At 38.3% G+C, this 68,568-nt stretch overlaps 4 protein-coding genes and 1 long non-coding RNA gene across 15 annotated transcripts in view; 2 read left to right on the forward strand and 3 right to left on the reverse strand.

Moving 5' to 3' along the window:
- Window positions 1-881: 881 nt before the first annotated feature.
- LOC113133382 (forkhead box protein P2-like) lies at window positions 882-19,662 on the forward strand. Its single transcript, XM_026312173.1, has 17 exons — window positions 882-964; window positions 10,943-11,048; window positions 11,596-11,764; window positions 13,638-13,739; window positions 14,386-14,472; window positions 14,685-14,787; window positions 15,148-15,322; window positions 15,752-15,856; window positions 16,137-16,224; window positions 16,439-16,576; window positions 17,289-17,478; window positions 17,570-17,640; window positions 18,167-18,268; window positions 18,357-18,478; window positions 18,876-18,945; window positions 19,055-19,191; window positions 19,284-19,662. Exons 3-17 carry the CDS (start codon window positions 11,609-11,611, stop codon window positions 19,411-19,413), a joined length of 1,776 nt encoding a protein of 591 aa, XP_026167958.1. The 5' UTR covers window positions 882-964; window positions 10,943-11,048; window positions 11,596-11,608; the 3' UTR covers window positions 19,414-19,662.
- Window positions 2,301-9,056, reverse strand: ppp1r3ab (protein phosphatase 1, regulatory subunit 3Ab). 3 transcript variants are annotated; one of them, XM_026312169.2, is made up of 5 exons: window positions 8,928-9,056; window positions 6,933-7,722; window positions 6,565-6,647; window positions 6,370-6,467; window positions 2,301-5,927 (listed from the first exon to the last, which is right to left on the reverse strand). In XM_026312169.2, exons 2-5 carry the CDS (start codon window positions 7,712-7,714, stop codon window positions 2,823-2,825), a joined length of 4,068 nt encoding a protein of 1,355 aa, XP_026167954.1. In that variant the 5' UTR covers window positions 7,715-7,722; window positions 8,928-9,056; the 3' UTR covers window positions 2,301-2,822. The 3 variants fall into 3 exon arrangements, with proteins under 3 accessions (XP_026167954.1, XP_026167953.1, XP_026167952.1); XM_026312168.2 differs by lacking the exon at window positions 8,928-9,056 and having other exon boundaries at window positions 6,580-6,647; window positions 6,933-8,099; XM_026312167.2 differs by lacking the exon at window positions 8,928-9,056 and having other exon boundaries at window positions 6,933-8,099.
- Window positions 19,663-22,030: 2,368 nt separating the features above from the next.
- LOC113133394 (myoD family inhibitor domain-containing protein-like) lies at window positions 22,031-25,657 on the forward strand. Its single transcript, XM_026312191.1, has 4 exons — window positions 22,031-22,217; window positions 22,602-22,676; window positions 23,134-23,391; window positions 25,005-25,657. The coding sequence occupies exons 1-4, from the start codon at window positions 22,190-22,192 to the stop codon at window positions 25,274-25,276; spliced, it is 633 nt and encodes a 210-aa protein (XP_026167976.1). The 5' UTR covers window positions 22,031-22,189; the 3' UTR covers window positions 25,277-25,657.
- A 2,467-nt stretch (window positions 25,658-28,124) lies between these two features.
- Window positions 28,125-52,026, reverse strand: ankrd26 (ankyrin repeat domain containing 26). Of its 9 annotated transcripts, XM_026312156.2 has the most exons (47): window positions 52,012-52,026; window positions 51,621-51,727; window positions 51,260-51,335; window positions 50,652-50,940; window positions 49,776-49,890; window positions 49,500-49,673; window positions 49,138-49,244; window positions 48,904-49,041; window positions 48,504-48,664; window positions 48,061-48,097; window positions 47,902-47,971; window positions 47,771-47,822; window positions 47,487-47,677; window positions 44,812-44,989; window positions 44,355-44,416; window positions 44,172-44,271; window positions 43,833-43,937; window positions 43,346-43,392; window positions 43,198-43,267; window positions 43,046-43,090; window positions 42,322-42,333; window positions 41,860-42,126; window positions 41,650-41,745; window positions 41,499-41,563; window positions 40,754-41,236; window positions 40,022-40,197; window positions 39,599-39,814; window positions 39,003-39,033; window positions 38,763-38,904; window positions 38,449-38,662; window positions 38,176-38,359; window positions 37,769-37,915; window positions 37,148-37,610; window positions 36,227-36,732; window positions 35,923-36,075; window positions 35,616-35,791; window positions 35,326-35,419; window positions 35,130-35,156; window positions 34,658-34,735; window positions 34,039-34,173; window positions 33,819-33,931; window positions 33,358-33,505; window positions 32,960-33,280; window positions 32,525-32,760; window positions 32,141-32,384; window positions 30,131-30,176; window positions 28,126-30,008 (listed from the first exon to the last, which is right to left on the reverse strand). In XM_026312156.2, the coding sequence occupies exons 4-47, from the start codon at window positions 50,849-50,851 to the stop codon at window positions 29,878-29,880; spliced, it is 6,756 nt and encodes a 2,251-aa protein (XP_026167941.1). In that variant the 5' UTR covers window positions 50,852-50,940; window positions 51,260-51,335; window positions 51,621-51,727; window positions 52,012-52,026; the 3' UTR covers window positions 28,126-29,877. The 9 variants fall into 9 exon arrangements, 8 of the variants coding, with proteins under 8 accessions (XP_026167947.1, XP_026167941.1, XP_026167940.1 ...); XR_003295985.1 differs by lacking the exon at window positions 52,012-52,026 and adding an exon at window positions 31,628-31,685 and having other exon boundaries at window positions 29,957-30,008; window positions 51,260-51,998; XM_026312155.2 differs by lacking the exons at window positions 51,260-51,335; window positions 52,012-52,026 and having other exon boundaries at window positions 51,621-51,998.
- Window positions 52,027-56,800: 4,774 nt separating this feature from the next.
- The window catches only part of LOC113133400 (uncharacterized), a 15,950-nt gene continuing 4,182 nt past the window's right edge, over window positions 56,801-68,568 (reverse strand). Inside the window, exons 2-3 of the long non-coding RNA XR_003295988.1 lie at window positions 68,109-68,171; window positions 56,801-57,138 (exon numbers count right to left, since the gene is read on the reverse strand). This is a non-coding gene — a long non-coding RNA (uncharacterized LOC113133400). The remainder of the gene's footprint in view (window positions 57,139-68,108; window positions 68,172-68,568) is intronic.

Here is a 68,568-nt window from a genome sequence, read left to right on the forward strand (position 1 = left end):
TAATTTGCAGTTTTGACACAACTTTTGTCCTGATCTTAAGTTAAATTCAGTGTGAAGTTAGGGCAGTTTCAGTTGTTTATAAAGATTTCTTATCCAGACTGTAGTTCTAAAGTCTCTAAACCCCTTGACCCCTTGAGAGGACATAACTATTCCTCTCTCCCAAAAATAACACATAGCACTTGATAGCTACTGTGGTGTTTATTTACTGTAGCTGCAGATACACCTGCTTGTTGCACCATGAAACTGTCCTGATTGGGGTGTAATTACATCATAAAACTATGCAAATGCTGGTGTGTATTAATAATAAAAGGCAGTTGGCTTGCTGCAGTAGCTATTAAATTCTACTGTCACCACCAGAATATGTAGTCAACAAGGTTAGGGGTCAGCAAACATACTCTGATGACACATGGCCAAATAAGCTCCACCGATAGTGCTATTCTAAATCAATAATTATTCTCACTGGTGTTGTTGCATGGGCAACACCTATCCCTTCAGGCCAAATTACAGGTGATTTCATGTTTAAAAAGTAAACAAACCATATAGCCACACTTACAGAAGTATGTCTGCTATGATTGTTATAAATCATACTGTGTTTCTTTGTGTGGCTGAAAATGTTTATCTGGCAAAAGGCAGTGGTAATCCTCACAGTGGACTGCCTTGGAATCCCCTGGCGAGTACATTGCTGCAGCTGTGTTTGGCTGAAAACACAGCTAAAAGCCAAAGTTCAAACAGGACGTGCTAGAGTGACTTTATCTGACTCTCAGCTTGTTCATTCTCACTGGTAGACTGGTAATCTGGAATATCATGCATTTTCCTAGTAGGCCGACACACTCTGGGGATGGGGGGGTTATGAATTATTTTCTTGTTTTTAATTTAAGAATAATGCTCTGCTTAATAACTGACCCATAAAGCAAGGACAGCAGCCCACTGGTATATTTTTATACTGGGAGTCAATCAACAGCGAGTGAGTACACTGGTAGATTTGTCCATTTAATAATCAGCTCGGGTGGTATCTGACGGATTGTGGTGGTTTGTCTGGGACAAAAAATGACAGGGCCTTTTTGTCCCAGTCTAGTCCTGTTTATTCTGATATAAAATTATTAAACTAACACATCTACTCAAGAAATACAAACACTAAAAACTGTCAAAAGGGCAGCCTGCTTTTACATATTTATTGCTAAGGACTGACACTAAAGACAGAATGTCAGAAATGTACATGGACTTGGGTCAAGGTCTGTTCTCTATTTGGAACAACTTCATCTTGGAAAGAAGCCAGTCATTCTTTCTCAGACGAAGATAAGGACAGAACAAGATGAGCATTAATCCTTAAAAACTATCACCCTGTATTCTGTCCCAGAAGTTACTTGTTCCTGTGTAAATATTGATTTTCCTTCTGCAACTTAAAAACTCTGTGCATGTCCTCTAAATAGTATGAAAGGTTAATGTTGTTCACCTCAATACCAAACATATTTTAAAACTGATAACTGGTGATAACAAGGCACCTGATTTGCTCAGAATGCAGCTCGAGATAACCAGATTTCAACACAACAGAAAAACAAATAAGAATTGAATCCAGTTTCCGTGTTCTTGTAGAGTTTCAGGGTATGATTCTAACGTGACATACACCTGATGGCATTCATGTTGTAAAACACTGATCATGGGTTCAAATTAAAGTTCAATTAATCTACAGACTTTCAGAGGAAAATAAAATTTACTTCTAGCTACCCTTCTTTTTATGTGTATGCAAGTAAATCTGTGTGCAGTCCAATTAATCACAGGAACAACATAAATCCAGATTTGTGGACATTCTCTAATTTTGTTGTTCACTGATGCATTGACCTATTTTTTTTAGCTACACTAGCAGAATGATGTTAAATGTCTGTCTGTTGGTCCGTCCACCAGTGGTCAATTCTGGGTAGAGATTCATGGTCAGTAGAGACCAGAAAATTCTCAGGTGACTTTCCTGGTCCTCTGACTTTTCTAATGTCACCATGAGGTTCACATTTGTGTTCTTTAGTGAAATGTCTCAACAAATACACAATGATGTCCGCCTCAGGATGGATTGTAATAACTTCAATGATCCCCCAACTTTTCAGTTAGCAACATCATTTGATAAAATATTTGATTTGTCCAGTTTTTGCAAACCCGTGAAGTTGGTGTACCTCTCCTGCACACAGTAGATATTAAGCAGCAGAAATGTAAATAAATTCTGCTCCCTCTGTTATTCATTTTTAGCTACTACTATTGTTACTAGTGCTGTGAACACTATTAGTAACAAAAAAACAAAATCATTGAACAAATTGTTTATAGTGCCATTTATTAAATCCTGTGATGAGCAAATGTAACCTACAAAACTGCTACGATTTTATGTATCCTTACACACAGCACACTGAGCTTTCTTTACACCTCAAAAATGCATGGACACTGCAGAACTCATCAGCGTGAAGTGGTCCGCAGCCTGCTGGCTGAGTCAACACTGACGTTTATGTACAGTAAAGCATTAAGAAAATTGGTTCATACTCTCAACAACAGAGAGTTAACATCCTCCCATAGGGAAAATACAGTATTATTCTGATATGTGTCATATATACTTGAAATCAATGCCCATTTTTAGTCACTATTCCTACACAGTTGATTCATTCTTCTATTTAGATTGTTACTAATCATGGAAATATTAGTATGATGGTACATAGTAAAAACAAAATATTTCAAATCTGCTAGACCTAACTACTTTGTGTATCAAGTCACCAATTGTTTTTACACTCACAAATTAGTCCTAGCTGATCATTGTCTCAACTGAAATTGATTTTTTGCAATTTAATTCAACCTACTCTGTCGTTTTTCTTAACTGGCTGCCTCTCTCCTTGGCAGCAGAGCCAAACCACTGATAGTAGATACAGACCAAAGCATGCAAGAAAATCATAATGGTATGCCACAACTAAAAACACCAAAAATAAAGTGCTGTATAACAATGGTTTAGAGCCACTGCTGTAGGAAAAAGTCTCTTTCCACCATGAAGCGTTTTTGTTGACGCCTTCTTGTCCACTTGACACAGACAGAGGAGCAGCTGTGCGTTGAGTATCTGTTGTCTCCATGTCTTCATGATGGTCCTGAAGGGAGCTGAGGTGTTGTTCTTCATCCAGAGACTCACTGATGGGGGGCATAGGTGTGGGTAGTAGTTGGCTTCTGCTTACAGATGACCTTTTGCTCGGAGGAAAACCTGTCTCTTTGTTCCTGTCTTTATGGACTTGTGCTCCAGTGTGAACAGCCTTCAGGCAGTGCATGTACAACTCCACCTCATCGTCTGAGTCAGACTCCCCTGAAGAGCTGTCATGGCTGGTTTGGTCATTTTCAGGTTCATGTGTTACAATTTGTGAACATCCGTCTGCAGCAGCAGATTCAGTTTCAGATTCTGAATGGTCACTTGTAACATTCTCATTGCTTTGAAAATCCTCCTCTTTATAAAAAGGCATTCCAGTTGTGATCTCTGTATTTTGCCCCTTTCCTGTATTTTCTTTGTCACTCATCACCTTATCCTGCCCATTGTTCACCAGAAAAGAAACATCGTCTGTCTCTCTTGCTTCATCAAATAGCATTTCTTCCTTGTAATCTGAATTCTCCTCTGCTTCATTTTCCCAATCTACACCTGCTGCCTCTTCATTTTTCAAGTCAATTTCCATTTCTTCTGCCTCTATCTCCTCTTCGTGGTGAACATATGTCCTTTCAATGCTGACATCTTGCATCTCGTTAAAATGTTTTTCTTTCGCTAACTCCATCTCCTCTTGTTCCTCTGTTTTTTCCACTTCAGTCTCCTCAGATAGCTCTTTCTCAGCAGCTGTTGTTTCCATTTGCACGACTTGAACATATTCTTTCTCAGCAGCTTCTCTGTCACTTCCTCCCACAATCTCACCAGTTTTTTGCCTTTCAGTACTCTGCTTGTCCTCCAAAACATCTGCATTCTCAGCTACATTCCCTCCTACAGATAGGATCTCCTCCATCAATTCTTCCTTTGTTTCCTCCTTTTTCGTCTTCCCATTTTCAAAAGTGGACTCTATCCCCGTGTCCTCTGTGTCCACTGCTTCTGTGTCCTCCACTTGAAAATCTATAGCCTCACTTTTCTCTTCAACTATGAATATATTCTTCTCATCTTCTTGAACCTTCATTTTTGCTTCTATTTCATGATGCGCTATTTTTTCTGACAAAATAATTGGTTCATGTTTTAAAGTGTTTCTGTCTTTGAACTCCGCAAACATGTCACCATGCATGTGATCTGCTTTTGTCATTGACTCAACTCCCTCCTCACCAACCTCAACCTCACCTGAGTGTTTTGTTTTATCTTCATACAAATTATTCATCCATATATTTTGATCATCCACATTATTCGTTTTTTCTGGAGTTTCCAGAGATGTCTTAGGGGCCGTAAATCCATTTTCCTGCACCATTTCATGACAAGAATCAATGTTATTTGCTGTTTCCTTTGCTGTAGCAGAATTATAAATGTGGGTAGGATTTAAATCATGTAAATCTCCTAACAGTCTATCCTCCTGTGAAATGGTATTGGTTGCAATTATTGTCGTTGTTTCATCGATGTCATTTTCTTTGTTTGATTTATTTTCTTCATTACTGCTGATCTCTTGGTCTGTGTCATCGCAAACATATTCTGATGTGCTATGAGGAGGTTGCAGTGGCAAAAAAGAAGTTTCTAGAATAGACATGACTTCATTATTTTCAGTGTTTACAAGTGTTTGATCTTGAGTAGTTTTAGTTTGTGAACATTTATGCTGTGGCTCTTCAGACTCTGCTATAGCTTGGCTTTGGAAGTCAGAGGTCACATCATCTTCTTGTGCTTCCTCTTGGAGATATAAATTCTCTTTGGGTGCTGCTGTATTCAATACATGCACATTTAAACTGTCTACAGTGTGCAAATGTACATCTGTATCTACAGAAATGGGTTTTGGAGCTTCACATGTATCTGTGTATTTCTGATCTGAATGTATAATTTCACCCAGATCCTGTGGGGTGTCTGCATGCTCCAGACTGCTATTTGCTGTCACACTCAAACTTGTCTCTTCTCCTTTTTCAATGGCACGACTATTTAGAATGGCTTCAAAGCATTTTTGGTTTGGTTCTTCAGTCTTAATCCAATTTTCCTGGATTTTGTCCATGTTATTTTTAGTGTCTTTTGCAATTGCACAGTCACTGCTCTCTCTTCTATCAGTGTGGTGGTTAATATGGGTTAAGTCCTTAGCATTTAGAGAATGCCCTACAGGTTTCCTGCTGCCACCTGTGCTCTGATTTTCACTATCCATTCTGCCAAACACCTGATGATACAGTGGAGCCACCACAGTGCCAAATGTGAAGCTGCTGGTCTGGCTAACAGGGCCTTGATTGCTCACTGCTGAAATAGCACTGTTACCTAATTCATTTGCAGCTTTGGTTGTACATTCATAAATCATGCCAGGTTTCTGACTTTTCCCCTCAGTCTTAGAGAGAGAGAAGTTGATATTCTCGTGTTCTGTAGAAACAGGTTCCTCATTTGAAAGCAGTGGTTTGTCTGAGATATCTGAGGCACACTCACACTCTCCCTGTGATGTGGCAGAGTCAGGCAAACTGTTGTTCTCAGATTTCTCTGGCTCACTGTTGGATGTGTAATCATGTGCTTGTGATGTATCATGTAGAACTTCAAGGAGGGGTTCGCTGCATGTTTCCAGAGATTCAGAAACAAACAGGGAACCATCTGATTTGCTGGTCACCTCAGAAAATGACTGCATGTTTGAGTGCTTTTCCACTGGGTTTTCATCTTGTGCTGCATCATCCCTTCCAGGTTCATCCACTCCTTCATTTCTCTGAGCAAAGTAGTCTCTCACTCGAGCCATCTGCACTGCCTTTCTGCGACTTCTTTGGCTACTGTTTTGTTTGTTCTCAGTCTGTCCATCAACAACAGAGGTAGATTAATTTCAGTTTGCTCACACAACAATTATGCTGTTTACAGAAGAGAGAGTGGGGTGACACTGAAAGTTACATGTTAGACAGCTACATGCTTCTAGCAAAAATGGTGCTTGACTGCATTTTAAAGTAAATAAAAAATATGAAACTGCAATAAAATAGCATGCACGGCAAAATACGAGACACTAATGAGGTGTAAACAACATGAACTAAGTGTCACTTAGTATGTTATGCTGGTGCTATTCTAGCTCGTCATGTGACAGTCTTTCAGAAAGTGCCGCAAGGGTCATGTTAAGTTTTCTGTTCCTCAGACACAGCATGATGTCTTTGAACTTTGTTCATGACTAAAAATAAAAGTCAAGTTTCAAAAAAAGGCATAATTCAACACACACACACACACACACACACAGGTTTTTTGCTCACCTGTAGTGTCTTCTCCCTGTCCTCTGATGTTACTGAGTATTCATCAAAGATTTGTTCAGCTTTCGGAATATTCGCTTCCTCTTCTTGTTTTGGCGCAACTGGAAAAAGACAGTTTACATTCCTACTATAGCTGCTCCTCCAGTACACTTATGGTTTTTAAATTTCACAATCATTTTAAATGACTTAATAACCTACCAAACAAATATTCACCTGTTGGAATATTTTCCTCAGATGAACCTTCCATAGATGAAATGTTTTCCACAGAGGATAGGTTCTGACTGTGGATTAATAAAATTAGGATCAGTCTGACGTCATTTGTGTCAGTCTCAGTTTAGTGACTACCACTATTAACAAATCATAATAATGTGATAATGTGAAGATACATCAATCTTTTCATTAAAAATACTTCAAATATGTTTATCAGTGTAAAATGTTTGCATACTGGTTTTGCTTTCTTTCTTTCTTTTAAATAAAAATCTGCTATTTTCTCTTTGACAGCCTGGAATGGATGCACAACCCCTGTATACTTAAATACATTGTGCCTAAAGACTTTATAGCCTCACCTCACAGTCTTGAGGCAGCTTTTCTTGTTCACATTATCCTTCTGTGGTTTCTCTTTCTGCTCTTTTATTCTCCGATGACAGAAGAGAATGAAGTTCCTGTTGTTATTGTTGGCCCAGAATGTCCCCACAGGAGTTTCATACCGCAGACAAAAGTCAACTCTGGCTCCCTGTTCCCCGAATGGGGGCACTAGAGTGAGCTTGAAGGAGAAACCATCCGTCTGACCATCACTAGAACCGGGGATGTACTCTGCCAGTAGGTCGAAGTGGCTGGACCAAGTGTCCAAAGTGGTTCGGACATATACAGCCTTAGTAAAGGAGATGTTGAGGACACGGATCACTCCTTTCAGTACTGTGGTCCCAGGAATCAACTCGATTGTCTCCAACTCCACTTTCTGGTCCTGGACTTTGACAAATAGCTCCTCAGAAGACAACGGTACAGAGAAAGTGAGAGGAGATAAGAAGTATTCATCTGCCTCTTTACCTTCACCACAAAAGTCATATCCTGGCAGCTTGGGTACATCCCATGTGTCAAACTCCTTGACTTGTACCAAGTTGAGGCCTTTGGCATCTGCAAAAGAAACCCTCCTGGAACCACACAAGGGTGGCTCAGGCTCCGAGTCCTCGTCAGTGACAGAGCTCCTTCTCCGTGGAAGAGGAGATGATTTGGGCCTGATGCCGATGACCACCTCACCCTCATCATCGTCCACGTCAAAGGAGCTGAGGCCTGGAACTTCTAATAGGTTACAGACCCCAAAAGGTCTTGGTTGTCCCGCAAACTCCATGGGGCTCTCTGTGAGAGAGTCGGCAGGAAATAAACTGCAGTGCTCCTGCTTCTGGCAACTGACATTCAACATGCTCTGACTGAACAGATGGAGTCAAGTTACAGATGACATTGTTGCAAGGGCCAACACTATAAATAGGCCAGAAGGGACTTAAACTATGTGTAGGAGTTTAAGCTCAGGAGCAGAAAGTATCATTCTCAGAGCATTTCAGAGACATAACCTAACATTCAGAATGACAACTATCTAATTTCCGTCCTGCAAAACGGCACCAACACCTGAAAATGATGTGAAGCTTTTTCTTGTGTAACTATAATTATTACTCCCTGGAGAGTTATAATGCTATTTGTACAACAAGCATGAGCTTTACCATGGCAGCTATTTGTGTTCTGTTGCTTTTGGCTCACAATGGGTCATGTGAGGACTGAAACAGAATACATGGCCTTTGCATACTGTTCGGGCCTTTGCCAGTCGCTGACTCTCTGATGGTGCAATAACTGTAAAAGTTTATCAAGATTTCTGTGTGGATACCAGGATTTTACAGATGACAGTAATGTTAGTACTGCTTCCTGTGTTTATCTCACAGCTGTGACAAAGTGGTTAGTTCTTAATCTGAATGAGCAAATACAATACATATTTTAACAATGAGCAAGGAGGATGTGTTGCAGGTGTGATCACCATGCCTTGGATATGAACAGTATAAAAGCATCTTAAGGGTGTCTGGGTTGCTAAGATCTTTCTCAAGCATTTTGTTCAACAGGAAAGAACCAAACTGTCAGAGGATGTGGGATCTGATACAGGCTGGACACTTTACATTTCATTGCAGTTCCAGGAAGTTATAGTATTAAAAAAAACAATGACACCAGAGAAAGGAAGAGCAGGACAACATTTAGAAGACACTTCATACATGCAAGAAGAAAAAGCGAGATATGAATTCATAAGTGCATCTAAGACAGAGGAAAGCAGCAGAGAAATTAATCTACAAGAAATGGCTACAAGGGCAGATACTTCCAGCACCGGCATCTTCAACAAACCAGACCATTCTGCTGATAAAATGATGGGATCCTCACACACTCTCTTCTCTAAGGACACACAACCCTTCTTAAAGCCCTCACTCTCCTACACTGCCCTAATTTCCAAAGTCATCCTGTCCTCTCCCTTACAGAAACTCAACCTGGCATCCATCTACAGAGCAATGGAGGAGCAGTTTCCATACCTCAGGAGCCGAGGTCCAGGCTGGAGGAACAGTGTCCGACACAGTTTGTCTGTGAATGACTGCTTTGTGAAGGTGAGCCGCTGTGAGGACGGCCGGGGCCATTACTGGGGTGTCCACCAAGCTCACGTGAGAGACTTCCAGCAGGGGAATTTTGGGCAGTACAGAAAAGCTAGAGGACGGAGCAAAAGGGAACGATCTGTCAAAGTGGCTCAGTGTCTGGCTTGGTTGGAGAGCAGCCTCTTCCTGGGAAGGTTAGGTGAGAGTAGACCTTTGGGCTGGGTGGAACCACACTGTCTTCTACAGGAACCAAGAAGGTATCAGATGAGTTCTTTAGGCTGTGCTGAATCTCACTATCAACCTTGGAGCGTCACTGTGGGCTGCTTACAGTTCCCCACTTGGATGAGAAGCTGCTATTTTCATGAGAGTCGACCAGGCTCATTTGGGAAGGCTACAGCTGGGAGAGAGAATGACAGTCAACCCCTGACCACCAGGCTTCACTGCTGGAAGATAAATGATCCAGTAGTAAAAGGCATGAAAGAGTCATATGACAGCAGGTTCATGACAAGTGCAGGACAAGTGCGACCCTGCTGGTGTATGTCTCCAATCAGTAAAGAGTTAATAAAACCATTGCCTTACAAAACTGGCTTTTAATTTCACTACTGAAGTGTCCTGAAGGATTATAATGTCAAGGTGGAATATCCAGAAAGGTACAAAATATACAGAAAAAATGTGTATTACTAATCCCTCCTGTACAAAATGGAGGGCAGGTAAACACTAATCCAGTAGGTGGCAGAAAGTTACCTTGGTAACAGTGTCTACCATTCAATCAATAACTGACCTGCAGTCATTCCTGCTTTAAGGCATTTTGTATGAAAAGAAAAATGAGGCTCTCGCTGGCTCTTTGCTCAGCTGTCACTTATGTAAATATATCAATACTAAATGTAGCAGCAGTCCATAATTACATGATGTAAATAGTATAATCTTTTACATGTATTGACCACTTCTTATGTCAGGAAACATTAAAAAACGTGAACATAAAAGGATGTAAAATATGAAATAATATAGTCAGAGGTTTTTCTTTCTTACATTGACTTCCTCGCCCTCGTCTTTCATTGTGAACTTGCAGTCTGTAAAACATATTTGTAATAAAGTGTGTGTATTACGAGATAGCAACATGAGTCAAGAAGAATGAACACGCTGGATGATTATGGTTAAAACATGAAGAGGTGACTGAGTTGAAATGTCCTGTACAAACTTTATTGTCAGAGTCATTTCAGGTGTTTCTGCCAATGTAGCTGTGTTGAACTTTTACACTTTGCTTTTGACAGCAGCCCAAATTAAAACACTTCTATTTGTTTTTAATAGACGTACTGATAAGCTATTATAATAAAAGTGCAGACACTACTGTAAATAGCCCTTTGATAACAGTTTGACAGTTGTGTAGCTGCAGAGCTCTTTTTGTTGTTCACAACTCTTAGATTGTGCATATCTAAATAAAGTCACAGACAAATATATTTGTCCTTTCTCAAGAAAAAAGGAGCCTTTGCTTTGAAAGACAATAAACGATGCTTGTTTTGAGGCATTTTGTGTTTTTCCTTATTGGATTGTGTACCTGTACATCTACAAATATCAACTGAGTAATGTCTACAAAAATGCAAATGCATTCCTACTACTGAACTGACAACTGTCTATCATTTTACAATATAAATTATATTTCACATTATTGCAGTGTACAGTAAACAAAAAAGCTTCTCATCTCACCTTCGTAGAAGTGATGTTGACTAATTAGTGCAAATTTGCACTAAGACTTTTTTTACACATGCAGAAGAAAAAGCTGCACAATAAATGTCAACACACATACAGAACTGGAACTTTGAAACCCCTTTAAAACAAATATTATTTACAGCTCTGGCTCATTTGTAACTGTTTGTTTTTTCTCTTGTTCGCTTCCTGAGAATGAACTGCTATTCTCACAGTCTAATTTACTGACTGATGCTGTGACTCCTCCCCCTCAGGTAGACTCACAACTCCATCAGTTCTCTCCCATCCTCACTCTAAACTGCATGACTTGTAGACATCAACTCCCCCTGGCTGCACTGAATTCGGCTCTTCATCTTAACGGTATGTAGCTTTAACACCATTCTGACTGAACGCTTTCTATGTGACCAGGTCTTACTTCATTCAGCTTCTATTTGTGCACAGTTTAAGAGGTAATAAGTTCTCTAGTTTTATTTTTCTTTTCATTATGTGTAGAATATTTTTTTACCTCATTATTTCTATGTCACGCAGCACATAATGTATGATGATAGGACAAAACTTTGCTTTGAAAAACTCCAGGTAAGCTTTGATTAACTTTTGTGTCCTGCATATAAGAAATCGAAAAAAAAAATATTGATCACATTCTTTGTAAAATATTTATTTATTGTTTATTTCAATTGCAGCTGGAATATCTCTCTTGGGGATAAATAAAGTAAATAAAATCTATTTATCTATTTATCATTGTATGTTCCATTAGCCAGCAGCACCTCAGTGAGCATGCCTGTCTTTGGTATTGCACAAAAAAAGTTGTTTCATGCCCTGTTTTTAGTGCAAAGACACACTGAAGAGTAATTTAGCAGGGATGCTAAACCCTAGCATGTTTTAGTCTCAGAGCTTGGTTTTCTTTTAGGACTTCAGCTGGAATGCCTGAGTCTCCTCTCAGTCCCACTGCAGCCCGTCAAACCCCAGCCAGCAGCCTCCTCAGCCACACACACAACGGTGCCGGAGAGAGAGTAACTAATGGGGAATCCTGCAGTGGAGTGAGCGGAGAAAACTGGCAGAGTCTTCACTATAAACAGGTAAGGTATCTACATTATCCTCCTCCTACTCCTCATCCTCCTCTTCTTCCCTCATGCCCTCCTCCTCTTCATAAGCGGGAAATAGAAGTTTTAGGCAGATGCCAAGAGAAGTACCACATTTCAACTCCATACTGGATGGACACCAGACCCAGAGCCTGCAACTCTGTTGACAGTGGCAGGGACTTCATATGAGATCTGATGCAAGTTAGGAGTTGACACACAGAACTATGTTTGTCCTTCATTATTAGTTTGAGAGTCAGAGCCAGGGAGGAATAATTGTCCACAGAAAAAGGCCAAACAGATGCAAGTGAAAGGCAAATAAGCAATGTCCAATATCATTTTATGGCTGTCTGTTGTGATTCCATCCCTGGAATCTTTATCTAGGGGATCAATGAAACAATCGAGATAATGAACGTCTGGTCAGTGCTGTTTCCTTCAGTCTGTCCTTTCATTCTGTCAGTTTTCTTTTGCTCTTTTCTTTTGTAAATCTGTACTTGTAATGGCCTTCAAGAATTTTAACAACATCACAGAAAACTTAGCACTACAACTGTGTGAGGTGGATTTTCAAACATTGCCGCTAACAAAATGTCTTTAGTAAGTGAGTGTCATAACACCACCATTGCAACCTGTCTGCCAGAGTGTGATTCCAGTGTTCAAAGCATAATCATGGCTTGTGATATTAAAAATATTCCTGCAAACTTTACAAAGTCAAGACTGTTTGAAGGGAAGACTGTGTTTTCTGGGAAAATAAAAGCAAAGGGCATCGATCTGTAATGTACCTGAATGGTTACCCAGTGATTTATAAAGCATGATAATGAAGCCAGCTGTATGTCGGCACCATCTTTAAAACTATATACAATTGTTACATTTTTCAAATAATTTATGCAGTGTTTTTTTTAATCATTATTTGATTAATTTTCTTAATAAATTGTTAGAAACCTGTGAAAAATGTTAATATATTGTATTACAAACAATAGAGTTTACTATTTGCCACTTCTTTTCTCTAGCCTAGATATAAAATGTTAATTGCCATATGTGTAAAGGCTGTGAACTGATTTGTCATTGATGCCTTATGTCTATACTGGTGTAATATTTTAGCGACTTGTGTGATGTAGTGCTTTGAGGCAATACCACCTGTTATAAAACAACTAGACAGTTATGAACAGTAGAAAGAGGCTGAATAATTCCTGTTTCTACGCATCCAGTGTATAGACGTGAACTGCTTCTATCTGTGTGACCTTATTTCCTGCTGAAACAGTTGCTTTATAGTGATATGAATTACAGAGTAGTGTATTATTATGATTTCCAGCTTCTTAAATGTGACAACTTTCTTTTTTTTATGCTATCAAAAGTCACCTGTGTGTGTAAAATGTACAGTGTACCCTAACTTACCTGTTAAATTCTACAGTGAGGGTAGTTACACAGAACAAGCATTAGATAGACGTCACTTTGAGATCTGGGAAATTGTCTTTAAGTGCCATGTGTTGTCTCTTAATGCAGTCATGGCAATTGCTGCTGTCTTTGTTTGAAAGAAGACAATCAGTCTGCTATTTGTCACTCGATCAGTTATACTCCACATCAGTTATTATTCCATGAGTGTTTGCCTTTATTAATACCCGTACACTTCTATTAGGAGTCACAACAAGCATGTAATTGTGTTGCTAATTAACTGGTCAGCCTATCTCCCATCTCATTTTGGGTCAATGACACAACCCAGCATGATGATGTTCACAAAAGGTTGACAGGGCTATTTGTAATTGGATTGGGAAAAAAAAACAAAAAAAAAAACGCCCATTTGATGGTTATTACTGTTTAACACCTGACACTTTTGTCTCACACACTTGTCCTGTTGTCTTCACTCTTATTGTTGAAGGTGTTTCTGGCTATGATGGCTCCTCAGCAAATACAGCAGCTTCTGTCCCCCAGCCAGCTACAGGCTCTGATACACCAGAAGCAAGCCCTTCTTCTCCAGCAGGTATTTAGGCCACCAATACTAAGGCAGCTGCTAGACCTACTAATATTAATACATTAACATACAGCACTCTGCAGAAAAAAGTCTTAGTTTTGGCATATTTTTGGACTGAAAATAACTTTGGTAATGTTAAGAGTAACTGCTGTCTAGTACAGAGATACATTACTGCAGTTGTGCCTTCTAAAGTAGGTGTGTGTATGAATGTAGCAGGCCTGTCCACATTTAAAATTACTGTAACACACTAAAATTAAAAATAAATAATTATTAATTTATTATTATTTAAAAGTTTTTGTATTTGTATTCATTTTTTGTAGATTAGATTGTAGAATATTCCTATTTTGTTCTCATTGAACATAAAAACATATATATATATATATATATATATATATATATATATATATATATATATATCTATTTTAAAATACTTAGGCATTTTAATTTATCTGACATTTAGCCTTACCTATTGTTATGTTTGCTTAAGAGAATGTTTAACTTATTGTAATAAATTTCGAGTCAAGACGTCTGTAACAGTAATAGTACATTGTAAGGTAATGTATTACTTTTTGTATAGCCTATTGCATTATGTAACTTTAAGTTGCATGAGAGAGGTAAATGTAAATTCAACAATGTTTTATCACCCTTTGCTTAGCAACATCTGAAAGAGATTTACAAGAAGCACCAACAACAGATTCAGTTGCAACTGCTTCAGCAGCAACCCAGCAAGAACCTCAAAGAGGTACAGGGTCATATGTGGTCTCTTGTTTTATTTAGTCAGGTCATCTTTCTTTTGGAAAATTAGACTTCAAAGTTGGAAATTAGCATACCAACTGAAGTAATTGTTGAAGGACGCCAGGTTGACTCTGAATGAATATCTGGTCAACTAAAAGAAGAAAAGAGAGCATGAGCTGAGTTTTTGGTGAATGCTACCTCCTTTTCTCTGTCCTCCAGCTCCCTGCACAGCAGCTTGTGTTTCAGCAGCTTCTCCACCTCCAGCAGCAGCAGCTCCTCCATGCGCAGAGACCAGTCCCGTCCTCTCCTGCCCTCTCTCCAGGTCACTCGTCTTCATTTAGTTTCACTTTTACTCTCTTTCTTCAATCTCTTCGGTGCCGCATCTGTTTATGAAAATGATGATACAGTTTTGTTACACACACCAACACACAGGAATGTTACATTCAGTTTTGTAACTGCACCAAACTCAATGAGATGTTAATAATGTGAAGTAAAGAATAAATCCAGAATTATTCCTGAATTACAGTGAATGTGATGAAAACGTATACGTGTGAACAGCAATCGACCCTCAAATTCCTCAAACCTTACTTTTATAAATGAAGTCCATTCTTACCTGAGCATCACAAAACAACTCACCTTTAGACTTAAAAATTCCAGTAGTCTGTGTTTCTTGATGTGTTAGGTGGTCTCAGCCGTGCAGAGATGCAGCTGATCTGGAAGGAGCTAACAAATGGATTAGCTGAAGATAAAACCACAATGAAGGGCAACCGCGGCTCTTCTGCTAACGACGTACTGTCAGCAAAAGTTGCAGGGAGACAGACCTGTGACCAGCAGTCTTCTCCTTGCAGGGCAGAATGGTAAGGCCTGTCTGCTCATGCTGTAAACAGATTTCGAGAACTGCCTTTTGTACACATCAAAGACATCTGTAGACACTTTCTCTCACTTAAGGTGCGGGTGCTGAGATGTTTGCTTTTTCAACAAGACTTCATTTTTAATTCCCCTTGGGACAGCATATTTTGTTTTATTTATCTGCTGTGTGTTGCACCACATAAAGTGGTTCAACAAAGAAAAAGTTTACACGAATGCATGTCCCAAATCAAAAGTAAATAGTTTTCCATTTATTGTTCAGTGCCCCATCCACCTCTGTCAGTCATTTCTGTTACCTAAACAGAAAACAAATCTTACATCTGTTTTATTTGCTCTTATTTTATTTTTTTGTTGTACGGGCCATTGTGGTTTCTAATAATGCTAGTTCTTTTAATATCCTTCTGTTCCTTCATGTCTAGTGGCAGTAGAGATGATCATGTTGCCACACACGTCCTCTATGGTCATGGTGTGTGTAACTGGCCTGGATGTGAGTCAGTCTGTGAAAACTTCAGCCAGTTTATCAAGTAGGTTTTAACACCATCCTAATGCTTTTCTTTGGACTGCAAAGGATTTTCTTCTGTGCCAAATACTGACCCTCTGCATAGAGCATAGATCAGAAATAAACATGAACAGTGCAAACTGCAGCTACAATATTTGCAGCTTGGAATCTTTTTTGGTTGCTGTAAATCCACACTCCAAGTACAGTTTATATCTGTGTGACAGAGCAATTACTTTTTATATTAGTGTAAGAAAAAGCATATTTTTAAAAGAGGAATTTTATTAGAGCACCTGTGTGTTTTGCAGGCACATAAACAGTGAACATACTCTGGATGACAGAAGTACAGCCCAGTGCAGAGTCCAAATGCAGGTGGTCCAACAGCTTGAGCTTCAGGTGGGCAAAAATCCTGCAAAGTTGTCCAAGAAGAAAAGTTAGGACTGATGTTTGAATGTGCCAGTGGCCTGTAAACCTGTTCTGTGCTAAGGAAATTCTATTCTGCAAAATGTGGCTGGTTCAAAGACTTCTCTTTTAGTAATCTGTGTTCAGTGATTTTGATTCAGTACGGTCCACTCTGATTTCCTCTCCCCTCCTTAATTTCATCTAACAGCTCTGCAAAGAACGGGAGCGTCTGCGAGCCATGATGGCTCACCTGGGTCTGCCGTCTATAGAAGCTCAGCCACTCTCTGCACCCAAGAGTCTACAGTCGGCACAGTCTGACACAGCTGCTGACCCACACGGTCTACAGGTACGTAGTGTGCAGTAATAGCTGTGTGAACGAAGAAGGAGTAAATGAGCTGTGAACTGTTCAGCAGTTCAGAGCTGTAAGCAAAACTCCAAATATGCTGTGGAGAGTGAAAATAACATGACAGGCTGCAATCTCATCTTCTCTAGCACTGATGAAGATACTGCAAGGCTGTTATTGACCTGGTGAACTTTCACACTTGGATGAGTTGCAAAAATGTGTTGGCATTTTCTTAGAAACAAAAAACATGGGCAGGGGTACATGTGCTTGAGGCAAAGGTGAGAAAAACATGAACCTGCTCACAGAAATGGTATCATACCATCTCATAAATGCATCTCTTAAAAAAGTTTTTCCATCATGAGCCTTTTCTCTGATCTGTCAAGCTGTCACTGCATGATATGTGTCCTGAGTGCTTCTATTCACTGCCCAGCTGCCATTGTGTTTTCAGACAGTCGACAAACTCTGATAATGTGGGAGCTAATCATTTGTTAATCTTGCAAAAATTGCACCATAATCACAACATTCACCACACAATTTCACCCTATAATTAACAATAATTGGCTTCCTTCTTCCTGCAGTATTAGTGGAATCACCTCTGAAGAGGCGAATCAAATCGCTCTGTTACAGTCTGTTGAATATCTCCCTCTGTTTTGTTTCTCTGTCACTCCCTTCATTACACTCGTTCCTTTGTTAACTTGACTTGTGTCACTCTCAGCTCAGTTCAGCTGCCGTCACCAACAATCTGCCCTCGCTGAGTGCATCAGACTCAGCCCAGGTGTCCCCCAAACCTCTGGCCCCTGTCATCTCTCCATCCCAAGGGTGTGAAGAAGGGTCACCCACTCACACGTCAGGTGCTGGAGCCATGAGACATCGTCACTACCCTTTGGTCTACTCACTGTCTTCAGGTAAACACAACACTGTTTACATTATGTTCACACAGCAAATAGGTACAGGAATTAATTACACATTTTCACTGACTGTTTTATTTTGTTTCAGAAAATGAATATGAGCTTTACAAAAACACTGACATCAGACCACCCTTCACCTACGCAACACTGATAAGACAGGTAAAATCAGTGACTTAAGAATTTCCTTATTTTAAAACATGTAAACAGAAATTATATATTTTTATTATATATACTGCTTTGTAAATATTTTGTTATTTGCAGTTTAATATTCATGTTTTTCTACTTTGTATTTTTTACTTAGATTTTAATTTTCCTAGTTTGCATTTGCTGGTCTCAGCACTTTCTTAAATATGAATATTTATTGTTTGTCTTCGTCGTCTAACGCAGCTGTCTTTAGGTTTTAGAGAACTGACTGGAGAAAACTAAAAGGATTGAATGATTAATTGATTCATTATTAAAAGAATTTACAAATGAATAGAAACTGAAAATGATCTTTAGTTGCTGAAGATCATAAGTGTAGGCCAATAATTAGCTCCTAAAAATTTCTATATACCAAAATGTTAAAAGAAGAATACATCAGAGTTATGGGTGCCTGTCTTGACCCTTCTTTTTCCACTGAAAGAGAAACAGTCACACCTTTAATTTGATCCCGTGACGACTTAATTTTTTCTCTCTCCATGTACAGGCCATTATGGAAGCATCAGACATGCAGCTAACACTGAATGAGATATACAACTGGTTCACACGAACGTTTGCTTATTTCAGACGTAATGCTGCCACCTGGAAGGTATCACACCCACAGATAATTATTAACACTGTCTTACCCGAGTTACGGAGCTTGCATTTAGTAATAATCATGATTCCCTCTGGATCAGAACGCAGTGCGCCACAACCTGAGCCTGCACAAGTGTTTTGTGCGTGTGGAGAACGTGAAAGGTGCAGTGTGGACGGTGGATGAGGTGGAATACCAGAGGAGGAGATCCCAGAAGATCACAGGGTACAAAAGATCACTTCCTGTTCATCACAGCGCTGGTTTCAGGGTATCTGTATATATTTAAAAAAATAATAATGTTACATTTTTAATAGTGCCAAAACAATAAATGAAAATACTTCATTTGTAATCCCTGGAGTGATTGTAGACCAGGGAACAGGTTCCTTATTGCAGTTATAGTGTTGTATATGTTTGTTTCTTGATTGAATGCCTCTATGATCATTGATGGTCATAACTGATAACTGACTTGACTGAATTATTTCTCATCGTAAAACGACTTTGCCTCAAACCTTTTCTGTTTACCATGTTGCCATTTGTAGAAGAGAAGCTGTAGAAAATAAGGTAATGAATTAGACAGGGATTATGCCTCTTTTGGAATTTCATAACCTTTGTTATTCTGCAGGAGTCCAACACTGATGAAAAACGTGCCCTCCAATGCAGCTTTCGAGACCGTTCTCAACACCAGTTTACAGGTGAGAGTATGTGTTTGAGCACCACTTTAAGCAACTGCAGCACTAACGTCCTGACTATATGAGTTGGACCTGTGGTCATAGTTTGATGTTTAATCATTCTTCTTTGTAGAAGGCACTGGCTGAGGTATCATTGCCAGGATTTAATGAGGAGGCTGTTAGCAGACGTTCCAGATGTGAAATACAGGAGAACAAAGCAACAAACAGCAACAGTGTCAGTAATCAAAGCATCTCTTTCCAAATCCAGCAGTAAGTCATTTTCATTTTGAACTCCCAAAATCAATAAAAAAAAAAAACGGTGGGTATGCTGCAATAATGTGCTAATTTTTCCCTTCGTGCAGGTCTCCCTTCCCTAAAAATGAAGCATTGAATCTAAACGACCAACAGACTCTGGGGCCCACAGTAAAAGCAGCTTCTCTGCAGCATGACATGAGTCAAAATGACAAAGAGCACTTGTTTGATCCTGAATGACCCTTGACAGCATAAAGTTCTCAGACTAAAAATAATCAATCATGAAGCAGTAAAACAAGCCTTCGCTGAACATTCAGGGATGTAGGCCATGCAGTTTACAGTACGTACACTACTTTATTTACTGTATGGGTCTTCTGCGGTGCCAGTCGTCCTGAAATTCCCACCAAAAAGAATATTTAATATTTGATCAAATACACATTGAGCTACTGTTTCAGTGTATGACTAAATGTCTGGAGCAGTATGAGTTTTCTCCTGCCATTTTAAACACAAAACAAAGCAGGTGCTAGTGATTTTCTGTGCTCAGCCACAAATTGTTCAATCAAGTTGATTGATGATAAAATGACAAAATAAGATGAAGAGGTGATAAAATTGTAAACATATTGAAAAGTGCTAAAGTATAGTCACATTTAATTTTTTGTATTTCAATATTTTCTTTTACTCAGACCATAATATCTTTTTCAAGGGACTGAACACGGTAAAATGTACAGCTGTGTGATACAGTGTGATTTTATGAGCTTAAAATAAGTATAATTTAAAGGCCAAAGCAATTCATTCACAGGCTTGTTATGATGTAGAATATTTTGCTTAATTACTGTGATTGTCTACAAGTAATACAACAGATGACAGAAAGGATAAATCCCATATTATAATGTGGCTCCGCCGTTTTCTCTGTACAAAGACGTGTATTGTCCTGTATATGTATTGAGTTTGCTGAAGTGAATTTTATATATTGTTGTATTTAAAAAAAAAAAAAAAAAACTTGCTCCAGTATGTGTTGCTTGAGTTTTCCTGTGTGTAGCTTATTTGTTGTGTGTTTCCACTGAAATGAAAATTGTTGCAAACATTCCACTTTTATAAAAGTTTCAGTAAAGATGCTGGGAAAATACAATGATCTATATCAGTATTTATGTTGTCTGAAATTGTATGTAATTATTACAATGAAATAAATACTGTACCTGTAAACCTGCTAAATGCTTGATTTATTATTGTGAAATCTATAATTTAGTTATTGCTGTAAAACTCAACTGCAGTTAGGGCAAATGTAATAATCTGCCTTTAGTTATTTGACTGTATGTGTTTAGATGTAAAACGAGGCACTGCCACTGATCTGGTTACACCTGTGAGACTGGAAATACATTTGAAATCAGAAATGTAATCTGAATAAAGAAAAATATGAAATTCTAAAATAATATTGTTCTAAGAAAGTCAGGTTGCTATTGGCTGTTGTTGTTATTTTGTTGGAAACATGCCTCCAGTATTTTTCAGTAATGTGAACACAGTGCTAAAGTGATTGATAGTCTTTGGTTGTCCAGTTTGAATTATGGTTTTATGAAAGTGACAACAACATACTGACATAAAGTGAATAAAATTTACATGGAGAGCATTAATTTATGTTCTTATCTGTGCATGATTTCATGTTAGCGCATGTTAAAATGATAAAACTGTGTATGTGTACTATGTTTGTGTATTCATATTCATGTTTTTTGTCTTGGGATGATCACTGAGATAAGGTTTTGGATTGCTCTCCTGTTTATTTCCTACATCAATCTGAAAATATTAAAATAATAATAAACTCTGTGAACAAACAGTCTCAAATGCATCACATCGTTTCATCGGCTGATGAACGCTGTGAAGTGAAGCTGTTATTGCACTTCACAACCAAATACAGAACAAAGGCCTCAGATTTTGCAGCTCCCTGTTTTGACTAATGTCAGTAATTGTCTGTGCTGATAACAAGTTTGCTTTAAGTTTGCTGTTGCCTCTCAGGGCTTCCTTTGATTTGCTGTCAGCCTATTAGATGACATTTTCTTCTGATTGCCTCTCCATGCAGCATGTTTACTGACTGAAAGTTAGCATGGTGCTAGACAACTTCAGCAGCTTCACTTATGTGTGGCTTTGATGTGCCATATACTCACTGTGAGGAGGGCAAGTCAACATGTTCTTCAACGCAACACTTTTGACAACACTTAGTCAACAGCTCCTCCAAAAAAGGGCTGGTTTCAGTTCATCTCCTCATCAGCATGTAATCATGCTGCTGTCGCCATTGTGTTCATTGTGTCTCTTCATGAAGCCTCATCTGTGCCAAAACAACATTTTCACATTCAAAGATATTAATGTCTTGATTGTAATGAATTACTTATTAACATATTTGTGTTGGGAAGATGGAATAAAGTGTATTAGACCTGTTAAATGCTAAAAGTGAATGTTTTCTTTGGTTTTATACAGACTCTAATGTCCAAAGACATGCAGATTGGAGTCTGACTCTAAATTGCCAAATGTGAATTACATATTGACAGCGTGAATGAGTAACTGCAGTAATTTGCATACTGGGTATCCTAATAAGTATGCAACTTTGACAGGTTTGTACTTGTTTATGTGCATGAGAGAATTTGCATACATACAGTGTTCAGCTAACACACCCGTGGGGTATGTGTCTCCATTGTGTTAAGTGACTAAAAGCAGAACAGAGAAGCCAACCTTAAGTCACACAGCCGGGCCTCGGTGGTCTCAGCGTGGTTAGAGCAGACTCAGGGATCTGCTGGGAAGGGGAGTGTTATGTTCCTGAACAATAAAACACAATGACACACACACACATACAGCTCACAGGGAGCGATGACTCAGGCTGGGATGTTGGGTGGTGGTGGAGGTTTCCTGGCCTCTTAGTGTGAACAGAAGCAGAGGGACGAAGGTGACTGGGTGAACACAGTGTAGCAAAGATCCTGAGCAGTCATGAATTTCAAACATTTTACCCAGAAACCATTTTCCTGTGGACAGGATGGAGGAACGGAGCAACCTGACTAAAGGCAAGTACAAACGATCTGAGCTGAAGTAAAATGAGACACACGTGCTGCTGCTGCTCTGGTCACTTCTTGTCAAGCTTTAATTGACAAAAGGGGCCAATAATTTTGTGCTGCTTACTGGTTGACAATATTTCAAGGTTTCCCTCAAGAAACATTATACTGAGAGGGGCAGTAAAGCTCCAGAAACATTAGCAAGGGCATAATGGGATCCTGAAACTCTTTATTGAAAACTCAGATTTAATGCAGATGTTTGATCACTTCGCCCATTTCCGAACACATTTTTAAAAATCCTGACATAACTGACATTTTGTTTCGGTGTGGTCAGTGAGGAATCTTGTCATTTCTTTTGTTAGCCTTTCAGCTGACTTTGTTTTGATGTGTTTGAAGGTAGTGCTTCTTTAAAACAAACACAGGAAAGCCCTGGTAGCAGAGGAAATACCACCCCCACTGACCTCATTAACAGTAAGTACAAATCCTGAGACCTGTATAGCAAATAGTCAAGTGACTCAAGTAATATACTGTAACATGAGGGATTACACTGAAAAAAACAACTACTAGTACTTTAAATACTTTATCCAGTTAGTTTCCATCCTCTTTAAATTGCTTCAGACTGTGTACTTGCATGTTCTCTTGGTGTTTTTATTTGTCTGAAGACACAACAGTGATCTGGATTTGAATGCATCTATAAAACTGTCTAACGTGCTGTGTGAAGTGTTCACATACCCAAATATACCAACAACCATATAAGAGATTATAAAATAGCCTTTGCTCTCCATAATTGTTTTACACCTGTTTGAACTGCAGCTTGCTTACAGCTTCAGTTTCCTTAGTATTTTTCACAGTAGTTTTCTCATTAGGAAACCTACACTGCAGTAATCAAGACAATCTTTCCATCTCTATGGTTGTTTTTTTTTTCCAGCCCAGCCTCTGCCTGCTGCAGCTCCACCAGCAGAGGCCTCACAGGAGGCAACAGAGTTTACCAAGTCTCAGTGTAACCTCCAGAGGCCCACCTGCCCGAAATGTGGCCTGACAGTCCCAGACCACAGAGTCCCTGCTCTCCCCATGAGCCTGAATCGACTGCAGGGCTCCAGCTTGTCGGTGCACAGCAGCAGCAGCAGCAGCAGGAGGAGCAGAGCCAGGGTGGCCGAATCAAACAGACCTGCTGCTGCACCAAGTGGTAAGAACAATCTGACTCACTTTCACACGGCCTGTTTAAATAGCACTGGACAACATGAACTAACATCAGTAACATGACAAACAGCTACATATCTTTGATAACAATTATACTTTTTAATGATGTTTATTTTCTAAAACTGGTCTAACTTGACTGACCAAACGTTGATTTAAGAACATTGAAGATTCCCTCTGAGAAAAATGAAAGCAGTATTTTTTTTATATAAACTATCCAGTGGCAGACAGCATTTGCATTTAGTTGCAACATTCCCACAGACTGTGTTGTGTACTGCTCACTGACAGGCAGCAAACTAGCTGCTGATGTAGTCTGGAATTATTACAGTTAAAGATTAGACTGAAAGATTCATTCATTCCACGAAGACTCAGACATCAGTGAGGTCACAAAAACATGGTTGAGGATACAACATGGTGCTGGAAAACTGCTGGGACTACACTTGCACAGGTTTTCAACAGAAAGCATTTTCCCAAATGGGGCTATTGTCTGTTCTCTGTCTACAGTAATCTCATAATAATAATTCAAATCTGAGTATGAGGTGAAGGAGGATGTGGGGACAGTTGGTGTGGGTGAGGAGGATATAGAGGATAGGGTTAAATGGAGGCAGATGATTCGCTGTGGCGACCCCTGAAGGGAGCAGCCGAAAGGAAAAGAAGAAGAAATCTGAGCAGAGTAAATTTAGGTCATAAGAGATTCACAATTATCTCACAATTATCAGTTATCTCGATACATAAGATAAAATTATCCACTCTTAAGGAGTATAGAACTATGAAACATGTACACTGATTTGATTTTTCTATTACCATCAAACAGAAACTTTCTACACAAACACAGCTCCAAAAAGTGCCTTTCAAACTGCCCCACTTCCAGTTTTTATCAAAACCGCTCCTTGTTTATCACTGTGTTCCTGTTGTTACCTCTATGAAGTTATGCATTAAATCAATACAGTAGCCTCACGTAATGCACCTTTCTCATCTACACACAGACATTAGCATAACTTCTGTGTGGGGGGTGTATAATTTGAGCGGCTAAGCAGGAAAATGCTGAACCCCACTCCCCGGGGAATTCTGCCATCTCCTTTTCATTTACTTCCTTGAGTAAACAGGATAAAACAGCTGCATTTGCATGAGCCCGCTCACTATCTGGTCCATGTGAGGATGAAAACAGTAGCTGAGTAATGATATAACGGTTAGGATCACAAAAGATGCACTATAACACAGCAGTGGGGTTAATGCATGCAATTTTATCTGCACCTAATTTTGGTGGGGGAACAATTATCTTTTGACAGCTTCTTCCAGTTGTTGTTCATCACTGGCTGCCTCTGTGGCCTTTTTTATTTTCCCTCGAGGACTGAGCGAAGCTCTGTGATTAAGTAAACACAATCACACTTGATCACTGCAGCAGACTAGTTTCTCTTTTAAGTTGTAGTTGGCACAACAAATAAAACCTGCTAGAGATTAATTTAGGGTTAATGGAGTCGTTAATCCCTGTTTCTGATAGGCTTTTGTCTGACAGGCTGTTCCAGCTTTTCCATGGCCTCTGGTATGTTTGTTGCTAAATTGTGTTTCTGTATCATTTCTTACTCGCTGTCATGGCCACAGACTCTGGTTTTCAACTGCTGCTGGCTTGCCTGTGGTGCCAGTGCTCCGTGCTGCTCCAGGGTCTGTTAGAGGCCTGCTCCTCCTGCCTTCACGCCCTCTGCTCCTCCTGCTGCCACACCTGTTCCCGCTGCTGTTCAGCTATCCAGGAGGCACCTGTGGAGGAGCTCAACTGCCCCACCCACTGCCACTCGGTCCTGTTCGAGTCCTGCTGTGAGCCAACCGAGTGTCTCGAGTTTTGTGTGGAATGCTGTGAGATCTGCCATCACAGCTAGGAGGAAGCTGGACAACCAGGGCTGAGGACTAACTTTGAAGACGTGGAGATTAATGTGGGATTTAGCACAAAATGATGTTACCAGACATCATCTTAATAACCTTATTGTGACACAATTGTGCACTCTGGGTCATTCTTAGTGGTCACAAAACTATTAATTATTCTTCAATAAAATGCTGCTACAATAATAAACCTTGTGACTCTAGAGAGCTGCACAGTGTCTGATATCAGCTCTGCTTCAGGCTAGTGGCTGCTGCAAGTATTACACATCTCTGACTGAATATTTTGGGTTTGGGGCTGTGGGTAATGTGGACAAGAAGAATACGTTGAATGAAAGAAGACATCTCTTCTTCTGCTGCATTGATTTTGTTCCTGCATCCATGCCGACAAGAGGAACGAATAAATGCATTATTTATCTCCTTGGAAAACAGATTCTAGGACCTTCTGAAATAAATTTGTCAAGGCCATTTGTTCTGCTTGTTAAATCTCTTGAGATACAATGAACAATTGTAAAGCTATTGGGAACTAGTGTTATTTTCTTAAGCACATCCCTGCACAAATATATATATTTTTTAATGATATACAAGTACTGAAAATGCAGGCTTTAATCCACAAACGTTTGCACATGAAGTTGCATTTAATGACTCTGACCCAGTAAGACCCTGAATGAGAAGGGTCTACCTCTTTGCTCAGTTTTGTATGGCTTCTCTTGTTATAAGATTGCAGGTTTGACTTCACGCTGCAAAGCTCTTTGCAGCTGAGGAACGGGGCGACACAAAACTTGTCAGCTCTCTCTTGAATCTCTTTTCTTATTTGTCATATAAAACACTTAGAACATAAAAAGATGTTTATTCTCTCCAGATCTTGGAAGATCGAAGCCGGCTCTTTTAAAGTCATCGTATGAGATGACAGCAGAGAGGCAGAGTAAACAGCCAAAAATAAAACAAAGCGGCGATAAAGACAACGCTGTCAATCTGTCCAGGGGAGCCAAGAGGCTCATTTAAATCATGTTAGAGTGTGTAAATCGAATTTAAGTATCTCTTTTGCCCACAAACACATTTGGATTCTGCTGGTGACACGAAACAGCAGTGATGTCTAATTTAAAACATACACCAACAAATAAACACTTAGATTTGTTCCACTTGTCCCCCTCAATTTGTTATACCCTTTACCAGTAGCTGAGGTCTTCCTCCACCAATCACAAACAGCTGATATTGTCAAAGTAAATTCAGATTCTGAAACATTTTTGCAGTGACATGGAAATACAGTTTTATATTTACCTTGGAAATGTAATTTATAAAGCTAAAATTAATCAAATTAAGCCACTTACTCTAGATGCTTGATAGTACCATATTTTTTTATTTAATAGTTGTAAGAAGAAGAAAACTGTCAGATCTAACATTTTCATTCTATTACCTAATTGACTGACCAAGAATAAATGAATGCATGATCAACTTGTTTTTGAGCACAACTACCAAAACCTCCAGATTCTTAAGTGTGATTCTTTTTAGACGGTAAATTAAACATCTTTGTGTCTTGGACATCTGGTGAATTGGAAATCATGTTTAAGAAATTCTGACAGTCAATTTTTAATATTTGCTGACATTACACATACCAAATTATTAACTAATAAAGCAAGATTAAGACTGGAGCATTTTAAAAATCCAATTACTTTGCAACTACTTTAAATATTTGTATTACAGAATTCTAATAATATTCATCCATTGTATATTTTGTTTGAGATAAAACAAAATATACTGTATTTATTACACAGATTGGTCTCAGTGTTTAACTACAGTATAACCAATCTGATACTAAGCAGCTTCTCTTTCCCCCTTCTCTCCATACCTGTGATACTGCTCTGCAGCTTTAGTAAGACTGTATTACTGGACTTTTTTTTGTCTGATTAAAAAATAATCAATTCTCCACATCCCAACAGAAGACAAACTGTCTTTAATGTTTAAAAAGAGACATGTTAGTGTAATTTGTGCTGTGGGAAATTGGAGCGCCCTTGGCCCAACCTCCAGTGCTGACAAATTAGGCAGTCGGGTGCAACTTGCTAATGATTACGTGTAAAATAAAAAGCCAATTTCCGTGATCTGATTTTGCGACTTTGCTAGAAAGTGAGACCTTTGGTCTAAAATAAAAGATGGGAAAATCAAAACGAGAAAATTCTCTCTTAATTAATAGTTATTAAATCAACAAAACTTTTAGCCTCTGGTCAGTGTTGTATGAAACCTGCATACTTAGTGAAATGGTTTTAATGTTTAACTTTTTTATGTTATGTCATGTCTGTGTAATGCGCATTTGGGAGGCAGTCGGCATTTCAATGGTGCACTGTACATTTGTATCCTTGTAGCTTGATTTATAAATAAAATGGCCTGTTGACAACCTGATCAGCATCGAAGACTTGAGGTTTAAAACTGACACCTTGTTTTTCGTAACGGTTGTTGGACTGGCAGTCGGAGATAACAAGACTGGGCATCACAGATGGAGAATGACCCAGTGAGGAGTGGTTTGTTTTAAAGAGCTTGCTTTTCAAAAACAAACCCTTTTTATTCACAATCTATTTGTATTCTCGCCTGCCTCCAAAGCTTTATGACAATGGTCGTAACCTCCTCAATCAAAACAAGGTTTATGTGTAGTGTATGAAGTGGCATCTATTGAAAAAAGGGGAAATAATAACACGTAACAGTCAGTCTGTCAGATGTGCCCATCTACTGTAAAGGAAACAAAAATAAATGTAACCAGATTTGAATATCTAACATTTGAGGCTGATGCAGAGATGACGGATCAAAGGGAAGAGAGACACACCAGAGGGGGACAATCATAAACACATTGTCTCATTTTAATAAGTGGGGGGAATGATTTCTAAACCAGCACATACTATCAAGTTTCATGTGTTTGAAAGGATGAGAAGAGGAGGCGTACAGTGAAGAACATCAAAACACAGTTAATGACGAGTAAGTTAAAAATGGGTGTGCATGAAATACTGATGGCCATTATGCTGAATATAAGATACCAGGAAACTAAAGCAAATTTTTCAGGAAATAACTGCAGAGAAAGGAGTGATTGAGATATAACACAGCTCTAATTATATACTCACGCTCAACAAGAAATCTGTTGACAGCTCAGTTTTATTAAGTAAATACTGTACAAAACTAACTTCACGCATATACCCAAAATTATTAAATCTGCATGTTACATTTTAACACAGCAGCATTTATAGTATTGATGCTTTATGGCAGGGCTACTATGGAAATAAATTACAGTATATTAACTTTTACTGTTGCTTTCCAATGACAGGCGTCAGTTTTATGGATGTTAGTTTTACACACTATTTAGATACAGGCACGTGCAACATTTGATGCCAGCAAACAATAGAGGTAATTAGGAGCCAGTTGTAGTAGCGTATGGTCAAACTTAACCTTGTTATAATGCAAGTTTTCACTAAGTCAAGATATATGCCTTACTAAATTAATTTGGATGCACCATACAAATTAGTTCTTACATAGAGATTGTTGAGAAATATTTACACCTTGTAATTTCCAGGTGTACCTGTTGCAACTGTAGCTACTAACAAAAAACAATGCTCCGAATCAAAAGACACAACACAGAATACATCTCACCTGCCACTTGACTAAAACATTGAATAATGATGTAAACTGGAAAGATTGTAAAATAGTGTTCACCAAAATAACATAACATACCACAACCTACAAAATGTTTGCCACTAATGTCGGATTGTTACCAGTCAGTATGCAAACATCAATAGTGCACTCAGGAATTCTGGATTTTCTATAGTTTTATTTAGTATTTTAGAGTCTTCTTTAATGTACAGGTCTTATAAATGTTTTCCTATATGTATTATTACAGCAAAAAACAAAAAAAAAAAGAAAGTGTTTCACTTTTGACGGCCCTAAACACAAGACAACTCAAATGGCAGTTGTGCAAATGCAGTAACCCTGTTTCTGTAGCTAGAGGTTCCAGCCTGTCTTATTCAAGTATATAATGTTTATTAAGGAAAACAACGAATAAATAAAATAATCGGAAATGCAAGATTCCAATCAGTCTAATAAAGTAAGATCAAGATAGACACTCCACCATTTGATGGCACGTACCATATGTATTATGTTGGCAAAACTTACTATTGATTGATATATCAAATTCTTATAAATTCTAATCTAGCAACACCAATATTCACCAGTGCAGAGAAAACGAAGGACAATTACCATTACCATTCATTTCCTCTGTGCTGGTGAACATATATGTATGTATTGTCCAGACAGAGGCAAAACAATTAGTTTTGAACAGAATTAGTCACAAAGAACAAATACACATTATCTTTAATTTTACCCATCAATAATGCAATATATAGAGTCGTGCTCTTTTCTCCTGAGTGGATAAGTGCAATGTGCATCATGTTTGCTTTCTTTCATAAATGAGAATAAAGTTAAAAAGTAAGTTAATACATACAAAGTTGAATTCTTGGTGTTATATGACTGGGCAGTGGCTTTGATCTTAATTTCAATGTAATCAGTACTGTTTTGAATTGCTCTAATGCCGGAAATTTATTTAATTTTGAGGATGTACACTGTTTTGTCAGATCATATTGTTCTTCTTTAGTACCTCCAAGTATTGCTGCGTCGCCCTGCTGACTGGGTCCAGCTCCACTCTTGAGGCAGAGCCAACCGGGGACATTCGGGCAGAGGCAATGTCCAGCTCTGCTGTGGCTGAGGACCAGAGAGAGACCACATCATTAGGCAGCACAGTACATATCATACACTGCTACTACATATTGCACAAATTTCATTAAAGACAGGTAGATTTGTGTTTCCAGCTGCAGTGCACTCACCGTTGTTTAATTCCTTTGATATGTTTCTATCCAACTCACTCTGCATCTGAAAAAAGGGAATGGCTGCCATTAGATTTATTTTATCAGTAAATATCAACTAATACCATCTGTAAAAGAATATAACCCCAGAAACAAACACTTCATCATTTAACAAACAAACAATCATTAAAAAGGATAAAAGGATGATATTTAACCACCAAACACAACATTATATCAAATAGTGGCACATTTAATGACATAGAATTGAACAGTGGAAGGAAACACTGCAAGAATATCAGAACTATTATACCAAAGACAGCAGGACATGCCAAGCATGCAAGCTCTGCTTTAGTGTAGCATTTCTGCAGGCTTTCTGAAAAAATCTAAAACATCCAGTTTCTATGGTCAGATGTTGGTCTACAAATGATAAAACGTCTGTACTAGTAACCTGTGCTCTTTGGCAAACATCTGATTTAAGGAAAAATAACTCATGGCTCATGTAACACCACAATGCATGTAACACACAAACTTTCCCCCCTCAAACAAGACTCTCACCTGTTTTTATTGTAGGCAGGGGTAAGGCAGGAATACTTTGATTGTCAGTGTTGGTTTCATGTGTAGGTTTAACATGCTACTTTAATATGCATGTTTAGTCTTCTAGGTCTGCTACATCTCTAATGTTTTTCATTACACAAACAATTATCAAATTATATTGTAAATAATTATTTGACCTCTGTAGATGTTGAATATGCTTGTGATGGAGGGATGTATGTTTGAACAAACCTGAATTGACTTTTAGATTAAATATGTGAGTGTGGGGCATATTTGATACAACTTAAGGTGCTTAACCTCACTGCTAAATATGAGTTTATAATAGACAAATGAACAAAGTACAGTTTACAGTAAACTGTCACATAACTTCTATTCTACCACTCAACTTCAGAGCATGGAGAAAGTCAACTCAAAGCAGAGATTCTAACAGGAGGACTTGAGATTTCAGCTGACAGTCAGTTATGCAACTAAATGACCATACAATGCAAAACCCAGGGTTCATGCACATCTCAATGTCATTTCTGTTGTCTTTGGTGTAAGTTTTAATTTTTCAGACTCATTTTTGTGGGTTTTGTAAGGATGATCAAATTCTATGTCACTTTTGACAATTTGTTACTTCAATTATATAACTGTGGGAGTAGTAAGTAGCCCACTGATGTACGGGGATAATAGAGATCTTGTTTCCACTTTCAGGAAATCACTGTGATATAAATTTGACTTTCTAATTAACCATTTTAAAAATAAACCCATTCCCACTGCAATCTTTGGAAAGCTTAGTAGAAATAAATATTTTCACCAAACTTGCTGACCAACCCCAAAAACATTTACATTCTACAGCAACTGGAGTCTTCACTGTATGAACCCTTAAAATCATGCTGTGCATGTCAGGAATCATAAACAAAGGCCCACCAGCAAGATGAAGGGAAAAGCAGCCAATCAAACACTGAGCTCAACACGTCTACACACCTGGTTATGAATCTGGCTGAAGAGAGGATAGATGAGAGACAGACTTTTGAGCTAGAAGCTAAAAGAGTAAGAAATAGAAGACAGATTAGAAGTAATGTCCCACCACCACACACACTAGAGACAGAGTGAAGAAGTGGAGGGTGCAGGTGGTAGGAAAGAAAAAAGGGTGAGAAATAGAAAGAAATTATTTTAGTTTTAGAAGTGTTCTTCTAGAAGGAAGACAGGTGTTAAGTGTATTTAGACAACCAATACATCAATTTCTTTAAGTGTGTTTTCCCACAATATGAAATATTTAGTGCATAATGTCTCAAAACCCATGAACCTGTAATAATGACAGCCAACACAGTTTCTTGTATATGTATAAAAATGCCAGCAGCCACACATTAACAATGCTTACAACCATGATGCTATGGGAACGAAAATGGCTCAAATTAAATGAACTTCTCTACATGAAGAATCTTCCTCTGTAATATCCAAGAGTGAATGAGTGTGTCAATGAATGACTGTACAGACCTTGGCTAGATAGTCCTCTACCCTGCTGTTTTGTCCTTCAGCCACAGGGCTGAGGAGGGACAATCCCAGGCCAAAGCTTCTGTTTAGCGGCCCCAGTGTAGCCCCATAATTTTGTGGTGAGCCCAACGTGCCAGCGTCCAACAAGGACCCTCCAAGGCTACCATTTGCGATGTTGCTGGTGATAAGAGACCTGCTTCGCTCATTGAGCAATTTGGAATTGGCATCTGTGAGCCGACTGTTGGCCCTGTGGACAGTAAACAGCACATTACCACTGCCTGTCTAGATGACTTGTAAGACAATACCTTTAAATGAGGATAGTTTTTTTTTTTTCTTGTAAACACAAGACAAAGCAATGATTTTGGAGTGATTTGATGTGATTCTGACCTCTCTAGTTTGGCAGCCAGAGACTTGCGGAGGCGCAGCTCCTCAGTGTAGAGTTGCTGGAATCGCTCCAGCTCTGTGCGTGTGGAGTCTCTTTGGTTAAGGCTGTCCTGCTGGGTGGTGCGGGCTCGGCCCAGTTCTGCCTCCAGGTCCCGGATCTTCTGTTCCAGCTGTGAACGCAGGTTGGCCTCGTTGGCTGCTTTAATCTGATCTAGTGCTTCTTGGGATGCTGCCTGGGACTGTAAATGGAGACAATGACATTAAATCAGATTTAACTGTGTTTAAATACTCACAAACATAGCTACCGCAGCAATTATGTACTATACAGACACTGAATTAAAAACTGTTTATTTTGTAAGGTTTTGAAATGTATTTTCATGATTTCTAAAGTTTCTTCATTTCACATATCCAACAAAATTCATCCAGGAGAATTTTTACCTGCAGGAATAAGTTGACCTGCTCCAGTTTCTGTTGTATCTCCTGACGGGCCCTCTCCTCTGCATCACGGCGGCACTGCTCCACCTGGCTCTGCTCCATCTGAGCCACCTCCATTCGGCGTCTCAGGTCTAGAACCTCCTCTTCCAACTGCCTCTTGCTCCTCTCCAGCTGGTCGTTACTGTGACTTGAGCTCTTCAGGGAGGCTAGCTGATCCTTAAGCTCCCTGTTCACCTTTTCTACCTGACTGCAACGAGACTGTTCCTTATCTAGCTGCACCTGCAGATCATCTACCTGGTTACATAAGAAAGACAGAGGAATTGTCTGAAGCCAAGGTGTGACAACTCAGAAAGTGTGCATTATTTATACAGAAATAATAGGGTTTTATCAGAAAGACAAACCTTTTCTTTCATTCGTCCTACAGAACCCTCAGCTTGGATATATCTGCCGGGGTCCAGCCGTAGACTGCTCATTGGAGAGCCGAATTCCATTACACCAGCGTCCTGATCCCGCAATTTCTTCTTTGCAGTCTTCAATAGAGTACGCAGCCTTAAACACACATACATAAATACTGTAAATAAACAACAAATTAAGGTCAAACAGATGAGAAAGAAAAAAATCAGTCATAATTAAGTGAGCATACACTAGACAAACACAAGGACTAAAGGGATTTGGTACATTCAAAGTTAAAACAAACAAACAAAAAAAGGAAAAATACAGCCTTACACCAGATCTGTATACTGTTAAACCACAGTCACAAGGCCAGGAAAGACTGCAGTCTACTGGATCCTAGTTGTGTCTAAGTAGTAGGAAGAGGTACTGCCATAGGTGAGGAAGTTGCGAGGGGGAGTATAGGAGTCACCTGTACATTTCTTTTTGAAGTTCTGTGTTTCTTCTCATTTCTTGATCCAGCCGAGTGTCTATTGCCTTCCTCTGTTCTGCAATTTTCTTGGCTTTCTTCTTTTCTATTTCCATCTGGAACACAGGTAATGGGGTAGTTGCTCTTGGGACCCAAATAAATAAACTAAGGAAGGGTGGCTACTTAATTCATCATATATGATATTAGCATACACTATATTCACCTGAGTGCTCAGTTCTCCTTTCTCTTTTTCAAGCTCTGCCAGACGAAGTCCTAACTTAGAGCGGCCCTTCAGCTCCTCCTCCCACAAGGCCTGAGAGTCCTGTGCTGTGTGAGACAACATGCTTTGTTTTTGGACCTAAAAAAAAAAAAAAACCAGAAAGACAGAGACAAACATTTCACACTTAATGGACAAATTAGTGAATATTTACAAAAATGCCCCCCCCCTTAATCTTGGTACAATGATTAAAACTCTAAAATATGGTCCTTTTCAGAACTGGGTTTCAATGGTAGAAAGAATGATGGTAATGTGATTACTACTGACATGTAAACTTAATGAAAAAGAATTACTTGCTTGAGTAGCTTAAAAAACAGTTTATTCAAATCCCTCCATTCCCAAATATGGCTAGTTTTTGATTTTTTTTTGTATGTGTGTGAGTAATTTTATAAAAGCACATATTACAATGTCCAATTACAGTGTCAGAAACATTCCTCACCTGGCTATGTTTCACATTTGGATAGCTGCTCAAATATTTAGACAAAGATCAGAAACTGGATGAGATTATGAAATGGAAACCTAAGATGAAGGTTTTCTTACTGAGGAAACAAAATCTGCCACCAACCTCTCTACTGAGCTGGTCTTCCAAAGTCATCTTACTGCTTTGGAGGTTTGTGACCAATTCCTCCAAATGACCTCTAACCTACAGAAACAGGAAAAGCAGTTTAAAAAAAAAAGAAAAAACAAACTTATAATGTGGTTTTATTTGTGTTGCTAATGTATTTCTTGAGAGGACAGCTAAGAATAAAGAAAGTAGCATGCATCATGCAACCTGAAATTAAGAAAAAGACCCCAGGTGTCAAGCTTCAGTATAAGGAAAAGATATATTTTGATATAACCCAGACAAACCCACACTGACACAAAGTTACAACCTCCTACACATTCTTGATCTAGCTGTTTAATGCAAAAAGCCCACAAAGCCCAAGTGCGTTTTATTTTGTAAATACATACAATATGATTTTAGGATTTTTTTTAAATTTATGCTATTTTTGAAAAATCAGATAAACCCACACAGAAACTATATCTACAATACCAACCCCTCCTCCAGGTGAGCTGTCAGATAGCTGGAAAAAAGTGGATATCTTAAAATAGAATTATTAATACTAATGTAAATTCAGTACCACAAAATATTTATCCACCTACAGTATTACAACACTGAGATACTGTAATTTGCTTTTTATAGTCACAGAAAAGTAGATATGGCACACCCATCTTGTGTGTGCAGGCACTCACCATAGCAGCTTCCTGAGCGCCTTTCTGAAGTGCATCAATTCTGTTAGACTGTTGCTTTGCAGCAGCTTCAAGTCTGGCATTCTCTATCTCGAGCCTAATGTGAGATATTGACATTTACATACACACAACCATGCACTGTATATCAAAATGTATTTAGTGACAATATGATTATTTTTATGTTATGAAGTTGTCTTACTTTTTATAATTGATTGAACACGTGACATCTGACAAAACAAAATTATTTGATTTCTTTTTTTATCTCAATGTGTGTCGAATGTGTTTGTGAGTACCTTTGCACAGCTTCCTCCAGCTGTTTGATGGTGGTATCAGAGGCTGCTGAAGCGCACAGCACCTCCTGGAGTTTCTGAGCAGCAGTGGCAACGTCCTTTTCCTTTTCATCCAAACTGCTCTTTAGACTGCTAATACGTCTTTCAGCCTGCACATACTGATCTTCACTTTCCTCCAGCTACAAGAAGAAGACATTAAAAATCAGTAATAATGAGATCTATCTTTAGGGTTTAAAGTGTTTTCTTCATTATAAAGAATGAGAGACATGAGACCATGATGCCACAAGTGGGCACTGCTTCCTACTCTTACCTTTCCTTTGAGCCTGTCAATGTCTTTGAGGAGGCGAGTCTTCTCCTCCTCCAGGTCATTTCGATAGCGTGTGTTGACCTCCAGAGAGGCTTCGCTCATTGACAGCTTCTTGAGTGAGTCAGCTAGCTCCTGCTGCAGCTGCCTTAGACTAGTCTGTGCACAGACAGAATACAGAGGAAGCACGGGTGGGAAACATAAGAAAAGATTCTTAACTGGAACGTGGAAGGAAGGGCAAAAGTGGGCACAGAGGAAGAGAAGGAAGAAGACGAAGTAATCCTCTTACACTGCATAGTCTTGGTCTTACCTCTCTTTCGTTCTTCTCTTCCTCTAACTTGTAGATCTGATCTCGGAGATCTGCTGCCTTACTAGCAAGCTCCTTATTTCTCTCCTCCACTAGTTGGACCCGCTCTTCGCAGTCAGAACGCAGCTTAGACAGCATATCACTGAAGCGCTCTTGGGCATCTGTTACAGCACGCTCCTTTGCAACCCCTTTGTTTTGGGCCTCCTCTAGCTGTTGCCGTAATAACATGCCCTCGCTCTGGGCTTGGGCAAGCCGCTCCTGCGCAGCCTCTTGGCGAGCTCCGGCACGGCTGACAAGCTCCCTCTCTGTTTGCAGAGCTGTTTCTAGCTCTTTGACACGAGAAGCTGCCTGATCCTTCCCCCGCTGTAGGACCTCCAGCAATAAACTTTTCTCTGTCTGCTGCAGTGTGACCCGATGGACCTCATTCTCCATGCTGTTTGCACGAGCCTCTGCCTTGGCCAGTTTTTGCGACAGGCTGTTCACCGTTTCACGCTGACTGGTTAACTCCCCTGTGGAAATAAGTGCATTGGAGTTACAAAAAAGCTCCCAGTTAAGCAGGATGCAGAAATCGCCAAAGACAGAGTGGCTCCTCCAACAGTCATTCTGTGCCACCGTTAAAAGAGATAATTTTTCTTTAAAGTTACACGCCAAATCAATGAACATAGCTGACATGCATTTAAATATGTCTGTCAGTAGGAAGTGGGCAGCAGCTCTAAAGCCATTTTCACTTGATCTGCCCTTTAAACTAATATGTATAAAGGAAAGAAGAGCATTTTATAAATTAAACATAAGAATAGATAAACTGATATTTCAGGCTGGTATGACTGATAAATAACTTCCACGTATTACTTGCCTGGTTGGGATAACGGTGAGTTTTTACAATATTAAGGAATTGGAATGTCCAATCCAACGATTACTACTAACCTGTGAGTCTGTCTTTAAGACGCTGGTGTTCCTCTTTCTCCCGAAGAAGATTTTTCTCTGTGTCTGTCTTAGCTGCCAGGCAATACTCAGCCTCCTTTATGGCTCCAGCCAGGCGAGTGCGTGTGGACTCAACCTCTGCCTCCAATGTTTCGCGAGTCTGCCGCTCATTTTCCAGGCGGGTTGTTATTATAGCCAACTCAGACTTCAGTGTGGTCACCTGGCTATTGCAGTTGAAGACAGTTTGGGTCAAGGCTTCACTATTGAGCTTGAGATCTTGTCGAGCATCTTCCAGCTGTTCTTTAAGGGCTTCATTCTCCTCCATCATGTGGGTCTCTTTAAGACCGCTATTGGCCTGTGAACGCTCTAGATCCATCCTCAGGATGGTCAGCTGCTCCTGCAAGGTAACAGTCTGCTGGACCAGTTCCCTCTCCCTGTCACTGGCCTCAGTGAGCTGAGACAAGGCCTGGAAACATCATGAACAAACTGCCTTGAATGACACATCACATTGCATCACTCTTATTTTACAATTCCTAAAAATCAACGTGTTAACTTTTGTAAATGGGTACACACTGTTAGAATAAGATCTATCCCATAAACCAAAAAGATAAATATCAGAATTACCTCATTGCTTTTACTTTTATTTCTTTTGTTCTCCTCCTCAATCTCCTGCTGCTTACGGAGATGGCTGTTGAAGAGATTCTCCTGCAGGGTCCGTGCACTGCGCTCCTGAGCCAACAGCCTCTGGGTCTCACTGTGATCCTCTTCAAGCTGGGTGGTAAATGAAGTCTGTAATTCACTCTTATAATTCCATTCACACTAAGCAAGTCCACAAGCAAACTACTGATAAAATACTCAAAAATATTTCATTTTGTTACCATAAAGACTGTTGCTGACCTCTTTTATTATTTATCACTTTCCCCGCAAGATTACCTGAATTTCCCCTTGGGGATTAATAAAATTTATATTGTTACATTAGCCAACATCAGTACAATAAAAAAGCATAACAAATCAAGCTTAAGAGGATGTACCTGTTTCATATTGTTGACCAGTGTTCTCATCTCCAGCTCCAGGTTCCTGAGGGTGAGCTCGACCTTCTGTCTCTCCTGAACCTCTAATTGATGTAGCTCCTCTGTTCTTCTCAGCTTATCTCTGGTGGTGTTGTACATCATGGTGGCATTGCGGCGATTTTCCTGCTCCTGCTTCAGCTGAAATCTAGGGAATCACATAAGATGTGATGCACAAAAATGAAAAGAGAGCTAGGCCATATAAAAAATGGCTACAGTATAGGAAGAAGTTCTCACTTCAGATTTGTGACTTCAGTCTGCAACTCCAACTGATTGCGCTCTAAGGCAGACTTAACATCTTTAACTTCCTCCAGAGAGTTCTTTAACTCTGCCTGCTCCATTTCCAGCTGGTTTGCCTTGTCCACCAGGTACCCATGCCGACTCCTTGCCTTTTGGATGGAGCGCTCATATTCATGGAAAATGTTCTGCAGTTTCACCATACTTCTTGAGTCTTGAGATATAATGTGGTAAAGTTACCACTTAATGAGCATAGTTGTATACCAGCTTTGAAAGGCAGATGATGTACACATATATTGCAGCTTATTTGGTACCTAGAGTGCCTACGTCCAGCTTCTGAATGAGGAGGGATGCATGCCGATAACCTGAAGTTGGAGAGTCAATGTCCTCTGTGGCTGTGTCTGATGACTGCGTAAATTCATCAAAGTCATCTGCCATTTCCACTTCTTCAGGATTCTGAATACAAGAACAGTCTTAATATCATTCAGTTTCTCATTCTGCATTGTGTAAACTAGCTTAAATCCATGGAATAATTTAGAGAATTTGTTCTTTACCTCGTTTTTCTGATGCTCACTGGTTGACAACCTGAGCCCAACAAAAGCAGAGAAGTCAAACAAGGGTTATTTGTTACAGTTGTTCATGTTCTCTCGTTATTAGAGCTGCTTCAAAGAGGTGTTGAAGTGTGATGGTATCGATCAATATACTACTACATTTTTGGAAATTCAGGTTTGTCCTGCAATTATGCAGGAGGGAATAATTAAAATAAAGATTATATTTTGATCACCACCCAACACAGTAAAGGTTTGTTTAGACTGAACACAAAGTGAATTTCCACCCAATCGTATTCATGCCTATTTGACAGCTGGAGCATTTTCAAAGTTTGAAATGGATCAGAAATTACTAGTGTTCTTATAGCATTCCAGCAACTTCAGCGGTTTTTCTTACTGTCCTTGTGTGTCTCTTCTTTTTCTTCTCTATGTCCATAAGAAAATTACTCCTCTTACTTCTAGAGTAGGGGTGACCATTCTTCATTTATTAAGTACACAGTCATGCTGTCTGTAGAATTTGCATTCACTTTGCATTCAGTTTCAACACACTTACTTACAGGTTAGTGAAACCAATATCCAAAAGTGGCATACTGCATATATACCTTCCTTCATTGTCCGACACTTCACTTAATGTGCTATCATCAAACACAGAAAGAGGATCTCCATTAACATGAGTGTTGGTCTGAGGGGCTCTGCCGTGCTGGGCCCCTCTGACCAGCTCCAGCTGTAAGGTCTCGTCTACAGCTATTCCCTCTTGTTTGTTGCTATTGTAGGTCTGCCGGAGTGGGAGATGCAATTGCACTGGTGGCCCGTTAGGTCTATGGAGAGCAATAAACCTGACAGTCAATAAAATGTGAAATCTATACTTTTGGGTCTTTGGAGGCATTGCTGAGGAAATTAAATGAACTCAATAAAAGAAAATTTAGATTGGGCTCCTTGTGTCAAAGGTTTGACTGACAAATACATTTATCAAAAAGAGTGTTATAAAATGATTTAGAGGACAAATCAAGCAAAATAATCAATACCTCTTGGTAGCTGCAGGCTGCTGCTCCTGGTGAATTCCTCCACCTTGACTTGTTAGGCAACCTAATCTGGTTTCAGATTTCTTAGTACCCACTTTTTCCACTGTTGTTCCATCAGTATCCCACAAAGCACTGGATCTTTGCATTTCTGCTGCAGTCTTTCCTATCTCTTTGCCAACCTAAAACAAGTGTACATATTTGGTAAATGGACTAGAGAGCTTCATCTTAAATGAAACGGGTGAGGGTCAGCCTTTTAAGATGCATGTCAGATCAGCTACATTGTCATACATAATTTAGCATTACCCTTCCTTTCTGAGATCTAACACCTAAGTGTGGTTACTCTATTCGACATGGTATTTTTCAGTTAGGTACAATGACGCACAATTCTGTGCATGACGATGCATGTTGTGCCATTCACAATAACTGAACAGAGGAAATACATTTTGGACAGCCGGATATGAATGGTAAACATGCAAAATCTCAAAGACATCATGCATTCACAGAAAACTTAAATCTAATGTAAGGAAAGTGGAATTCAAAGATTACATGCAAGTTCAACATAAACTCAAAATTACAGTATTACTCATTCATAAAAAGTGATCTGTGATGTAAACTAGAATACAGAATACTTTTTATGAAAGCAAGTTGTGGTGCAGGAGAACTGTTCTCCTCCAGAGCAGTGTGTGGATCTGGCTCCTGGTGAATGCTGCTCCCACTAGCTGGGGGTTGACCAACCTGCATCCTGTCTTCACACAGCGAGTTGTCAACTGACTCTGCCACAGAGTCTTCTAGTCCAGACTCCCTCTGTTCAGGTATGGTGAGAAGGACAGTACTCTTTGCTCTGGCTGTGGGGCGCATGAAAATTTCCCCATCTTCATCACTTGATTGTTCTTCTGCAGAAGCAGATTCACTCATGGCCTGCTTTTCTTCTGTGATGTCTTCTGTATGTTTTGTTGATTTAACCAGTTCTCCAAACTTCTCTCTTAATTCCTCAGCAACATTCCTGAAAGTGGATTTTACCTCCTTTTTCTCCACCTCTACCCAGAGCTTCTCATAACGTTTTTCCCATTGGACATCATCAGATGCTTCACCTCTTTCTTCAGGATCGCACTGGTCTCTAAAGTCATTATCCTTTTCTTCATGGTCAAACCCCACATAGCCAGATGGGCATGACTTATTTAGATCCGACTCATATTTATCTACTGCATCATATCCCTCCTTTAATGGCATGATTGGACAAGAAAAACAGGAAAGACAAGACAAAATGCTAAAACAGATTTTTAAAAAACATTAAAATAACATTAAACAAATGTGATTGTATCATTACATACTCACTTTCCTAATTGTGGCTAGCAATGTTTACATGACTTGGTGAATTTTAGTTTTTCTTGTGACTGGTAAATTATGAGTGATGTTTTCTGTCTTAGCCCAAAATTGGTTAAGATTGTGGTAGTGATTTCAGCATCTGGCTATTGCTCACCTTTTGTTGCTGCTTGTCAGACTCTGTATTTGTTTTACTATCGCTTGCCAGGAGGTCAGGAGAACCTAAGAAGGAGACAGAAAGACATTATCTAGAGCACAGGGTGTGTGCAAACAAAAAAAGCCTGCTGAAAAAGACCATGGATCCCCACCTTGTGTTAAAACTGCCTGAAGCTCAGTTAAGTTTTGACTGTCAATTTTGACTGCATTGCCAGACGCTAGTAAATTGTCTGGTTCCCAATCAGTTTCTGAATGAGAGCAAACAAAGAGAGCATTAAGAAAATATTTGTTTCTGTTATTTGAATAATGTAACAATGCAATAAAATGTAAATGAGAACCTGAGTGGTCTTATTACACTTTACCTTCTTCACTCTCTGGTTTCTGAAGCATCGTCTTTCTTGCTCGAGGTTGGGGATGGGGCGCAAGTTGAGAGGATGCGGTGTGAAGTCTGTTGTCAGAGTTGACTCTTCTCTGAGGTGTCATGGGTGCAGCTGGAGTAATGTCTTCAACCTGCAGTTTAACAGAGGGACTGGAGTTTTCTGGGAACTCCTCCAGTCCAGGGGAGTTCATTCTGTGGCCAGGCAGGGTCATTTTACTGGTACTGCTGGCTGAGTCCCAGTCTGATGCATCTGTGCAAATAAATGAACAAAATTTTATATACATATATGTTTGTGAGGGTAGAAGGCCAGTTTGCAGTGGGGTAACCACTTGGCTATTATGTTGTTATAATCTATCAAACTGGGGTCTAAAAGCAGGAACTACAGATAGACTAGTGCATACAATTCAGCTTATCTAAGCCGCTAGTTTAACTAGTGTTAACTAACCTGGTTTTTGAGCTTCAAAAAGTGCAATGACAGACAACACAAAAATGTAGACAGTTAGTGTTATAAGCACATATACCACTTTAATCAAAAAAGCTCACAAAAGAAGGAAGGTCCTTGAAAGTGAAGGTTTCATAGTGTAAATATTGCATGTTACCGTGCAGTTATCAGGCAAGTCACAATTTATTTAATTTTATTTTGAATTCAAAAACTAACAGTTTGCATTTCAAGGTTTAACAGTGGCAAACCAATAGGTAAAAAAACAAACACTTATTTGAATATTTACACTATGAAAAAAAGTAGAATAAATATAACCTGTCCAGCCAGACTAACTTTTCTGTTGAGATCGATTTCCAGGGGGCGGGCAAATGACCGCAAAATAAACCAATCAGAGAAACGAAGGATATGACGCAAGCAAAGCAAGCTAGTTGTCGTTTTTGCTGTAGAAACGTGAGAACACATGGTGTTATCAGTTCTGTGCATATTTTTGAAAGGCTTGGGACTGGCATTGAGAAACGTTACGAACGAGTCAAAGCGTATGTTCAAGGCTTTTTTTAAATTTATTGGACGAATGGAGCGTACAGTCCACTCCATTGCAGATAAACAGCTGTTGCGTTTTTGAGGCCAGAGGAAAAGATTCCCGATGGCATGTGGTCTAGACCCACATTCTTTCACTAAGAAAGGAGTAGGTCTGACTGGCCAGTCTGGAATTAATATGTTATCTTACCTTCAAGATCATCAACGTCACCCAAACCAAGTTCTTCCATTAAGTCTATTAAAGAGAAATAAATCATTAAGTTTAAAGACACAAAGCCTTGCTTCATAGAATTTAACCAATATTTAGAATTATCACAATAATGTGGTGTACACTTCATGTACCTGTCTTCTGGTCACTATCCCCTTCAAGTTTATTCAAAACAGTAAGTGGTTCCCATTTGGCTTTCTCAGCCTAGCAGACAGGAAAACATTATCTGATTTCAATTTTAAATTTATTTTTATCTTCTATGCCATTCAGTTGCTTACCTACCTGTTTCTGTGCTGTATCATCTCCATTATCATCATTGTTGTTTCCATCTGCACAAGACATGTCTGTTATGCTTAAGACAACTCAATTAACTTCTTAAAAAATAAATAAATGAATGATTTAATAATTCTGATGACACAGGATGAGTTTGCCAGAAGTCTTTAGAAAGCATTCCCATGCAAATGAGCTCATGGTTGATGAATATAAACAGACTTTAGACAATCATTAGATTCCCTGCTTTAGTCCTATTGGGGTGCAACTTCAGTATCAGCCAAGAATGCCAAAAAGAGCCATAGTCACTTACTGACATTAAAACATATAGAAACAACCTGTGGCACTTTAAATCAAAATTTTAGTAAATGTAGGGCAGCATGCAAGATGCAGTAGTATAAGCTGCATGCATTCTCTTATGGTGATCATAAGGTGATGGTTAGACCTCTGATATGGTTAACATGCTGTTCCTCAGTTCTATGAGTCAAGACATTCATACCCTCTCCCTGGCTGCCTCTCGGCCTGCCTACACTCCTCCAAGGCTCTAGTACTGCCATCCTATTGCCTCTCTCCCCTCTTAAAAAAGAGGGAATATATAACAAGTCTACAAAAGAAATATAATATATTGTTGGAAAGGATGTTTTTATTAATGGCAACTATATTGCATTGCAAATTCTATGCCATATATAGAATCAAAACAGAAAGCTTGAATCATTACTTAAATGCACAAATCAATTCATTATGATTATGATTAAAGAAGGTTGCACTGTTTCTGCCGCATGAAATGGTGCCTGATATGATCTGACTGTTTAAAGAGGAGTAAATAAAACAGACTTACTTTCTTTAATCTCTTCTTCAACAGAGGACATCTCTTCATGATTCTGAGTATGCAAGCTCTGCTTCTCTTCATGTGACATATTGGGGTTTTCAGACTGGGACTTAAAGAGAAAATCAGACTGTGAGAACATTTCAGGCAAACATCTAATCTTAAATCATATTCCAAAATATGACCTTCGTGTACCTCAGAATCCCATGAATCCTGCTCTTCCTCTGCCTTCTCTAGACCCAGCTCAGACAGAAAATCTGTTCAATAGAGGGAGATTAATTAAGATGAAACATTTAACAAGCAAGATTTATTTTTCTTTTGGTCAGTGTTCAAAATGATACTACAAAATTTGGTAATGATAAAAATGCCTCCCAATCAGGTTTGATTGTAAGCACAATTGTACTGTTCACAAAATATAACATTGTTAAAACTTTAAATATGATTTAATAAGAACGATAACGTAAATAAGACAGTATTTTGTGTTGCTAAATGAAATAAGTTCTGCCATATTAGTTGTCAGTAAATTGTTCAAGGTAACCACAATAATTGAGGGGGTGGGCAGGATTGTGCTGTTGTGGAGCAACATTTTTGTGATGCACATGCAGCTGTCTGTAATCTATTTAACAGACCGTTTTTATGGTTCGTTAACTACCTCTTTGCTTATCTTTCGCGAGTACTGTCTCATGAACGGGCGAAGTGGCATCAAGACAGTCTCCACTTTCTTCAGGCTCATCATTTTCATCTGAAGCATCTGCTTCCTCCTCTTCCTCTTCATCATCTCTCCCCACCTCATTTTCATCACCAGTCTCATCTTCAGTGGAATCTTCTTTCTGTGCAAACAATAGTTATGACATAATGTCATTCTATGTGAAAGCATTATTACAAGGCATCTCTGATGAATATAAAACCACTAGGCAAATTGAGCATCTAAAAGAATGAGTGAAAAGGTGTTTACTGAGGACTCAGAGCAACCACACTATTCTACAAAAACTGCTACATTACAGCTAAAATCTACCAGTTTTCCTGTTTTACCTGAATGACATGCTCTCCAGTGATTCTGAGCTCTTGATTTGTCATCATTATGCTCTCAGCCTCATCAGGTGAGTCTAAATCAACATCATCAATGTCAGTCTGAGGTAACACTTCATCAGAAAATTTATTCCTGTTTGTATTATGATGTTGACCCACACTGACATCATCTTTATTGTGTGGGCTGGAAAAATCTTGATTTGGTTCTTCATCAAAATCATCTGATGATATGATGGCTCTTGTATTTTCAAGTGGAACAGATGTAGTTAATCTAGCCTTTTCTTTATCTGAATCATCTCCTACATCTGACACGTTGACGGTGTCACTTGCAAAACTGCATTGCTGCTTTTGGTCCTTGCTGTCAGAGTCCTCACTTGGCCCATCATCTTTGTTGGAATCGTCTTTCTTAAGACCCAACTGCTTTTTTTTTTTTTTTGCTATATACTCTGAAGACTCATCATTTCCATCAATAACAGAATGAGGAACCTCCTCCTCTTCATCAGTATCATTTTCTCCAGCTTCTTCCCATAACTTCTTGTCCATAGGTTTAGGAGTGAAGAGGTGTGTCCTCAAGGTGTCACCACAATCTCCAATGTCATTATTCCCGGTCTCTATTGCCTTCTGCTTTTCCGAATCACTTTCATCTTCATCATCCCAACAACTATGATCACATTTTTCATTTTCTGAGTCTAATTTTTCTTCCATTTGTGATGACTGATGAATTGATTCAACATCATTGCTATCGAGTACTGGGTTTCTGGTTGTGTTTTCATTCTCAGGTGCTAGTGACACTGTGGGGGAGGGATAATTTAACTCTTTCGCAATATTTTCTTTATCTGCTTCCAAAGAACCATTGAAACAATTTTGCTCTCCATTTTGGTTTGCTGTTACATTTGTCTTAGACAGTGGTGACACCACTTCAGCTTTGATCAAGGAGTCATTATCATTTTGGTCATTATTTTCAGAAGAGGAATCCCACTCTGATTCACTGACTGTTTCTTTCACTGGTCTGTTTTTCAAGTGCGGAGAGCTTGTTGAGAATAGTCCTAAAGATGATTTAGGTTCATCTATCATTTGCTTAGGTGAGACACATTTCAGAGATCGTACCAGTGGTGATGAAGAATCCCATGACACGCCTGGTTGGTTTTCATTTGGCTGGGATAATGTGCTTTTTGAATGCAGTGTTTCTGCTTCTGGCTGTAATTTAGATGCACAAACATCACTTTTTTGATCAAGAATCTCTTTGTTTACTTCATCTTCTTTGAGTAAGTCAGTGTCATTCTCTTCTAAAGAGGAGCCCCATGAGGACCTGCGTTTCTCTCCTTTGTTTGATTCAACATCATCTTCAGTATCAGAGGGACTGGCCATATTTTCTCCACAATCCTCAGACAACAAACGTTCTCGACTAGCAAGCTCTGTGTTGTGAAAAATGCCCTCTACTTCATTATCTTCTTCATCATCAGTGTCATTCAACACTGTATGACCATTGTTTTCTTTATTTCTGAAGGACTCATCATCGTCCTTTACAATTTGTGTCTCAAACTCAGGTGAGTTCCTGGCTGGTATGTGGCCTCCTGGTGAACCCGGGTGTGACATTATGTTTTGGTCTGATGACCGTATGTTTTCCTTCCCAAAGCTGTCATCATCATCCGAAAATTTGGATTCTACCCTAATGGCTGATACAATGCAATCATCCCCTACATTTAATGTTGGAATTGCATAATTTGCTATTCCACCTGGGTCAGTATTCTGAGTCTCTGTTTTGGCATCTTTCTCTGCAGCATCTATATTATCAGGACTGGATCCAGTGTCATAAGAGACGCCAGTACCAAGTATGTTCTCAGTATTAACACTGTCAATGATCTTCAGAGCACCAATAATAGAGGATTCCTGTATAACTTCACATTCAGTAGCTCTGATCTCAACAGAATCATCCAGCTTCTCACATTCATTCTCTTCTTCATCCTCTTCACCACTGTCATTTTCTCCACTTTCCTCATTGTCCTCCTCATCTTCAACCTCTTCCTCCTCTTCTTCCTCTTCGTCGTCATCCTCCTCCTCGTCATCATCATCTTCTTCATCATCATCATCATCCTCCTCCTCTTCTTCTTCTTCTTCTCCAACTTCTGCCTCTTCAGAGTCCTCTGCCTCTGGACTTCTCTGAGAATCTGGTCTTGATTTACTACTTGAAGGCTGCTCTGAGTACTCAGTTCCAATGGGTCCTTGTTTTAAACATTCACAGAAAGAAAAAGATGTCATAAAAAAGTGTTTGACAAATCTTCAACAGGACTATTTTACCTTTGTCTGGCTTGGAAGTGGGGTAAAGGCCATCTGGGATGCTTTGGAAATGAAGGAACTGGAAGAAGGATCTATTGGGTGATGAAGAGTTTTGCTGGATGGTAAAGCCTTTGGAAGGTATGGGATTCTCTGGACTCTATTCTCACTCTCTGGATCAGATTCTGTCAAGGATCTGTCAGGCAGGGCAGATGCTAAAGTACAGAAGGGTTTATAAGATTACTACCAAAAACCACAAACTATGGCGGCACACTAATAAGCAAATAAGGCTGAAGGATTCACAGTACCTTCTCCCCTTTTGGAAGCAATCATTTTCTTTAGGTTTACCTTCTGTGGTTTCTGAAATACAGCATATCAAATAAAGGTCAGAATAAAATATATAAAATACACTTTAGAAAAATAAAAACATAGCACTAACCTTTTCAATTAAAATAGATTCATCTTCATCTCCTGATGAAGGCCATTCACCCGCATCACTTTTTGAAAGTCTGAAGAGGGAGGAAGGAAGAGGTTTGAGCTTGTAAGTCAGTTCTGATTTTGCAATCAGAACAGATGACAAAAAGACAATTATACTCACCGACTTAGTGACTCTGACTGAGAATTTTCTTCAAAATCTGCAACAAAGGAGAGAAACATTTTTTTCAACTGATTAACAATTAATCTAATCTGAATCATTTTCACAACTAGATGTACATGTTAGGTTTTAATATTACAAGGAGTAAATAGCAAGATCAACATCTAAATGCTCAAAAGCAGAAAAAGCATGGTGCACAAAGTGCTAGAGTTTGTGATCTTCACTGGCAAGAAACTGCCAGCCTTTGACTGCTTTTGCTAACAAAGCTCATCTAAACAAGATAATACCTTCCCCTGCTTCATTTGCTCCATGCTCTAGATCCAGTCAAAAGGTATTGCATGAGGAATAAATGAAATAATCAGAGTCAATAATGAATAAATACAACTATAATAAAATCCTCACACTACCTTAATTCACTATTATAGAATGAAAAATTAGCTCCCTACCATCCTTGTCAGTTGCTGGGCCTCCCAAAGAGAAGCCTTTTGAACCATCTTGGGAAGGACTGGTCAGCAGTGTTTTTTGCTTCTTTTGGCTCAGAGCTTGATGAGATAGGGAGGGCCCATCGTTCCTCTGTGTACCATGCTCAATGATCAGGAGGGAACAACTATAAGAGGGCCAAGAGCCTTAAAATGTCATTGTGTCATAAAACTCAATATGCTGCTGTAATTTCAGGCATGTAAGCAATAAAGACATAAAAAAATACATTCCAAGTGAAACAAATATATCATAAAAACTGAAACGACTCATCTGTAGGTTCTGTTTCTCACTCACACGCCATAACTGCACAAGTTACAGATGAATTACCAATCTGGGAAAATAAGCACAAAGCTAATAACTGCTTACGGATGATGCCCATTCATCATTGCGTAGTCATCAGCTGAACGACCTTCAGAATCCTTTAGCGTTATATCTGCATCAAACCGCAAGAGCAGCCGTAACATACTGATTTGTCCATTGCCAGCAGCTATCATTAATGGGGACCTGCAGGTAAAATTCATAATGGCATGATCACCAAATATAAACACTGACGTCAGCAACATTAAACGTGCTACAAATGTGTGATGGTTTAGTATTAACCTTTGATCTAGGTTCATAAAATTCACATCAGCACCCTTTTTGAGGAGAAACTCAGCCATCTCAATATGGTCCTCACGAACTGCCACAGTCAAAGGTGTGAATCCCTCCTAAAAATTAGATCATAATCAAAATTATCATTCAAAAGACAGGTGTAATCAGAATAGCAATAGACTATCATACACTAAATATCATAAGTAGCAGAACCATTTTAATATTTTAACCAGACACACTTTTCATAGGAAGAAAGGCAATGGTGTGTCACTAAAAACATTAATAATGGTTCTGTTCTGGTGTTGAGCTCAAAATTATTTGTATCGTAAAATAAAGTTATCTACCATATGGTTGAAGAAAGACAGATTCACCTTATTTTGTGCATTGATGCCAGCACCATGCTCCAGCAGCAGGCCAGCAGTGGAGACGGATGGAATATTTGCTGCTAAATGTAGAGCTGTATTTCCATTGATATCCACTAGGTTAGGGTCAGCATGACTGTCCAACAGTGTGATCACACAGCGCTCATGCTGGCACTGCACCCCCTAATATAATGGAGAATATAAATGAATGTAGAACAAGGCCTAAAGTAAAATAGAAAACTTTTTTTTCCTCCTTTTTTTATTGAACACACTGTCCAGGATTACCTTCATTAAGGCGGATCTATTTTGATTGTCACATAGGTTAAGCTCAGCTTTGCTGTCAACGAGGAACTGCACCATCTCAACATGTCCACTGGCACAGGCAATATGAAGTGCAGTTCTACAAGAGTAAGAGAGAGATTTTCAAAAGCAATAATTCTTGTCCTCACTAAAACACTCCCATCCAAACAATAAAGTTCCATTACTTTATTTCAGAACCTGGCATACTATATCAAACATGGTTTCAAAATGTGTATGGCTTTACCTCTCGAACGGGCTGATAAAACTGGTTAACAAAAAAGGTCATCACTTCTGACACATTCAACCTCTGTTATTTTCCCTATTACAAGTAATTAATTAAAATGCCTATTACTCCACTTGCACCATCCAGTTACTTCTGGCATGCACAAATTTTTAATGGTAACTAGAGCCTACCCTGAAACATAAGTAGAAAAAACAGTAGGGTGATAACAATTGCAGTTTCTGTTATTAAACAAAAGAAAATACAACTGGCAACAGCATATTACTCAACTACTACTACTACTACTACTACTCTATTACTCTACTAAGGCTGCCACAATATTATTATATCTTTAGAATAGAAATACTATTTTTTAAAGTTACTATTATTATTATTACAGCAATAGAATTAAAACGATCTGCTATGTTCATCTGTAAGGGATTTTAGCATTTTTTAAAATCAAATAATCCATTACTTTGTCAAATGCAAACTTTAGCATACACTAAATTGGGTTTAAAGGGGTATAGACAAGAGTATAAAATATAAGAAAGATAAAGAGATTATAACATTTTATTAAACTTTTTAATTGGCCTGCATTAATAAGACAGAGAGCTATTAATCCAAAATTTGATTTCACTTACCTGTTCTCCTTGTCGCGTTGATTGATATCATTCTTTTTTGCAAGCTGCTTCAATTTTGCCAAATCCCCTACTGAGGCAGCCTTGTGGATCTTCCCTAAATCCTTTTCTCTCAGTTCATAGCCAACAGAAAGCACACTTCCGCTGTCAGGGGTGCCAGATGTGTGTTTCTTTTTCTTAGTAAAGCTGAATATCTTCTTCATTGTATTCACCAACACAACATTGCTTTTGCACCGTCACTACCTGCCACTGATCTGGTGCTGGAGAATCACGACTGGTGGCTCTCCCATTCCTAAAAATAAGACGTACAAAGCGGATTAGAAGCCTAAAAACCGTACGGATAGCAATGCAGTGTTGCTTAATAAAGATATAACGTTATCTACTATAAAACTGTTCCTGATACAGTGCTATGAAGTGACGCAACGTTAGTTTTGTATGAACTAAAACATGCGATTCATCTACCATATATGAAGAATTAACTAATTTGCATTACGCTGAGCCTCTAATTATTTCAATACAGCATTAGGTGAGGGTAAATGTCATACTGTCATACTAACTGCAACGTTTCAGCAAAAGCTAAGCTACATGTACCCTAATTTATTTAACCATACCTGAAATGTTACACCTGGACGTCCTCCACAAGTTGATCTTGATAGGTCTTGTTAGCTTTACACGAATAAAGCAATTCTGATGCACACAATGAAACATATGCTCACTATTTACCGCTACTCGGCGTTGTTTATATCTTAGCTAGCTAACTAACGTTAGCGTTGTAGCTTGTGGAACGTTACCATGACAACTGACTGTACAAATGGTAACACTGCCGTACCAAATATTAGCCACTTTGCTAATATAATACATGAAGCAAGCAGCAAACCAAAATACGTTGAATCTACTAAGTTACTGTGCCAAAAGAAAAATAACTCGACAGAATAAAGCTTATAGGGATTATCAGTTGCCTAGCAACATTACCTAGCTTCAGCTGGCCCCGTACTGCGCCTCCCACGTCGTCACAAATGAGGCAGACCGCCACATTTAAACCGAATTTGCAGCAGAGCCGAGTACAGCGGACATTGTCTCTATAGCGTCAAACAGAAAACTGTAATTTTAAAGAGCTGCTTCTGTTCAAAGATGCGCTGCTGCCCGTCCAACCGCTGTTAGCTACTGTACTGCTAATGCTAACTTGGGTGAAACAAAGTTAACACTGCTAACACAGTGTTAGTGAGCAAAAGCTAAAAATCAACTCTAGGACGGCAATTAAGTTACCAAGAACTATACCTTCAATACAAAGGAGATATGTAGCGTTACATGGATACCACCAGATTCTTAGTGCTAACTACATTACATCGATCCAAACACTAACCTGTTGATTGTCAGATCGCTACCACAAAGCTAAAGCTAACCAGCGTGTGCTCAGAAAACATGCTCGCCATTGCTTTTTAAACGAACCAACCCAACCTGAGTTCGCGTTAACGACGGCTTCACTGACCAATAGGCGACTTTGTCATGTGTAAAGTTTGGTTTACATGCCACGAACGGTTCTTCTCAATCCAGGATGTCTTGTTGTGTAATAGCAGCAATTTACCACGTGATGGCGATGCCGGTCTTGAAATCATAGGTTTTTCAGCGCTAAAGGGACTATACAATGTCTGGTCAACGCAATAATATAATTTAGATTCATATATGAAACAAAATATAAAAATAGTAAAAAACAAAAAAAGAAATAATTAAAATTAGGTACGCTACAGTGCATTTTCTACAGAACAATACTTTGCTTATGGCCAATAATTTAGGAATTCATGTGTGCTCAATCAAAACAAACAAACGGTTACTAAGCAGGGTTTTATAATCTATAAGCCCTCCGGTCTGTCTGAGGGATGACCAGGAGTATGAGAAAAACTAATTATTTTGGAAAGGATTATGAGTGACTAAATGATCATTGCCCTAAGTCCCACTAATGTTGTCCTTTTTAAATAATGATTTCAGATGTTTTCACAACATATGAAGCAACAGCAATATCTCCAGAAAAACAAAATAATTCACTTTAATTGCACTTGTTTATGGGATAATACCTTTCCAAAATCCTCCTGAATATAATAAATTTTATCATTTGTATTATTTCAATAGTTTTCTGTTGTTTTTTATGTTTACTTCAGCATTTGATTATATGATATTGCACAGGCAGTGAACTCTACTTTTTATATGCATGTAGCCTACTTTGTATACAAAATACTGCACTTAGCAACAGAGAACTGTGATACATAATACTTTTTTAGTCTTCTGAGCCTACAGCGGACACTATTGCAGTCTTAACAGGATGAATGCACAGCATGATATCAAATCATTATGGGTGTTGTACATGTACACTTGCCAAAGCTCATTAAATAAAGATTGAGAATTGTGCATCTCTAGCAGGATTTAAAGTAATAGTAACCCCTGACTGGGTTTCCTCAGGTACAGTGTAATATTTCAACTTAATTGTAATTGTAAAAGAACAAAATGGTCCACAGTACTGTGATACAAATCATTAACTTGACATTAAATTTTTTCACCTCTACTGGAGTACAGGTACTCAAAATTGCTTTGTGCTGTGTCAGAATATATTAGCGGCACTGTTTAACATTTTGATATCATCATACATCTTTGTTGGAAAGCAAAGGTACATTGTCTCAAAGGAGAAAAAATATGCCGTTGGCCACATGCTCCAAATCTGTAGATATACAGAGATGTTTGTATTAGCAATTTAAAATACAGTAATATTAAAATGGAAAAAAACAATAGAAATACAACCATAAAAACATCCGAGGGATGCTTGGGTTGTGCACTGCTGTCCTTGTCTTAAGTTAATAATGACCCTTGTTTCTGATATACTGATTTACCAAGAATTCCAGGTACTTGTGTTCTGTGCACCTTCTGTGAGACTCCACCATGAAGATACCAGGCATATCATATATAAAATGAAATTCAATGACAAGAATAGAAAAATATATTCATTTGATGCTTCAACCACTTTGGAAGATTCATCTGTCATTAATGTTAAAACAATGTGATTTAAAATATATTAAAGTTCTTTTTTAACAGTGTCAAGATCTCTACCACTCTCATCTGGTATAATATTTGGGTTCCTGTTTTAACGTGTGCATTTAAATATAAAATTTCCTCTGTATGCTTAAGTTGTCTCAAAGTTATTTGTGATATCATAGATAGTAGAGTCTATAGACTGTATAGACTGTGGCATCTATCTGTGGTCTATAAAGAGTAGACCATAGGCTACACACCAGAGTAGAAGATTGAATCACAGAAAAAACCCATAATGTTTGTCTTTGTGCCATCTTAACTCTTTTTAATGTGCACAGATATCAGGATGCTGCAACAGGTTTTATTTATCTGTATTAACATTATTAATTTGTTGTTGTACTGTACGTGACAGACATAATAACCAACTACACAGATGAAGCTGAGCACAGCCACATAAGTCAAGGCAATAATCAACATTTCACCAGAGTGACTGATGGTCAACAGGTGGGTTTTCTAATGGCAGATTATCTATAGGTGCACCTCAACAACAAAATAACATCTTGGATCAAGTAATAAACTAAATTAAACATTCAATGTATGCTATCTTGCATGATGGTATATGTCTCTCTTTCTCAAGTTTCCTGGTAAATCAGAAAATGTTTGCATATGGCTCATGATCTTTGTTTATTGCAATTTAGCTGGACTACATGCCTAACATTTCCTTGGTGGTCCATGAGGGTGAGTAAGCAATATTTTACTGGAAGCTGGGAACAGAGACATAAAATTCCCATGAATTGTCTTTTGGTCAGAGGAAACATGGGTTTAAAGCAGGAAGTGAATGACGTCCTTTATCTTTTATAGATTTTTTATATGAGGGTTGATATCATTTACATTGGAAAGACATTCTGTGGTAAGGTTAATTAAAGCAACTCAAATCACTTTAGAACTTAGACCACTTCATTTTTAGCTCAGGATGGAGCAATCTGTAAGGAAGTGGATGCAGAAATATCCTCTTCCACAAATTGTCTCCCACTGCTGTCCTTGTGACCCCAAGAATGCATGCAAGGATACACTATGAATACTCATGTATACAACATGCACATGGTAAATTCAGGACAAAGATTAATTTGCAAATCATGGTAATGACTGTAGTTATGAAAATAGAGCAGTGTGTGAATTTTGTCTTCGGCTCCAGGGAAAACTTGTTGGGTCAGTGCAATTGTCTCCCAAGTGCACAGTCCATCACAGGGGGTTGGCATCAAAGGTGGTCTGGTCATGGCTTAAAAGAATTAATAGAAACTGATTTGATTTAATACATTCTGTAAAAAATGACTGAAGCTGGTGTGAGCAGTTCTCATTTCATGCAGGGGTGTACTGAGTATTCAGAGCAAAATGCATTCAAATTACATTCTCAAGATAAGTCCCAACACTTCATGGTTCATTTCAGAGCAAACCAGTTTTCTGTATGATCTATATGTATCTATGTATAATCTAAAAACATTTGTCAAATGAATGTAAAACAATGAACGATTGAGACACCATATATGCAAATATGAAATGAATCTAAATTATTTGATGGTCATTTGACATATGCATGTGAAATGTGGGTAAAAGAAAAAAACAACTGTTCAACAAATGATTTAAAAGGCTTTGACTTAGACCTGTAATGATTGAGGTGCAAAACCTGGAGCTGGGAAGAATCTGAGATTGTTGTCTATGATTTAATACATCAGGGAGTTTGCTTTTATAGCAGCAATAACTAGGATAAACATGGAAAATAATATTATTCATCAGAAAAATGTCTATGTTTATTCACTCATACATCATAGTGACAAGATATTTAGTGTGAAATGTATTGTGCCCACTGATGCTTAAATGCAAAATAAAAGAATTTGAGTTTTCCAATGGCAAGAAGTGTTAATCTGATGTATAAAGTTGTCATTCTGTCTTTAATTTGGAAGTACAGCTGTTTATGTCACGATTCATGAAGTTGTAAAAAATATTTAAAATTTAATAGGCAGTACAGAGATGATAAATATGAGTTGTTGCCATAAGAACCAGCTGTAACTAATTCTGACAGAAACAGTTTCTTTCACTCATGGATATTTGTATAAATATTACACTTAGTTCAGTTCCTGTTTGACATGGCTTAGTACTAGTAATTCACATGACTCAAGGTCAAAGAGGACAAATAGTGCACTAATTTGTGAAAGCACATTTACCATGATGAATGAAGGTGTAGTTAAATAACACTGATATTGAGAAAGTGTGGAGGTTAACTAAAGGTCATGATGATTAAGCTGAAATAGTGTCATGCTGAAATGACTGATGATGAGCTATCTCACTGAGCTTCAGGAGGCCGTCCAAATAGGCCTTATGGGAACCAGTACAGCAGTTTTTCTGGCTGGCATTAAGAAAATCATGAGAAATTTTTAAAGATTTTGAACCGCTCCCAGGCAATTCCTTTTTGGGGAATAATGACCTAAACTCTACCTTGTTTTTACAAAAAGTCTGTTTTCTTCAATATAAAATGTAATTCTTACAACATTTGTGTAATCAATCATCATCACTATGAGCTAATGTGGTATTTACCTTGAATTGTACTGAAAATATGACCAGATTAACTGGTTAGGCAACCACAGTCTATTGCCGTTCTTTACTGAATGTACCCTTTTGCTGCCAAACTAAATAAAATGTCATACTCTTACATTGGAATAACACTAATCACAAGATTTCTGTGTAGGATTTCAAAGATTATAAATTGAAAAATAATGACCTTAAAACTGTATGATTCAAAATTAATGCGCGACATGATTGGCTTAAAAGCCAATTAAAAGTTCATTCTTGATCGACAACTGGCAAGACGCTGATGAAGATAATGCACTTGATGAAAAGCTCAGACCAGGGACTAAATGGACTAAATGAACCTTCATCTTGTATAGTTGTACTATCTGGTGCTTTTGATGGCAGCAGGGCATTTATAAAATGGAAATTAATTCAGTTTTTGTTTAACCACATATAACGCAGCAAAATGTGATCTTTTTCATTTTAAGAAAACATTATGCACACTTGCCTGACAGAAGCAGAATGGGCAGAAAAAGCAAGATAGAGTTTGCTCTGATGGATGACGGATGTGTTTTTTTCATTCACTTCTTTAATATGTAAACAGAGTCTGCTGACAGTACATTTAAGTGCTGGGCATTGACAGGATGGTGTTATTACAATTTATGAGGCATCCATGGGGTCAGTAAATGAGGCCACGAACTTGGCAGTGTATTTTCACCACCAACTGAGAACACCAGCATTGGGTCCTGCTCCTGTAGAAGGAAAGGAAATCACCCCTGTTTGTTGGATCCCTCAGTCAATAAATGAGGGTCATTGGTTGGAACATCTGGAAAGGATTTGCCTGTTTCTCATCATCTGCTAGGCTGGGAACCTTGGCTTGCAGTCAGGAAACACAGCAATATCCCAGCTGAAAATCAAAGAGGTGGGAGGGAGTGTATGGGCATTAATTTACTCAATGGAACCATTAATGTTTAATGAGTCAATGCAGGCCATGAGAAAAAACATCAAGGACAGAACAACATGGTTACAGAAAACATCAATGAACAGGTTAGTGCTGGTCTCAACCTAGAGTGTATTTTAACCAAAACACTGAAAACTAGGCACAGTTTGTAGTGCTGCTAATTTATAATGTGCCATGCTGGCTGGTGTTTCTAATATTTGGTCCACCCCATTTATTTATTACTCTAGGGTACAGTGATTAGAAACCTGTGTTTTCCTGTGTGTGTGGCATACAGGCATAGTTTCCATTGGGCAAAAAATAAGAACACACGCATACCTTATAGTCTTGTTTTGCAGAAGAATGAAATAATATATACTGTGAATGTTCCAACAACTTTCAAATTAAACCCTTACATGATTTACTTACTGATTACTAATAACTAGCATAGGAACATAGTAAATCCCTGTCATTAAAAAAAAAAAAAAAGATAATCCAACTGTTTCCACCTGTTGCACTGGATATTCAGGGAATCATTGATATCGAGAACCCTGACTCTACACAGGAGCTGTTCATCCTCACTTTTGCCCATTGGAAATCAGTTTACATGTGTTTGCCAAATACATGCTAAAATCAGAACATATGGAAGATGACAGCAACTGGGAACCAAATGAAAATTTCTGATGCATATACACATCAAAATTACTCTTGGAAATAAGGGGAAAAAAATAATTAAAACACTGTCACCCTTGGATTCAGTGTGGGTTTTTCAAGATAAGTGCCAGCAAAACACATTTAAGATGGTAAACATCTGTACCAAAAAAATATTGCATAACATGCATTATAAACACCAGTGGTTATTTTTATTTAAATACTAATAGGATGATTTTATCAGCTATTGTGGGGTGCATCACTGATGGAAAGGAGGTTGAATATATTTCTGTGATTTTGCTAAGTGGTGTCAGTAAAATAGCCTCATGCTCAGTAAGAGTAAGACCGAAGCATTGGTGGTGGATTATTGCAGGAATAAATATGCCCAGACAAAACCAGTGAACATCCAGGGGGTGAATATAGAGACTGCAGACATAGACATACCTGGGTATTTTACTATTTAGATTTTTTTTTTTTGTATTTTATTCTGATCTAGGTGTCATGTCTTAAGACCTAATGTTTTGCTTCCACATAATACTTCGCTGAGATGGTCCTAAGAGGTTAGTAATAAACCTGATATTGAAGTTCTTAAATTTCTTTCATATAATCTGACAGAGTTCTGGTGAGACACAGCCCAACTGGAGCAGATTTAGATGTGTGTAAAAACATAACGAATGTGATGCAATGTTGCAGCAAGCTAAGGGTGGCTGAGAACAGACTGAAGCTTCGTCAAATTAGCTCCCAGATTTTGGAGAAACTATTCACAGAGTGGTAATCAAGATTTTCAGACGTAATGAACAAGTTAGCCAATACTGTGAAGGGTAATTAGTCTTGGCTAAATGGACTGTATGTTCAGAATGTTCTAAGCAAATATAAATATACTCAGCTTTTTTGCATTGTTTTGCTTCAACAAAACAATGCAAAGTTTGCATTGAGTGAATAGCCAGTGCTCTGTCCACCCTCAATACCACGACTGAGGTGAGACCCTTGAGCAAGGCACCGGACCCCCAACTGCTCCCTGGGCACCGTAGCATTGGCTGCCCACTGCTCCAGGTGTATGTGCACGGTGTGAGTGTGTGTGCACTTGGGTGGGTTAAATGCAGAGCACAAATTCTGAGTATGGGTCACCATACTTGGTCATATAAGTCACTTTCACTGTACTTCAGAAGTAACATACTTAGTGATGTATCAGATTGGTTGGAACATACTGAACAAACAGATTAAAGCCCGAAGGACAGTAAATTTCTTTGTTTTTTTTTTTTTGCAGTGACTCAGAGTTGCCGTTGCAAGGCAAGGCAAGGAAAGGCAAGTTTATTTATATAGCACAATTCATACACAGAGTAATTCAAAGTGCTTTACAGAAATAAAAGGCAAGTTAAAAATACATAAGCAAGAATTATAAGTGAAATTAATATTAAAGAAAACTGAGTGCAGATAAATCACTTTGGATAAAACACTGTCAGTTGTCATATGTTATAGGCCACACTAAAAAGAAAGGTTTCTAGGTTGGACTTAAACATTGCCAGAGATGAGGCTTGTCTAACATCATCAGGAAGACTATTCCAGGTTTTAGCTGCATAGAACTGAAACGCTGCTTTCACTGTTTTGTCCTGACTCTGGGCACGAGCAGAAGGCCTGTCCCTGATGTTCTCAGAGTTTGAGATGGTTCATATGGCATCAACATGTCAGAGATGTAATGTGGTGCTGAGCCATGAAGAGACTTATACACAAGCAGTGCTGTTTTAAAGTCTATTCTCTCAGGGACAGGAAGCCAATGCAGCGATCTGAGAACAGGAGTAATGTGGTTGTACTTCCTGGTTTTAGTCAGGACCTCAGCATCTACCATAAGCAAGCTACCTTTCAAGCTTATAGGTAATGAATATTTGATAGTCCAAAGGATATTCAGTCAATATATTCAGGAATGACTGTGTTCTGAATGTGTTGTTTAAAATTTTGGAAATGTAAACTCTGATTTATGAAATACAGACAAATACAGGATATTATTTTATTATTTTATTTTTATTATTTTATTTACTCACTCTTACTTTTCCTTGTGTTGAAGGAGTGCCACAGTTCCTGCTGTGGAACTAAATGTTTCCAGCGAACATACATGGCTACCTTCAAATTAACAACATTTTATAAGTCCATGACACAGGATTAGTAAATGTTCACTGTGGTGTTTTTTTTTTTTCAAGCCAAAGCAGCTTGTGTGTTTTTGTGTAAAGTTAGATTTTGGAAGAGGTATATAACAATGTGTGTAATATTTGATTGAGGTCAATAAGACAAATTATTTAGCAAATATTAAAGTCTAAACCACACATATGATTATATGTGATTTGCTTCACTTACTGCATGTCTTACCACAAATTTATTTCATCATATACATCACCTAACACAGGAGTAAATCATCAGAATTTAATACCGAAACTTGGAAAACAGAACTTTTTGTTCTCTTTGTGTGTAATTTACAACATCATAGCTCCGCATGTGAGGAAAGTGATTCATCCAAACAAATCAATGAGCGAGACAGGCTCACCGACAGGCCCAGGACCTTATCTTATCTTATCAGCCAGGTCAAGCATGCTATCGCTGAAAGTGCACTGGTACACACTGTGCAAGACTGACACCATGATAGGTTAACACTATGCTTTAAAATTTGTCTATGTATTATGTGTTTATTAAATGAATGAAAGTGAGACTACATACATGTCCAGATTCAATATTCAATTCTCATTAAGTATGGCATTCTGTGTAGTCAGAAACAAGCAGGCATAAAATATGGAGATGCTTTCATTAAAGAAACAAGGCCATAATGCAAACCCCTGATTGATTTTCAGTCTAGTTGATTAATTACATTATTATCAGAGGTTTCCTCAGAGGCTTTTCAGTGGCACTTACTAACTTGGAAAAGTCATGTAGTCATGGCTGTAGCGTTTCTTTCATTACTTGAGATTAAACTTGTGAACATGCTGTTTAATGACTTCCATAGCATTGTAATACGCAAGAATCACACAGTATGATCTCTAGAATATACAATATCAATGCCTCTGGAAAAATGAACTCTATGTAGCCTATTAAACATTATCTAAGGAAGCTGTTGAGGCAAAAGCGAGTTTACTAGGAAATGGGACTGAGAGATGTGTTTCATGTCAATAGATCTGATATGACAGGAAATTAATCATCTTGTTTCTCATGAGGTAGTTCAATTTAGTTTTATAATGAAAAATGGGACGCCTATTGTTTCAAAAATACATTGTGTTTTTGTGACTCAAGTAAATAACCATATTAGACTGCAGTTAATGTTAATGTTTCTCTTATGGATACTTAATGGTTTTGAGGGAGATGCCTTAAATTTATTTAAGCCTGTAAACAATTTCAAGGTTTTCTAAACATTATTTTTATTTTCAAATATAGCAACAAATATAGCTTATCACCCTGCTTTATACTTGAATCAACATTCGCCCTGAGGTAAAAGCATACTTGGCTACGAATAGCTTTCACACAAATTACATGCATCATTCACTCAACTCCCACAGTATTGTAGAAGGACAGTATGTTTGGTATGTTGCTTGACACTAATTACCTTCAAAATATATTCATTATCAGGAATTAAACATAATTGAAAAATGTTTAAACCTAAATTACACAAGACTCCAATCTACTTGCTCACTTGTCTGGTTTCTAATGCACATGCCTGAAGAGAATCAAACCAGAGGGTTTATAGATTTAACAGCTTTTTTTCTGAAAGAGAGACATTTCCTGAGTTATGTACATAACTATTTGCGCACTAGGACTTCAGCTACAGCCTCTTTTACCACTAGTAACAGTGACAGCTTGGTAAACTCTGTATAAACAAGCTGGGTGGTGAATGACTAAAAGGAATCAGCACTTTTTTCATACGCATGTCATTATGATTTAATTCAGAAAGCAAAAGGTGAAACTGTCAAAATAGTAGTGTAAGAGGGAGATTTTGTTACTAATACTTCATGCTGCTTTTACATGTTATAGGTGATGAAAATATATTTCAACACATTGGTTGTGAATGGGGATAATTGTACAATATGTACTGTTTCCTATACACATCACCAATAAATGGCACAAAAGTATGTGACCGTTTAAACATTGTACCTGTAAATGCTGCAGGAATTTGTTCCCATTCAGTGAGGTTGGGCACTAATTTGATAATAAACTTGGTGACAAACTGGCTGCATCCATCCATTATCCATACTCACCTATCTTTTAAAGAGTTGCAGGGGCTAGAGGCTCTCTCAGCTCAGACTGGTTGAGAGACAGGTTAAAGGCTGGATAGCTCACCAGTCTACCACATGGGGCTGACACATATAAACAGACTGAAATTCACATCCACATACAAACTGATAGATTCATACCCAGAACCTTCTTAAGACATGCCAACAATACTAACAACAGCATCAACACTGGGCCTTGTACTCAAGCAGGCAGTAAGCCCAGTCTCTCTGTTTTCTGGTTGGTCCAATGATTGGAGACGCTGTTGTAAATTTGTAGCAACGTGAAATATGTCCAATGAAAGCAAGACAAAACAGTGAAGTAGGTCCTGTCTTTGTCCTACCACAGATATCAAACCCCATGGTGGGTTGCAAATTAAAAAAGTTCCACGTTCGTGTCAACATCCATTTTGTTCTCTAGCAGATTAAAGCATTTGGTGACTCAGGAACAGCAAGAAACTATTTATAAAACACATCAGTCTGGTATTCACTAAAGAGCAGAGCACTGCAGGGAGCTGACACATGAAAGTCAAGCTGCCTGAATTTTCGCTTTAGGAAAGTGGAAAGAACAGTGGATTCTTAGATAGATCAAATGTGTAATCCTCGTTTTGTCAAACTGAAATAAAGTCTGACACAATCACCTATGAGGGGTAAATGAAATTAATACAGTGGTCAATATTCCTTTCACCCCTGACTTAAGCAGTAGGATGTCTATCGATCACATTGGCTTTGTAATTTCAAATCCCACTGAGACTTTTTCCTGCAACCGACATTCTGCTCGTGCTTTCAGCTGCTCTAACAGCTGGTGAGATGTAAATGCCCAACATGCTGATGTAATCCATATCTGCCAGCTCTTTACCAAAGACACTGAGCTGATGTTATGGAAATTAGGTCACACAGTGGAAAATTGAAAATATGTGCTTCAGATTCATATATTCTGGATGAATGACAAATACGGGTTTGTACAGTTTGTACTATTGTGTGTTTTTTTCTTAAGCCCAGAGTCAGATGAGAAGCTGCTATTTAGAGTCATGCCAGAGATAAAGTTAGTTTACAAATGCACTGAAAATCCTTTTTGGTAAACTATTATTATGTATTCCCATTTAATAGACCAGGAAAAATTGCCAATAAAGTCACTTTCAGGAACACCTCATGGCTTTTTAGTAACTTTATCATAAGATTGCTGCCCAGGTTCTAACACTAAACTCCATCCATCCATTATCTATACCCACTTATTCCTATTTACGGTCACAGCCTATCCCAGCTCTCCTTGGGGTGAAAGGCAGGGGTACACCCTGGATACCTAAATATATATAGTGTTTGTTGTGCTTAAACTTAAGGACGTAACGTAATGATGACAATGAAGATCCAGCCAGGTGGGGCAGGTTGCCAGTCCATCGCAGCTAACACTGAACTCTTAGAAACTAAATTTATGTTGTGGATACAGATGTGAAGACTTATCCATGTCCTCTGCTGTGACCTGAATGAGAAAACGCTACATCTCTGTTTAGCCTTTCAGTCTGTTGTTTTAAATCAGGGTATTGATGAGCACAGTGATGCTTAACCATTCAGTAAAAACAGAACCAAAATGAAGGTAAAAGCTGCAAAGAGCTGCAGAGCTGGGTTCACTCTCATTGGGTTAGGCAGTCTGAGTTACCTTTTTCAGGTCCATGAAGTTGTTTGCGTCACAGTTGACATCAAAATGTCAAAAATGTATCTGCAGTGTATATAGAATAAGCTAAAAATATGTATTTGCAGTTTTTAAAATCCTAGTCTTTGCTATCTGAAATCTGCAATACATAGATATCAGACCATTCTTTACATCTTCTTTGGAAATGATTCATCCAGGGCTGTACTATATCCATCTTCACTTCTTGAAGCTTTTAGAGCTTTTTTTCTCCAGTCTAGGCTAAAAAAACTGCATCATTATTTGAACTGAGATTGTATTGAGGCCAGGTGAATGACTTGGCGAACGAAGATCTTACTGTCTTGGAATTTAATCCAAGTAAATGATCTGTCTCTATGTTTAGGAGCAATGTCCTAAAACTGGGGGACCATATAAAAACAAATCACTAACACCTTATAACCAGAGCTTTATGTCAGTTCAAGTGTACTTGAAAATAAAGTCAAAACAATGGAAGCATAAATTTTTGACTGTGCAATATTTCAAAAAGAAGATATAAAAAAGGATTTTGCAGCTCTAAATTATGGGTTCATTCATGTGTAAGAAATAATTATTAGTATTGTAGCTGTATTGTATATATAAATATAATCGTTCTAGTTCTTGGAAAATATTGCTATATGACAACAACTTGTTTATTGCAGCTGTAATTTTGAAATTAACCACATACAAACTGTAGGCTTTCTTTTTCGTGAGTCTGCTCAGTGTGAGTCAGTCCCAGTTTGAAACTGAGTTGAGCAATACCAAAACAGGATCCAGGATTCACTCATCAAACTCACAGTATCATAAATTTACATCACCCGTGGGGCTCAGCTGTTCAGAGGAAGAAAAATAAAAAGGATAAAAAAAAATCCCACTGCAGCCATAATAAAAGCTTTTGTTGTATTTTTCTCTAATGTATTTGGTACAAACAGAGTTCAAATATCATATAAATTAGGGTCAAGTGACAGTATGCAACTGGCACTGGAAGGTAATGGGCATGAAATCATCCAATATGAGGACCTTTTCCTGTACTTGCCTGTTACAGTCTTGTTACACTGAAAACAGCTGCTGTCTCCTCCAGACAGCTAATCTGAAATAATGTTTGGCCTGAGGAGGATGGGATTAAGAAGGATTATGGGTAAAGAGGCTGGTATGCCAGGTTGGTGTCCATTTCATCATTTGAGGCATGTTTCCACTTTGCTTGGCCTTTTATCTGAGAGTAAAAGAATTGAATTGCAGATCATCTGTCTATCAAAACACAAAGTGCACAGAAAGGTGTGTTGAAAGACCTGCATGTTTTTGTGTAACTATGTACAAAGTTTAGCTTGTTACATTCTAATGTAACATATAAACATGTTCCAAGCAAAGACGAAATGATATACAGTACACAGAGAGGAGCAGGCAGCAGAATTTCTATATGAAGTGCTTTTTAATCACAGTCCATAAACTAAAAACCCATGGCAAGTACTTTAAAATCCATTACTTACTTACCCAAAAATGACCTTTGGAAAAACTTCAAACACCCCACTAAAATCAAACAATAAATCCAGATAAAACCTTATAAATTTACTACTTTACCTTCTTGAAGGGAAATGAAAAATATAGTGATATTGATGCTCAATCACCACTTCAGCAAACAACAATTCTGTGACAATTTTTTACAATTTAAATTTTAAAAAAAAGCTGTTACTGTGGGGAGTATGTGAAAAGATCTGAAAGTGATATAGAAATCAGAAAACATATTTAAGATAGATCTCTATTTGCAATTGGATTTGTGCCATTCTAATCGGAGAACTGAGTGTAGGTAGCACATTTGTTTTGTTGTTGTAGTCTATTGTGCAATCTGTACTTTTTATTTCTGCGTGCAAAAGCTGCCTCAGTAACATTACAAGAAATGCTCAGCTGCAACTTTAACAACACAACAAAAATGCTTTTATCCTCCACAGTGCTCATATTGGAAGTGTAATGAAAACTGATTGGATCAATTACTGCACCAGCACGGACTCATGGAAAGATGGGGGACTTTCTGTGTCTCCTCTCATCTCGGTTGATATTCAGAACTTTTCTTACGAGGTATACATTTTCAATAAAGACAAAAAAATAGCAGGGGACAAATTAATACATGGTCTGTAATAATTCCACCTTAATGACACCAAACAAGAATTCATTAAAACCTGATTGTGTGTATAACCATCATTACCTTGCAGTTGTATCCAAAAACAAAGGAAAAATTGATGCAAGCTTATTGGATTTTTTAAAAAAAGGTTAACCATTCTCATAGGACTTCAGAGCATCTTATTTGGATTGTTATCCCTTGATGATATGAAAAAAAAAAAAAAGCTTAACAGCTTCTTGATAAGGGCACATGCTATTTGTTTCTGATTTGAGACATGATGACAATCACGGCACTTCTGTTTTAAAGTAAGAATACATTCGAACTACTCTGTTGTCCTCTTGGTTGTGAAAAACACTAAGGAATTTACTGAGGGAAGTGCTGCAAATTTCTACAGCTGCTCATACAATCACTGAGACATGCTGTATGCATTTCAGTGATGCATGATATTTCTTTGGCTTGACATCAAGGAAACTATGTCATAAAATAAAAGGTCAAGTTTCAATGAGATGAAAAACAGTCAAGGTTCTAGGCTACCTGAACTTTACAGTCAATATATCTGTATATATCATTACCTAAAAACTAAATCAATTAAAATTCATACCTATCCTTAATTATCAGTTCATCATGTCAGGAATGTTCTTAGTGTCCCATGAATTTTGCTTTGAAACATTTCCTTTATGCTTTCAGACATTTTCCTCATGTGATGTGATGAGATTTTGCACATTATTTATGTATAAAATTAAATTTAGGTTGTCATGACTTGCTATATATAGGGAGTGCACACATCACAGTCACATGGCATATTCTCTTCATGGAAAAGAAATTTAGTGCACACTTTTAATCACAATGTCGTACCAAAGCCATCAGTGTTCTGCTTATACTGCTGCTGCAAGTGCTGCTGTTTATACCGCACTTCTAAAGCCAAACCTCCAACCCATAGCATCAGGCTTAGTGTGCCTTTCCCCAGAAGGGAAGCTTATCATCACTCACCACTCTCAGCTGCACTGAGGTCAGCGTTTTCATGTGTGGAGTCATGAGGTCAGATCCTAAAACATTAATATTCTTCATATTCTACATTCACCCCATAATTTATTCCACAAGTTGGCCAAGAGAACTATATTTATCTGAACCTCAAATGTAAAACTTTTCCATTGTAGTCAGACAGGAAAATGTGTATTCTGAGATATGGGATTTACAGGAATTTAAAGGAAAATGTTTGCATCAAAGTGAAGCTGATGTATGAAACATTATTTCACATATACTGACAAAAAGTTTTACTGCATTTCTCTTGTACTGTATTTTAGGCTTGGTTATTCTTCCTTCAGTCTTAATTCCAAAAATATTTCCAAATAACAAATAATATGGTGGGTTATATATTTTCTACCATGAAATAATCTGGAGAGAAGGACGCATGTGGGAAATATTTAATATCTCATGAACTGATCGAAGTCAATAAGACTTCTATTACTACTCAGATTTGGGCGTATTGCAACATAGAGAAAGAAAAATGGGATATCAGAACAATTGTTAGAAATGTCATTTGAGATAGTAATACAGTCTTAGATCTGAAACTTGAATAAACAAATCATGGCTGTTTTCTTTTTCAGTCTTATGAGATCTCTGCATTCCAGCATCAGCTGTTTAAGGCCTTTTGGGATCTGTACAGGAGCCAGTTCCAGGTGGCATTGGGTAGCCTACACAGGTTGTCAATCTACCACATGGCTGAAACATGCAAACCCACAAACTTGTGGTTCTTGCCATATGAGAACAAAGTGTAAATACAGGTACTTGTAACACTCAGACTTTTTTTTAACAAAAACTCAGCACTGTAATTAAGCACTTCATTTTGCAGGGTTTAAACAGAGCACTAAAAGAATAAATGGTCTCAAACTGGAAATCAAGACAGAATTGTTGTTAATCCTGTAGTCGTAGTTATTGATTGAATGCATTAAATTTGCTTTAATTTGTTGGTTTCCTTGTGTTTTTCTTTAGTGGATATTCAATAAAATAATTTAGGTCTGGATGACAAAATGTCAGGATGTACTGTTATCAATGTTTGCGTGATTAAAAAGAAAAAGAAAATAAAACACATGTAGGAATCAAATTTTGCTGCCGGAGATAATGAGTCTGAATATTGGGGTATATTCTAGTTAGATCAACTCTGATTAAACTTCACATTCAACCAGATAATTAAATCAAATCCTCCAACCTAAACAACAATATACATCCCTGCTTTAGAATATGAGCCTTCCAGCTCTACACTCACCAAACCTTTGTCATCCTGGTAGCAATCATCCATACAACCATTCTCCCAGCAAGTGTACCGGACCTTTCACATCATGGAAACAATCACAAACACATGGTAATAATTAGGATTATTACATCACGGTTTCATTCAGTTTCAGCAGAAACACTAATTGATCAGTTCTAAGAAGACAAAACTACTTGGCTAGATTTCGAAAAAGATCGTGGTTTGGGTTAAAATAACCTTCCCCATCATGGCTGCAATAATAAATACAGAATGTGGTTGGAACAGTCATGGGTAAAAAACAAAGCATTTCACATAGAAAGTGACTTCTCATGTGGGAAAGTCCTGTGTTTTCTGATCCAGCCATCCACCCCAACCTCATCCTGGTGCACATGTTGTTGGCCTATACACTCTCTCACCTAACTGCCTCCTTACACATGCAAATGTCAAGTGGCCATGGGATATTGTATACTCTTAA

Source organism: Mastacembelus armatus, chromosome 6 (assembly GCF_900324485.2).
Source record: "Mastacembelus armatus chromosome 6, fMasArm1.2, whole genome shotgun sequence".
Taxonomy (NCBI): domain Eukaryota; kingdom Metazoa; phylum Chordata; class Actinopteri; order Synbranchiformes; family Mastacembelidae; genus Mastacembelus; species Mastacembelus armatus.

Coding starts and splice junctions, on each gene's coding strand:
- ppp1r3ab (XM_026312167.2), bottom strand. CDS start 7,786: ATGTTGAATGTCAGTTGCCAGAAGCAGGAGCACTGCAGTTTATTTCCT. Junction 6,468..6,564: donor AACAGGTGAATATTTGTTTG/GTAGGTTATTAA, acceptor GTCTTTTTCCAG/TTGCGCCAAAACAAGAAGAG. Junction 5,928..6,369: donor ACAGGGAGAAGACACTACAG/GTGAGCAAAAAA, acceptor GTTGATGGACAG/ACTGAGAACAAACAAAACAG.
- LOC113133382 (XM_026312173.1), top strand. CDS start 11,609: ATGCCTGAGTCTCCTCTCAGTCCCACTGCAGCCCGTCAAACCCCAGCC. Junction 16,225..16,438: donor TCCAACAGCTTGAGCTTCAG/GTGGGCAAAAAT, acceptor TTCATCTAACAG/CTCTGCAAAGAACGGGAGCG. Junction 18,269..18,356: donor GTAATGCTGCCACCTGGAAG/GTATCACACCCA, acceptor CCTCTGGATCAG/AACGCAGTGCGCCACAACCT.
- LOC113133394 (XM_026312191.1), top strand. CDS start 22,190: ATGGAGGAACGGAGCAACCTGACTAAAG. Junction 22,677..23,133: donor CCCCACTGACCTCATTAACA/GTAAGTACAAAT, acceptor TTTTTTTTCCAG/CCCAGCCTCTGCCTGCTGCA. Junction 23,392..25,004: donor ACCTGCTGCTGCACCAAGTG/GTAAGAACAATC, acceptor TCATGGCCACAG/ACTCTGGTTTTCAACTGCTG.
- ankrd26 (XM_026312156.2), bottom strand. CDS start 50,851: ATGAAGAAGATATTCAGCTTTACTAAGAAAAAGAAACACACATCTGGC. Junction 43,393..43,832: donor GAGAGGCAGCCAGGGAGAGG/GTATGAATGTCT, acceptor TGTCTTGTGCAG/ATGGAAACAACAATGATGAT. Junction 33,281..33,357: donor TAGGACGAATGAAAGAAAAG/GTTTGTCTTTCT, acceptor CCTTGGCTTCAG/ACAATTCCTCTGTCTTTCTT.